We start from the raw sequence: 72,089 nt of genomic DNA, 5'->3' as shown, positions 1-72,089 counted from the left end.
TGATATCTGCTAACTATACCCTTGGTAAAATAGATTTCTGATCTCGTGCATAACATACATTAGGCTTCCGATAGCCGAAGCATAAATAACTGCCTTTATTTCCTTTATCTCCTTTGATGTCTACAGAGACATATCTTTAGATAAAGTTACTCCATCCTAAAAAGTAAGAAACCTTTCTTGGAGTTTTGCATGCTTAAAACGAGCAAGGATTTTTCCGATGTATGAAGCTTGGAATAAGTAAAATATTCTTTTCTTGCGATCCCTTATTACTTTGATCTCAAGAATATATACATTCTTCCAAGTCCTTTATATCGAATTGTTTGGACAACTATACCCTTACTTCTGATAACATTTTGATATTGTTTCCAACTACCAAAAATATTATCTACGTATAGTACAAGAAATACCACCACGCTTCCATCACACCTTTTGTATACACAAGACTTATCCAGTTACTAAATGAATCCAAAGGTCTGGATTACTTTGATAAACTGGATGTTCCAAGACCTTGAAGCTTTGTATCAGTCCATAGACTGATTGAGCTTGCACACAAGATGCTCTTAGCCCTTTGCAATGAACCCTTCTAGTTGCTTTATATGGATGCTTGCTTCAAGACTTCCATTAAGGAATGCTGTCTTGACATCCACTTACCAAATAGATAAAAGAATCCGGATAGACTTAAGCATGGCTACCAGTGAAAAAGTTTCCTTTTTCATCTAGCCTTGCTTTGAAAGTTTCTACCTTCCTGTCTATCCCTCTTTTCCTATTATAGACCTTTTTATACCCAAAGGCTTTTACACCATTTGGTGGTTCTACAAGCTTCCAGATTTTATTAGAATACATATATTCTAATTCTGTTATTCATTACTCTTTGCCAAGATATTGCATCTTTATCTTGGAGTGTTTCGTCATATGTCCGGAGATCAGGTTCATGTCCTCCAGGGATCGAGTCCAAAAACTCTCCCAAAACATGAATCTTTTTAGGTTGCTTAACAACCCTCCCACTACGACAAGACACTTTCTGCAATTGTGTATCATTTGTTATACGTGTTACAGTTTCCTTGTGATATCTCATCTTGTACAGTTGGTACTAGATTAGACATGTCTTTTAATATTTCCTTAAGAACAAATTTTCTTATGGGCACATGGTTTATTACATAGTCCTTTTCTAAAAATCGGTCATTGATGCTAACAATGACCTTCTGATTTTTAAGACTACAAACCTACTTTCATTTCACTAGGATAACCCACAAACAAGTGAATTCCTGTCCAACTTATCATTGTCTCTCTTCTGCATATATGCTGGATTACCCGAATCCGAATATGCTTCGAAATAGGCTTATGCCTATTCAGCAATTCTATATGAGTAGAGAGTTCTGACTATGGAAGGTACTATATTCACTTCCGTTTCCAGAGTATATCCTAAAAATGATTTTGGTAATATTCTAAATAACTCATCAATCTACTTATTTCCATAAGAGTCCTATACCTTCCTTTTTCTTCACCATTCTGTTGGGGTGTACCAGGTGCAGTTAGTTGGGATTGAATCCCTACTTCTGATAAGTGACTCCTAAATTCTCCCAAGAGGTACTTGCCACTATGTTCTTACCATAGTGACTTTTACTTTGTCATTTCTCCACATCAGCCTCGTACTCTTTGAACTAATCAAAGCACTTAGACTTGCGGCACATCAAGTAAATATATCCGTATCTCAAATAGTTGTCTATAAAATAGATGAAATATTTGAAACAACCTCTTGCCTGGATGCTCATAGGATCACACAAATCAGAATGAACTAATTCCAATATATCTTTGACTCCATACCCCTTAGACTTAAAAGTTTCTTGGTTATTTTTCCTTCCAAGTAAGACTCGTAGGTTGGAAAGATTTCCACTACTAATGAACCCAAAAGTTCATCAGCTACCAATGAATCCTACTCAAGTTAATATAACCTAGCCTTAGAAGCTAAAGATATAATTGGTTCATTTTCGAAGGTTACTTTCTCTTAAAGTTAGAAGATGTGTTACTAATTTCCATTTGTTGCATAGTGAGAGTTATTGGATTTATAAATTGCCAACCAACGTACCAGAACAGATAACTTCCCTCTTTTCTTAATAACAACTTTGTTATTAAAAGAGGCAGAATATCAAGTTCTTTGAATAGTTTAGAAACTGAAAACTAGTTCTTTCTAAACTTGGTGCGTAAAGATAATTACTCAAAAATCCATGTTTTGTTCTTATCAAAAGATAAACATCTCCCACTGCAACAGCTACCATTTTTACAATAGTGCCCATGTGGACGGTGTTTTAATTTTCATTTAGTTGCTGGGTTTCCTGGAACCCTGCAATGAATTGCGGACATGATTAATGGCATCTGTATCTACACTCCAGGTTCTGGTAGATAACACCACTAAACATGTTTCAACTAATGAATTAAATACACCTATATTGTTCTTAGTTCTAAGAAGACAGTCTACCTTAATGTCCAAGTCCTATTTCCAATCATTACAATTGGGATTACTAAGTCTTTCTTATAGTATGACTACTAGGGGATTGATAAACATTTTAAATCCTAAGAATCACAAAAATACTTGGTCAAGATCAACTCCTTAAAAATCCCCATGAATTTTGTATGCCACGATAGTGTGGACGTATACAAAATCGAAGAGGAGATTTTATTTATTAATTTTATTATCTCGTCAACTTTACTTTATGACGAATAAAATTAATAGTTGATCTGTCTTTGATCAAATATTTGGTCAAAAACTTTTGAATTTTAAAAAAATATTGATTCCTCAAACAATATTATTTAAATTCACCAACACCTCAAACACCGTGAATTTTGCATGCCACGTTAGTGTGGACGTATACAAATTCAACATTTGTAAAAGGAGGGTTTTAACCCATTAATTTTATTATCTTGTCAACCTAACTTTTTGACAAATAAAATTAATAGTTGGTATCATTTGGTCACACAAACAATAGCAGTGACTCCGATGGGGAGGATACTATTAGATGTGTCTAAGTGTATACCATTACTTGACACTAAGTCCATTAATAAGATTATGCCCCTTCCGTTGGGGAAGATCACACGCTCTTAATTAACTTCCTATAGTCATCCAAAAATGGAAGTCTGTTCTAGTGATCCACAAACAAGCTCATCCGTTATGGAGGAAGGCACTCAGAGCCAACGCTCAAGCTTGTTTGCATCACTTACAAACCAGTAATGGAGACCATGGGATTTACTTAAAAATCCCTCTCCCACTTAGTTATTTATAAATGAGGAATTTTAATTATGCTAGCCTACTAAATATGTAAACTAACATGCACACACAGCACAATATAAAAGCAATAAATAGAAAATCAAATTTTCAACTATTATGGCTTTTATCTCTTGTTGTCCTCCGTGTGTTGTCATCCCAAGCTGCTGCCATATTTGGCCACTGCCACCGGGTCTAGCTGTCGCATCCATCTTGCTCCTAGATCCGCTGCGCCTCTGGTCCTTAGAAAGTTCCACGCTTTGCAAGATTCGATCCGCGACATAAATAGAATTTTACATTTTGATCCTATATTCCTCGAAGGAATGTACATGTAAACTAGATCGAACATAAAATAAAATTTACATCCATCGATCCTATATTCCATAAAAGGAATGTACATGTAACTAGATCAAAAATAAAATCCTAATAAAACTAAATACAGCTCCTGCTGTATTTTATAATACAATCATGCACACACAATAAAATGCCCTTGACATATCCAAGGGTCCAATCACACACATAATAACTATAATCCATAATAGTTGGATCCTGCATCCACAAAGTTAGCACATCCTACTATTAACCTGCCTAAATTATGTATGACATGTGCATAATTAAACTAATACCAAATACACAGAGGCAAAACTCTAGCTCTGATACCAATTGTTGGTTGCTACTCGGAAAACCTAGAGGTTCCACTGTACAAAAATTTTGTACAAAGGTCTGAACCTTTTCCTAGCTACCATGTGTTCTTTTAAATTAAATTTTGGATCGCCTGCGGAACTTAACACGTTTGATCCAAAACTTAATCTATTCGTTCTTTTAGGTTTTGACTTGGGTCTCCTGTGGAACTTAACACGTTCGACCCAAATCACCTTAAATTATTAATTCCATTAAATATTAATTTCCCTAATTGGTTCCCAGTACTGACGTGGCGAGGCACATGGCCTTCTTGGATATGGGAGCAACCACCACCGACTAGACAAAACCTTTTATGGAAAGCTAATATTTAATTTCCTAAAATAACTTTAGGTTAACCGAAAAGAACAATCAAATCACAAGGGAAAGAAAAACAAAAGAACACTATATCGAAAATAAATTCAAAACTCTGGAATCGTATGCCTCTTGTATTTAGTATTATTTCCAAAAATAACTAGTATGATGCAGAAACAAAAATTACTAGTTATACCTTTTAGAAAGACCTCTTGATCTTCTACCGTATTCCTCTTCTAACCTCGGACGTTGTGTGGGCAACGATCTTCCGAGATGAGAACCACCAAGCACCTTCTTCTTCCTTACAAGTTTTGGCCATCAAAACTTCTCCTAGGATGAAGAGGTTCGGCCACCACCACCATGCTCCAAGGGATGCTAGAAAAGAGGCTTCTTTTCTCTCCTTCTTCTCCTTCTTAGATCCGGCCACCAAAGCTATCTCCACCATGAGAAGGTTTCAGCCACACAAAGGAGAGGAGAGGAAAGAAAGGGCCGGCCACACCCAAGGAGAAAAGAGAGGAAAAATAGAATAGAATCGTTAGCCTTGAAGCCTCCTCTACCCCCTCTTTTATAATCCTTGGTCTGGGCAAATAAGGAAAATTTAATAAAAACTTCCTTAATTCTTTTGCCATTGAAAAGGAAAATTTATTTAATTAAAATAATTTTCTCTTTTCAAATTATAATATTGGCCACTCTTTCCCCAAAACAAGGAGAGTTTTAATTAAAACAAAAATTAAAACTTCCTAATTTGTTTCTAGAAATTTATAAAAATTTCTCCAATAATTTTAATCCCTTCATGATTGGTTAATAAAAAGAATTTTATAAATTAAAATCTTTCTTTTAAACATGTGGATAATTTCCAAAAAGGAAAGTTATCTCTAAAAATTAAAATCTCCTTTCAATCTACAAATAAGGAAAGATATTAAATCTTTTCTTAATCTTTTGTAGAAACTAATAAAAGAGAATTTTTAATTTTTAAACTTTCTTTTAAATCATGAATATAATTAAAAGGAAAGTTTTTACCAAAATTAAAATCAATCTTTTAATCTACAAATAAGGAAAGAGATTTTAACTCTTCTCTTAATCTTTTGTAGAATCTTATAAAAGGAAGGATTTAAATTTTTAAACTCTCTTTTAAATTATATTATCCACATAAGAAAAATTTTAAAATTAAAATTCCTTTTTATTTTAATAGGGACGGCCACATGAATTCACCCATGAACATACCCATGGCCGGCCCTAGCTTGGTCTCCAAGCTAGCTTGGCCGGCCCCTATAGGATGGGTAAGAAGGTGGGTATAGTACTCTATAATTAAGAGGCTACGATAGGGACCGAGAGGAGGAATTGGTTTTGGTCTTCCGATAAAATTAAGCATCCCGTGCTCGCCCCGAACACACAACTTAATTTTATCAATAATAATTCATTCCACTAGAGAACTATTATTGAACTACCGCACCAATCCCAAATTACATTTTGGGCTCCTTCTTATTATGAGTGTGTTAGTCTCCCTGTGTTTAAGATAACAAATGTCCACTAATTAAGTAAGTTACTGACAACTCACTTAATTAATATCTAGCTCAAGAGTAGTACCACTCAACTTCATCGTCATGTCGGACTAAGTCCACCTGCAGGGTTTAACATGACAATCCTTATGAGCTCCTCTTGGGGACATTCTCAACCTAGATTACTAGGACACAGTTTCCTTCTATAATCAACAACACACACTATAAGTGATATCATTTCCCAACTTATCGAGCTTATTGATTCATCGAACTAAATCTCACCCATTGATAAATTAAAGAAATAAATATCAAATATATGTGCTTGTTATTATATTAGGATTAAGAGCACACACTTCCATAATAACCGAGGTCTTTGTTTCTTTATAAAGTCAGTATAAAAGAAACGACCTCAAATGGTCCTACTCAATACACTCTAAGTGTACTAGTGTAATTATATAGTTAAGATAAACTAACACCTAATTACACTACGACCTTCCAATGGTTTGTTCCTTTCCATCATGGTCGTGAGCCACTGTTTATAATTTATAAGGAACCGATAACATGATCTTCTGTGTGTGACACCACACACCATGTTATCTACAATATAAATTAATTGAGCAACTACATTTATCATAAATGTAGACATTTGACCAATGTGATTCTTATTTCTAGATAAATGTTCATACCAAAAGCTAGGCTTTTAGTATACACTCTAACAATGAGCCGGAGAGGTTATGCCCGTTTGGCCAACATGATGGTAAATATTATTATTTATACAACTTTATGGATAGTTTGTTTTAAAGTTTTCTTATTTAAGCAATGATACATCTTTTAAATTTCTTTTCTAATGATTTTTTTATATTCTATATGTTCCATACTTAAGGGAAAAAAATGTCCTGCAGATACACCAATTACAAGATCAAAAGTTTGGATTGAGGCTCACAAGAAAAAAAATGTGCAACCTAGTAGTGAAGCTGTTGGAGAGAAAATGGTAATAAAACTATCTCTTTGAATTTTGTAAAGCGTTAGAAAAATTTGTTATTTACTAAAAAATTATCTGTTTGTTCTATTTGATAGAGAAAAATAGAAGAATGTCCACCTGAATCTTTAAATACAACTAGCATTGCCGATGACGCAATTAGCATTGTATTTGGCAAGGAAGCTCGAGGTAGAGTGCGTGGGTTGGGCTTTGGAATTACACCATCAAAAACTGGAGCTTGCATTCAACAAAATGAAACTATTAAGCAACTTCAAAGTATGATGAATAACTTTCAACAAGAAATGCAAGAAATGAGGTCCATGTTTCTCCAAAGTATGAGGCAATGAAATGATGAAGAACAGGTTAGTAAATTAACCATCATTAGATAAAATAAGTTAAGTATGTATAGTTAAATTATTGGATTTAATTACATGATGACATTACTTGACATAATTTGTGTGTCAAATTAGGTTGCTAGTGGTGGCATTAGTAGCGGTATTGGGAATGATATTGATATCAATGGTGCAAAACAATTTCAGGTAATTATATTCAAATTGTATGCCTTATAAACCAAAAGTTCATTGTTTAAGCATCATGTCATATTAATAATTTTATATTGTTTAACTATATGCAGGCAAAACTGAAGAATGTGAATAGTGAAGTTGTCCATGATAATCATAAATGTAAGTTACTTCATTGGTGTGGTGAGGGAGTTGTTGCAGAAGGTCGAGTTGCATCCACAGATCCAAAAGCAAAAGTGCATCACATTCCTCTTGGAGGATCTTGTTGGAAGGTTTGGGTTGATAAAGTTATGGTGGAGAAGGTAGACTTGATACGACCAAATGATGAAATGTTTTATCTCGACGATGCACTAGGAAGCACAGTAGCATGGTTGTCTAAACTTGTAGTTTTGTGTGAGTGAGATAGATTCTACTTATTTGAAAGTCATACATTTTTGTTGGATCCAAATCATGTTACTAAGTGAACTCTTGCTATGTTATGTTAAGTGTGGTGCATTTTATGTTTCTGCAAGTTGTCTTTGTTTCTGCATTTTGTGTGTTGACATTTTATGTTTTTGCACATTATGTTTCTGCGTTTTGTGTATATTATTGCATGTTGTTGATAACTCTAACGGCAGCATGCATTGCATGTCGTGAATACTATCTATTGCGGCGTGCATTGCATGTCGTTGATAATCCTAACAATAGCTTGCATTGCATGTCGTGAATACTTCAATTGCAAACTGATAACACTAATGACAGCATGAATTGCACGCCGTGAATACTTCAATTGCAAACTGATAACACTAATGACAGCATGAATTGCACGCCGCGAATAATTGAATTGCAGCGTTTATTGCACGCCATTGATTACCCTAACAACAACATGCATTGTCCGCCGCGAATTCTTCAATTGCAGCGTTTATTGTACGCCATTGATGACACTAACAACAGCATGCATTGCACGTCGCGATTACGTCAATTGCAGCGTTTATTGCACGCCGTGGATATCTTTAGACTTTCAACAGCTTATCATTGTACAGGACGCAATGCACGCCGTGGATAGCATATTTGCGCGCCGCAAAAAGCTATATTTGTTGTAGTGTACACTCACTTCACACCAATTGTGTTCTTGTCATTCGGTAATGATATTAGCTCCCATGTATCATTCTTTGTGATTGCCTTGATTTCTTCATTCATGGCATTTCTCCATTTGTTATTATGAGCGACATCGTCATAACTTACAGGCTCAGTTTCTGCTAGTAAGCAAAATTGAGTAAAATCACTAAAATTTACCTCTTCAGTGGCATCATAAATGTCACTCAAACTTCTGAATCTTCGAAACCCTTCACTTAAGCTTGCTTCATTTATTTATGAATCTTGCAGTGGTGGTGGTGGTGGTGGTGGTGGAGTATTAGGTGGTGTCATGCTTTCTTCCTCCTCATCATCAAGGAAAGAACTATATCCCCTCTCTTTCTTTGTAGTACTCCACTCCCAAACACCTACTTCACCGAACTCCATGTCTCTACTTATGACAATCTTTCCATTGTTTGGATTATACAACTTGTAAGCTTTAGAGCTTTGATCATAGCCGATGAAGAGATACTTTGTACTTTTATCATCAAGTTTCGTTCTTTTCTCATCATGAACATGCGTATAGCTAGGCAATACTTCCAAAAACCCTCAAGTGTGAAATATTTGGCTTGTATCCACTCCAAGCTTCTTAAGGCATCATACCGTGAACACTTTTGGTGTAACACTGATTCCGCCCAATATTTATTCAGCATGTTCTTGCTCTTTAACATACTCCTCACCATGTTGAGAATATAGTTCGGTTCTTCCTCTCTGCCACTCCATTTTATTGTGGCGAGTATAGAGTCGTCATAGGACGACAAATGCCATTTTCTTCATAATAAACCTTCAATTCATTATATGTGAATTCTCTATCTCTATTGGACCAGAGAGCTTTGATTTGATACTCACTATGTTTCTCCACCATTAATTTGAACCTTTTGAAGGTTCCAAACACCTTTGATTTTGCTTTCAAAAAATACACCCAAGTTTTTCGAGAATAGTCATCAATGAAAAGCACAAAGTAATTATTCTTATCAAGTGATGATGGCTTGATTGGTCCGCACACATCCGAGTGTATCAACTCCAATGGATGTTGAGCCCTCGTTAAAGACTCCTTGGGAAAACTCTTTCTAGCTTGCTTGCCAAGAACATATCCTTCGCAAAGTTGAATAGGATGGTTTATGGAGGGCAATCCTTTCACCATTCTTCCATTACTCATCATTTTCAACCCATCGAAGTTCAAATGCCCAAATCTCATGTGTCATAGCCAAGATGAATCTTTGAAACAAGATTTCAAACACATCGGAACATCACTTTGAATATTTAGCAAAAACATTCGGTTCTTTATCATGGGCGCACCTTAGCAAGCAATCTTCCACTTTCATCTTTCAACATCAAGAATTTATCTTTTAAGTGAATATCATAATTCTTTTCCAATAATTGGCCCAAACTCAAAATGTTACTTTTCATGGTCAGCACAAAAATACATTGGAAATTAATTGATGACTCCCATCTTTTGAACCAATTAAAATTGTACTTTTTCCTTTCACTTGAACTTTCGAAGAGTCGTCAAAAGTTATATCTCCATCGGTTGATTCATCAAGTTTCATGAACAAATTTTTCCTTCCGCAAATGTGGCTACTTGTGCCAGAATCAAGATACCATGTACACCCATTTTTATCTTAATCATTTTTGCAAGCTAGAAGCAAAGTAGGGTCTGAATCTTCTTTTGCATCATTTCTCTCCGCAAAATTATTTGTCTCCTCCATGTTATTTCTACATTCCCAAGAATAGTGGCCAAGACAATGACAAGCAAAGCACTCAACTTCAGATTTGTCATATCTCATTTGATGACCTCCATGACTTCTACCTCTTCCATGATTTCTTCTTTGATTGGAGTTTTGACTCGTCTCATTATTATATGAGGTGTTTTTGTCACCTCGTCCACCTCTTCCATGACCACAGCCTCAACCTTGGCCCTGTCCTCGAGATCCTCCACGTCTACGACCTCTTTGAATGTGTCTTAGTTTGTGTCCTTTAATTATAGCTTTGCTTTCAAAGCTTGTTCAACCAATTCTTGGACTGGTTTTATCAATCTTTCTTCGTGTGCTTGTAAAGATCTAGCAAGTTCATCAACAGTCATGGTGTCTAGATCTTTAGACTCTTCGATGGCAACCAAGATATAATTAAATCTTGAATCCAAAGATCTCAAATTTTTTCCAACAATTCGATCATCTTTCATATCATCTCCATATCTTTTCAATTGATTTGTGACAGCCAATGCTCTTGAGAAATAATCCAAAATGGATTCGGAATCCTTCATACGTAGAGATTCAAACTCTCCTCTCAATGTTTGGAGGCATATCTTCTTCACTTTATCAACACCTTTAAATGAAGCTTGAAGAGTTTCCCATGCTTGCTTGGAACTAGTTGTCGTAACAACTTTCTTGAACATCTTTTCATCCAAACTTTGATGGATGAGGGTAAGCGACTTTTGGTCCTTCTTCTTGACGGGTGCCTCATTTTCATCAACGTCATTCTCCACAAGATCCCAAGCTTCATATGCTCTAAGCAAAGCTTTCATTTTTATGCACCAATTATCATAATTTTCTTTGGTGAGAGATGGAACAACAAATGGGGTTCAATTCGACATTTTTCCTTCAAGTTTTGTCTCCAAACACAAATGGTGTACTCTGATACCACTTTATTAGAAGACAGAGAATATAAAAACTATAATACTCAAGATGGGAGAAAACTACTTATTATCTTTTCTTCATATCTGAATTGTTAAATACATATGATATTTATAGAGAATACCCAAAATATATCTATACAAATGCATGAACCAATAATAAATGACATATATGCATCATCTGAAGAGTCATTCATGAATCCTCCAAAAGAGTCCCCTCGGATAGGTCTAGTGGCTAGCGCATGAGGTGTTGCCACCATGAGGTCTGGGGTTCGAATCTCGATAAAGCCGAGGTAAATACCTCCCTTATGTGCTAATTACTATTCCAAAAACTAGTAGTCGTCCGTGATTTACGTCCTCCGTGTTGGTCCTGGGACGAATTAGCGGGGGAGCTGAGGGCAAGCGTAATGCCACCATAAATCCTCCAAAAAACTTTCAATATTCATACACATAATATTAAATATTTAATTAATTTGATTTATATTTTCAACCAGCCTTGAGTTACAATTGGAGGTATTTTTTGAAAAAAAAAAACAAAAACACCTCAATAATCGTATAGTGGTTGGATTATCTGAATCGAGGACATTGATGGTTCCTAAGAGCCCTTTGATACGAAATTTTACATGAGAAACAGCTTGGGAGCTCTTCATATGTTAGATTGATCAGCAATGCACAACTAGATTTTTGAATAGGGGTGAAGGTAATTAGATTTATTGTTTTAGTGAGAAGAACTAAAATTAAACTAAATTATTTTGGTTTGATTTGGTTTGATTTGAAACTAAATCAATATATGTTTAATTTTTCTCATTTTTGTTTAATCTAATTATGAATGAGATTGAATCAAGTGATCTTGAGATTTCCAATGATTTTTAAAAATAATTCCAAATATATATATCAAATAATTTGAATTGTTAATTCGAAATTCATCTAATTCCTAGAATTAATATTAAAAAATTCCAAACAATGTTAAAAATATCTCAAATATTGGTAATTTTTTTATTTATAATACACTCAAAATAAAATACATTTGGTTTTATAAAACACATTTGCATGATATACACTTAAGGGTATTGTTAAATGGCCAGAATCTGGTCAGCTAGAATATATGCATGTATGCATATGCATGGGTATTTTAGTAATTTCATATGGCCACATTAATTATATGCATGTTCATGCATGCATTTTAATTGGGAGATAGAGATTTCTGGCTGACCAGATTCTGGCCAGCAAGATTTACTCTACACTTAATTCAATTGGTGTATTTTATTTGGCTTTCAAAACTCCAACATGATGAATTAAGAACTACCAACTTTAGATTATTATAACAAAAAAGTTATTCAAGCACGAAGAAGATTAACTGGAACGCTAGAGACGAACGTATTCATCTTTTGTCACAAACAAAATTCAAACTTGGTCTATATATTTTAAGGTACATTCATGAATTTTTGCATGGCAAAATAACATGTGATTAAATGCAAGGACATTATATCACAATTGCCTTCAATTCAACGGCAAATTTATTTCATCATTCTTGGATATATAGATTTTTTTTTCTTTAGAGATCATTCTTGTCACGCATTTGACAGAAATTATATCGAATACTCAAATATATCTTAGAGAATCGGATGAACCCAACGTGGATCTAGGTATTTCCAACAAAAGAAATTAAAATTCTGACAGAAATCAAGACAAAATCTATCCATTAATTCTGATTCTCAAAATCTATTGGGTCAAATCTTAATTATCTACAAGTAAGACGATGCAATGCTCCGCACGTCCGTAGGCATGAAAGCTAAGACCAACAGCAAGGCCAACAGCCCCAAGGGAAGAAGCAGCAGCATGGAGGGAGGCGGCGGCAACGGAGGCAGCACAAGCGGAAGCACCAGCAAGGACGCCGCCAGCAGCAGCAGCAGCAGCACGACCGATCTCGTGCTGAAATAGTAGTGATCGGTCGAAGAAGCTCCGAGCTCATCCCGGCGCTGCCCCCTTAATCCGCCTTCCATCTGCAGCTTCAATGGAGGAGAGATAACTCAATGCGAAGGAAGCTCCGACAGATGAAAATCATAAACAGGGGAAGGAGCAAAGCAGGGCAAATGGTTGCTTAATGCTTCAAGGAAGCGAGGAGCGTGGGATTCTGCTCGATGAATATCTGTGCAGATACACTGCACTGCGTGACTTGAACGTGGAGCTTCCATGCAAGATGGAGTACACTATTAAATGTTTTCTTAGGCATGGACAAGGACATGGACATGGTTTGACGTTCAAGGTTCCTCTCCCCTGGCCATCATCGTCCCATGCGTGTCTCTTTCCGGATCCCACCGCCACCACTGGTCAAGGGGCATGCAGCACAGCATTGCAACCTTCGCCTTGTCCTCGTGCTGTCATGGGCTACATCCTCTACGCCCCCCACCCTCGATGACACTTGGGGATGGGAGTTGATCTACTTGAATACTACTCATTTTGCTTCGCTGTAGGTAGAAAGAAGAGTACAGGGATGGAAATTGGGGGGAGGTTGCGGATGAAAAGGAGGGGATTCCAGCTGTAAAGACAGAAGGTTTAGACTTTAGATTCCTTCGCCTCTGGGAAATGTCAGCACACAGGACGTCCATTGGAATTAAAAATCGGTAAGGATGGCAGACATCAACTTCACATCAGCTGTCATGTCGAGTTGGTTCTCGAGACAAGATTAAACTTGGACAAAATCAATCATAAAAGGTACGTTTTATTTTATTTTATTTTTCAGTTTCGTTTGGAGATTATGATGAATCGTTGGGGACGTGGTTTCTGGGAGGACGGATAAGCAAGGGGAGACTGCTTGTCCCTTGATCTTTATTCCATGCATTGAACTTGAGGAGGACCATCAAGGCACAGTGCTCTGTGGCTCAGTTTTCCCTGTCGAGTTGTACTACTTGGTGGTTTTTAAAGCATTGCTGTACTTGCTCTGGAAAGCGAGATCGAGATTTGTAGAGGATCAATTCATGTGATTCTTGCTATTGAAATATGGAGTGACAAATCTAAAAATAATAATCCTTAAACACCCTTACTTTCTATTGATGCTCCGTTAAGACTCCCTTTATCCCAAAGTAAATCATAATCATGAACTTTCAAAAAGGTCCTTGAATATTCATCACCGGAATATTAGCAATACAAGTGAATGAAAGGCAAAATATCGACTAGCCTTGTTGCTGACATATAAGCATCATTATAAATCGTTAATGACATTTCAAGCATTTGTGTTTAACTTTAGATATTAATTACTTTTGTGCATGTTAAAATGTGACAGTTGTAAGATAATTGATGCGGTGATGGTTAGGGGTCCCGTCCCACTGTCACAGTGGAGGTCCATGGAGGTCAAAGTCAAGACGGTTAATGGATGGACAGTCTAGGCATATTCCGACCGTAGATTAAACACCGACCTACCGTCTCCGATACGGAGTAATCAACCGACGCTCAAGAGACACGCAGAAGCCGAGCCAAGCGCTCCTTCGCTCGACCTAGTAGCAAACTCGACACTAGCCGAGCACACGGATAGTGAACTGCCCACCGAACGACTATCCCGATCGGTCAAGCAATAGAGCAGGTGGACAGTGGGATTCTGGCCGAGCGGCCATGCCGCTCGGCCCAACAACGAACGGCACTTGGACAGGGGACTTTCAGCCGAGCGACTATCCCACTCGGTGTGGTAGCAAACGCAAATATATTAGAATCCTGCCGAGCGGTCATTCCGTTCGGCCAAGCAACAGACACAACGGGATATCCTTCGACATCCTTTTGGGAGCTAGTATCGTTGACAGCGGCATGGTCAGACAGAGGATCGTACGGCAAAAGCTTCCACTGTCACTTCAGATATATGCTCGGCTCGTTAAGGTACTGTGTCAGGGACACTTTATTGACATGTCTCCTAAGGAAAACTTGAGATAGCGTACTCGTTTTAAGAAGCATGCACACACGCTACAGGAGCCCTATATAAAAGGGGATTCATGCATCGGCGGAGGTATGCTTTTCTCGCGACTTCTACTGTTGCGCTACAGTTCTCTTTGCTTCTTGCTTCATCGGGGACTGATTTGAGTATCGGAGGACCATCGCCGGGGACCCCTTCCCTGACTCAGCACTGACACTGCTTGTGTTGCAGGCGGGAGTGAAGTCCACCGAAGGTCAGCAGGAGTGTCATGTCCCCAGCATCCATCCCTTCGACTTTCAGACAAGATCATATTTGACGTCGTCTGTGGGAACGTCACCTGAATTTGAGCCGAAAAGATGGAAGATGCTGGACGACTTACCACCGTGACACTCATTCAAGAGGAGCTGGAGATGCCTGTGCAAGCACAGGGCAGCAAAAATGATGGAGCAACAACAACAACAGGCGATAGCCGATCAGCCAACACCGCAACCAACAACCTCGGCGGCCGATAGGCGAGCGGGGAAAGAAGACCAAGTGGAGCAACTCTCAATATAGGGGTAGAACCGAAGGCCGACCGGTACCCAAGGGGAAGCGCCGCCCACTCCGATCTCCTTCCATCGGGCTCTGTTCCAAACCCCCTCGGAGATAGCCCAAGCGCATCAGGAACGGGAATCATCTTCTAACGAGGCGCCCGTTCGGGATGGGTGGAAAGGAAAAGCAGTCTGAAGCGTCACGCCCCCCGAACGGATCAATAGGTAGTTCTCAGAGGAGATCTTACAAGACCCACTGCCTCGGCACTACACCTCGTTGGCGATCGAGACGTACAACGGGACGACTGATAACCATGATTTTACTGTATTATTTTGATTCATACATGCATGGTTTGATATTATGTTCATAGATAAAACCTATATTTGCATCACATTTCATACATTATCTTTATTTTTGGACTTAATTGCAAATTATCTTATTTTTTGTGTTATTTGATGCTAATATTTGATTCTTATTTTGTAGGCATCAAAAGATCTTGGATTTTGGATCTATTCAAACCGAATTTGTGCTCGAATCGGAGTTTAAACGAGAAGATCAAGCTGCGGAGCATTATGGACCGTTCATCAAAGATCGGAGGGATCTGAGCCATCCATTGGAGATCTGGTCCATCCGACCTAAGGGAGAGTAGATCCAGACCCTAGATTAAGATCAGCACCTTCGGATCAGAGTTAAAGCGACTTTTCACCGTTGATCAAGATCTGAATTGCTCCCAGTCGTCCGTTCAGATCTGGATCTGATTTAAAACAGAAGCTACAATAGCTTCGTTGGTGTCGAGTTCTCCGCACAGTGTTCAATTAAAAACAGCAAGGAGGCGCGAGCTCTCCGGTGATCTCCGACCCCGCTTCTTCTCCGATCAATCTCTCAAACTTCGACATCAGTGAGAGAGCTTCACAACATTTAGTTCTCGATCTTCTAGAGCCGTTGGTAGGTGTTCCTTCCGGCGCGATTCCATCTTCTATGAGTCTATGTTTCCGCCACAGATCGACGGTGTTCCTCCGATCTAGGTTCCCATTTCACCACAGAATCATCGGCGACGTTCCTCTGATGGTCCTAAGCCATATCCAATGACAATCCATCATCGACAGCCTCCATCCAGATCCAGAGAACTAGATTTGCAGATTTCCAGATAGAATAGATTTCATTTACGTTTGTTATTTTGTTATCAAGTAATTTAGCATTTCTTTGCCTTGTTGAAGTTTAATTTGTGCTTAGTTAATTGTTAAGTTGGCTAGTTTTAAGCTAGGGTTTAAATTCTGTTTTAGATTAGATTTAAATGTGACTTGTTATTTCATTCCCTATTTTATTCAATGCTTTAGATTAAATTTTATTTGAGTCTTGTTATTTCATTGTTAGTTAAATTATATTGAAGATGAGATTCATTACATAGTGTGACAATGCGTATTAGACTAATCGGCGTATTAGACTAATCGGTGACACCTATTTAGGTTTCATTTATGAATTAGATTATTTTCTTATTGGCTGTGCTTTTCATTTGTTAGATTTAGATTCAAAGTTAAAACCCCCATTTATATATTAAAACCTCAAAAATAGGAATAACATACAATCCTAGATTACATCCTACCGTTAGTTCCTTGAGAGATTAGATCCTGGGCTCGTTATTACAACATCATTGTGTAGTTAAGGGGTTCAATGGATATCATTTGTTAATTTGATTTGCGGGTGTGATAGATTTGTCTCATCAAATTTGGCGTCGTTGCCGGGGAATTATAGCGGTGTTTGATAATCTTAGAATTGTTCTTTATTTTGAAAACTTAAAAATTTTGTTGTTTTGATTGCTTTCATGTTCATATATCCATGTGTTTGATTTTATATGTTCCCGAGTCTTCTGATTTTATTGGCTAGTTGTTAGTGTAAGAACAGGAAATCTATTTGACCATGGATCCATATTATCAGCATTTTGGAGATTGGAGGGAGAGTTATTATTATCAGCCTCAGACTTAGTTCTATCAGCCTGAATATCAGTACTACCCACCTGTGGAGCAGCAGAATATGTATGAGTCATTTCCTAATACCTATAATTCTAATTGGGTGGATCATTAACATTTCAAGTACGAGGATGCACAAGTACAATTAGAAGAGTCAACATGGAAATTTAATGAGGTTATGCAGGAAATGAGAGAGCATCAAGAACATCAATTCTCAAGGATACAGAATATATAGAGTCAGTTATGTTGGGACCAAAATGTAGCTAGAGGGGGGTGAATAGCTCGTCGCGATCGACGTGCTCGTCGTTGCTCGCTTCTTGGGATGATGTGCAGCGGAAATACAAGAAACACAAACAACAACGCTAACTCTAGGGATTTATTTGGTATCCACCTCAAGAAGAGGTAACTAGTTCAAGGATCCACACACTCACGCACCTTCCACTATAAAAACACTCCTTCTCGGTAACTACCGAATGCGGAGAAGCCTTACAACCTCACAATACAACAATGAGAAAGAAAGAAGCAAAATACAAATGAATCTTACAAGATTACAATGAAAACCCAAGCTTCTTCTTCTTCTTGTTGCAACTCGCCTCTTGACTTAGATGAGCCTCCAAGTGTTGGGGTTGCAAGGTTGCAAACATAGTCCCATATTGAAAACACATGAGAAAGATCATGGGTTTATAGGAGAAAAGATATCTCCATTGGCATGAAACCTTTTGGGGAGAGCCCAAGAGCAAAGTCATGAGGGTCTAGGCCCAAAGTGGACAATATCATGCTATTGTGGAGATATCTAAATTCTTTTCGATCCAACAATTGGTATCAGAGCCAGAACTGCCAGAAGGTTTAACCGCCGACTGTGCATAAGAGCTATGGTCTGATTAAGCCATGTGGGTACAATATTGACCTCGAACAAAGAAAGTGGGGGCTCCTATATTCGGATCAAGAGGACCAGACACTAGGCAGGAAGTCCTAGTTGCGACTAGGCAATGATGTCCTAGTAGGTCGAGTGGACCGAGAGGCAGGAAGACCTGGTGGGTCGAGGATCGAACGTGGGAAGCCTATGGTCCTTTGTTTGAGGGGGGGATTGTTGGGGTTTCAAGGTTGCAAACATATTCCCATATTGAAAATACATGGAAAAGATCATGGGTTTATAAGAGAAAAGATATCTACATTGGCATGAGGTCTTTTGGGGAGAGCCTAAGAGCAAAGCCATGAGGGTCTAGGCCCAAAGTGGACAATATCATGCTATTATGGAGATATCTAAATTCTTTTCGATCCAACACCAAAAACCTTCAAGAGCTGGCGGTGAGGAAGAAAAGATCGCTATAGAGAGCTGCTGTAATCGCCCGTGGAGAAGAATCGAAGAACTTTTTGAAGACACGCTCGCCAACGGCTTTATTTGCGCCAACGGTCGAATCTCAATCGATTGGATTGCTCCCAATCGATTGGGGAGGCTTTGGATTGATCGACCGATCGACCGATCGATCTAGAGCGCCTCTGTGCTCTCTGGAATCGTCCTGAATCGATTACCCGATCGATTCAAGGCTTCTCGAGCGATTTCCAGCGCTCCAATCGATCGGTCGATCGATTGGAGGTTTCAATCGATCAACTGATCGATTCAGAAGCTTACTGTTCGCTCAGAAACTCTCTCAATCGATTGGGGAAGTTTCAATCGATTACCCAATCGATTCAGCCCATTTCTGCATGAATTCGCGTCAACCAATCGATTGAACCCCCCAATCTATTGGACAATCTATTGGAAAGTAGGAAACTGGATAGAGCTTGAAATTAGCTTCGTTTCGCATATGAGATCACTCATTCCGATATCCAAGTCAAAAGTTATGGCCTTCGAAAGTTTACTACGTCCGAACTTCCTAGTTCCATGCCAACTCCCTATTGGACTTACGACCGCTAAGAATTTGGTCAACTTTTGACCCATCTGGACTTTCTCTTTGCGCCAAGTGTCCGGTCAACCTTGACCCACTTGGACTTACCATCTCATGCCAAGTGTCCGGTCCTCCATGACACACTTGGACTTCCAAACACCAAGTGTCCGGTCAACCTTGACCCACCTAGATTTCCACATGCCTGGCTTCACTCATCAGGTCTTTCCATCTGCCTAGCTTCACTCACTAGGACTTCCCATCTGCCTGACTTCACTCGCTAGGACTTTCACCTAGCTTCAACCACTAGGATTTTCACCTGGCTTCATTCATCAGGATTTTTTCACTACCCGGCTTCACTCACCGGGACTTTCCACCTGCCTGGCTTCACTCACCAGGACTTTCACCTAACTTCACTCGCTAGGATTTTCCAACTGCCTAGCTTCACTCAATAGGTCTTTCACCTGGCTTCACTCACCAGGATTTTTCTTTCTGCCTAGCTTCACTCACTAGGACTTCCCAGTCAAGTATCCGGTCAATCTTGACCTACTTGACTCTTCTTTAAACTCAGACTGGTCAAACCCTAACCAGAGGGGAATTGCTCCAGCAATCTCCCCAATCGGATGATTACACCTGTAATCTCCACGTATTATCTGTATTATCAAACATCGAAACTCAAACATAAAGACTCAAGCTTGAGCCAACTCAAGCTTAGTCAACCAGGTCATCCTTGACCTAGGGATATTGCACCAACAATCTCCCCCATTTTGATGTTTGACAATACCATTAAGTTAGGCTAATCTCATAGCTTTAACTTCCTTCATGTCAATGTATAAATGAGGGTTTCCTTCATTCTCCCACTTTCCTAGAGGGTAAACTCCCTCTATAGGTAATGAATGCCTAACTTAAACCATACATTCTCCCCCTATTGACACACATCAAAAACTCTTCTCCTGAAAAGTCACTCACCGTTGTTCACAACTTCACTCATTGTGTTCAACACGATAATGAAGGTCTCATACCCTTCATTATCTCCAACGCTCACCCTTGAGCACGAACAACTAAACAATGAAGATATCCACTCCTCACCGTATTTGAAAAGCTCAACTTTGAGCATTTACATTAAAGAAGGTTGACCACCATCCAAGATATATGAAAAAAAATAGATTTTCATGTCCTTAAAGAGTAACTCCCCCTAAAGACATACTTCAAACTTCTGTCATTGTACCAACAATGAGTTAGAATCCCTAAACATATAGGAAACCCAAATTTAGAAGTTTTGAGGTTTAAAAATTCAATATTGAAACCAAACCTCAACATAAACCTCTACTTAGTCTTCCTTAACTAATCCATCATTATTTTCATCATGAAAACACCCCCTAAATGTATACAAATGTGTTTTGAGGGGTAAGGAATGGTTACTTAGACTAAAAATACTGAAATCTAGCTTACCCAACCAAACTCAGCATTTCAATCGATTGGAGTTGGGTCCCAATCGATTAAACCCAGCTGAATCGATCCACTGATCGATTCAGGCTACGTGGATCGATCGGTGGATCGATCCAGCGAGCTTCTGCTCGTGAGAAATGCCTTCTCAATCGATCGCCCGATCGATTGAAGCACTCCAATCGATCGGGTGATCGATTGAAGCTATGAAAATGCTGAAATACATTTTCAGTCAATTTCAGAAAGTCCCCAAAAATTCTACAAAATTCGAAAAATCATGAAAATTCATGTAGACAATCCTTAGGATATATACTTTCAAAGAAAAATAGTTTTCTATGAAAATACTTTCTATTTTCAAAGATTGACACAAACTTGGGAACTTGTAAAAACTTTAGTGTTTTCTTCCAAGTTTGTGCTCAACTATTCAATGATGATTACTATCAAAAGATAGCCTTCATCAAGGTTTTCCAAAGTATATTTAAAATCATTTTCAAAAACAATATCCAACCATATTCTTTGGGCTCAATGCACATGACTTGGACATTAGCTTTCCCAATAATTGGAAAACACATAACTATGTGTTTTGATGTACTTAAAACTCAAAAAAATACACTAAATCAACATCTTGAGTTTTGTTCATCATCCTAACATCTCACTTGTATTTAATGTGTCCAAAACCACATACAAGTCACCTTATAGTTCTTTAGTGAGATGTAAACTTTTGGTTTTGCCCTAATCTAGGGATCATGCATATCTATCTAGGCATTTTGAGATTATGAACATCTACCAAGGATGTTACTTGTTAATGAATGTCATTTGTCCTTAATTTGTAAGGAATTAAAATAATGCATGATGTGTTATGACATACATCAAAGATGAATAATTCTCAAAAGAAAATTTCCTATAACTACATGATGTATGTATGACATGACATGGTATTTTTATATTTTTCATAATAAAACATGAATGCAAAACATGATGTCATGACATCTTATGAACAAACAAAGCATGACAAATTAGCATAAATAGAATACCTAGATTAGCTATCTAAGTATCCTTAAACCTTAGTTAATCTTAAAATTTAAACCTAGATTGCCCAAGATTTCCCAAGAAAATGCCAAAACCCAAATTGGCATTTCTTTTACTTTTCCTACATTTGCCAATTTAAGTTAAGCATATTCCTCAAATTTTGGCACAATTTACTCTTTTAAAGAGTAACAAGTTAAAATAAGGGTTAGATTTGCTTTTAACTTCCCAATAAAATGTCAAAATTCCAACTTGGCATTTCTTTACACTTGATCTCTTGTGTCAATTAAAATTATATCCAAATACTCAAACTATGACACATTTTACTCCATTTAAGAAGTAAATGATAATCCTTTTCATTTTCAAAAGGTTAATAATAATAACCTTGAAAATGCTCTCCGAGTGTCAACTTTATCAAAGTTGGGTTAACTACCCTTCTAATCAGAGTCGACACTCTCTATCCCATCTAAGGGGTAGAGAAAATGTTCCTAGGAACCCAAAACCTATTGGAGCTCCTTGGATGCTCTAGGTACTCACTAGGGATAACTTCCCTAGATACCTTCTTAGTGACCTTGTTAGGCTTCTTAGAAGCCTTGGTCACTTTTTCTAGATCAACTCTAGGGATTTCTTCCCTTGTGACCTACCTAGTGACTTTCTTAGACTTCTTAGAAGTCTTAGTCACGTTTGTTGTTGCAAAAATACTTCTAGAGATAACTTCCCTTGTATTTTTGACTTGACTACTAGGCCTAAGGTTAGTTCCATAGCTATATGGAACCCTATGGTAAGAAATTGCATCCTTCTTAGCCTTAGGTTTGTATCCCAAACCTTTACGACCATAGGATGACCCTTGTTTCTCTAAACCTAGGTTTTGACTCTTGAACCCTTGTGTATCATTTGTGATTTTTCTAAGAGTCCTCTCCAATTTATCAAGTCTTGACCTTAAGACTTGATTTTCTCTCCATAACTCCTCAACTTTAGATTTTTCATTTACACTTTGATTTTTATTTTCTTAGGAAAATACCTAGAATCCTTAGAGTTATTGTCTAAATTATTTTCTATCTTTCTAACCTTAGGTTTGGTAGTTTTAGCATGAAGAGCCACATGATTTTCGTTTATTCTATCATGCTTCCTATTTTTATGATAAATAGCATTAAAATGATATAAATTAGAACTAACATGTTTTTTACCATTATTTAAAGGGGTAGGCTCAACAAATGATACCTTGCGTTTTACCATGGAGGCTCCCCCTTGAGTTGTGCTTCCTCCTTGAGCCTTGACTGCTTTCTTTCCCTTGGGGCATTGACTCCGATAGTGCCCCTTTTGATTGCAAGAAAAGCACACAATGTGCTCCTTGCTCTTCTTTGTTCCGGGAGTGGTCTCCTTGGGCTTCTCCTTGCCCTTTAGTGCCACTTGACTCTTCTTCTTGACCAATTTTGGGCATTTACTTTTGTAGTGCCCATGTTCCCTACACTCAAAACATATAATATGATTTTTATTCTTAATTGAACCATTTTTACCTTCATGTGTAGGGATGACACTTGCTCCTCCATTTGATGTTTCTTGATTTTTGGAGGATGCAACATATTCTTCTCCATTTGACCCGGATGTAGAAGCTTCTCCTTCTTCTTGATCCGATGTCAACAAAGGTCTCTCCCCCTCAATCCTAGAGGTGGAGACTTCATCTTCCTCTTCATCCTCTTGTACATGAAACAAGGAATACGCTCCTTCCTTGCTCTTTTGGTTGCACTCCTTTGAGAATGAAGCTTCTAGGACTTCTTCTTCCAATATTGAGCACCTCTCAACCTCGGAATCTTCTTCTTCTTCTTTTTAATCTTGATTCAATGAATCACCCTCATTTGATTCTTCTTGGATTGGTACAGTGGAGGGGATCTCATAAATCGTTGTCAATTTACTCCAAAGCTCCTTGGCATTCTTGAATTCTCCAATTTGCTCCAAAATGTGGCTAGGTAATAGATTGACCAAAAGCTTGGTCACTTTATCATTTGCCTCGCTCCTTTTAATTTGTTCTTGGCTCCACTTGCTTCTCTTGAAAACTTTGCCCTTTGAACTTGTTGGAGCTTCGAAGACTTCCATGAGAGCAAACCATTGCTCTATCTCCACCATCAAGAAATTTTCAATCCTTGATTTCCAAATATCGAAGCTCATCATTGTGAACGGTGGAGGCACCCTTGTATCGAATCCAAGTCTATCTTGGAATTCCATTTGAAGTTGAGCTTCTTGAATGAAGTCTTCGACTTGTAGAATTGCTCCAACTTCTTCACCCTCTAGCTTTTTGCCCCTTCTGGCAATGATTCCGGTGAAGAGCAACCTTGCTCTGATACCACTTATTAGGACCGAAATATAGCTAGAGGGGGGTGAATAGCTTGTCGCGATCATCGTGCTCGTCATTGCTCGTTTCTTGGGATGATGTGCAGCGGAAATACAAGAAACACAAACAGCAACGCTAACTCTAGGGATTTACTTGGTATCCACCTCAAGAAGAGGTGACTAGTCCAAGGATCCACACACTCACGCACCCTCCACTATAAAAGTACTCCTTCTCGGTAACTACCGAAGGCGGAGAAGTCTTACAACCTCACAATACAACAATGAGAAAGAAAGAAGCAAAATACAAATGAATCTTACAAGATTACAATGAAAACCCTAGCTTTTTCTTCTTCTTGTTGCAACCCGCCTCTTGACTTGGACGAGCCTCCAAGAACCTTCAAGAACTGGCGGTGAGGAAGAAAAGATCGCTGTAGAGAGCTGCTGTAATCGCCCATGGAGAAGAATCGAAGAACTTTTTGAAGACACGCTCGCCAACGGCTTTATTTGCGCCAACGGTCGAATCCCAATCGATTGGGGAGGCTTTGGATCGATCGGTCGATCGATCCAGAGCGCCTCTGTGCTCTCTGGAATCGTCCTGAATCGATTACCCGATCGATTCAAGGCTTCTCGAGCGATTTCTGTTGGTCCCCGTGAGTGTTTTGATGTGATCAACCAAGTTGGTTAGGTCCTGCTTTGTTTGATCCCTGTGTCTGAGTGTGCAGGAGCTTAGGAGCACAGGAAGTCGAGCGGAAGACGCAGCTAGCGAGAAGGACGGCACGGGAAGGGAGCCGACGGGCTCGGTGCGTCCGAAGGATGAGAGAGCTACGGAAGAGTACACCGGTGGGCGAGAAGAACGTGCGCGGCGTTCGAGGGACGTTAAGCCGGGGAGAAAAGCTGCTCGAGGAGAAGGCCGAGAATTGGGTTCAGGTGAGCCCTATTCCGGTTGGCCGCAATCACCCAAAAGATCGGAGCGTCGGAAGTCAAACAAAGGAAGAATCAGGCTGAAAATCGACCTCAAGGCGCCCTCAACAAGTAATGGAGACACCTCCAACTTGGAGGCGCCTTAAAGCTTGTTGAAGGCGCCTCCACCTTAGAGGCACCTTCAACAAGGTTTAAGGCGCCTTAAGCCTGGTCAAAACAACCGTTGAGCTACGGATGGAGTTCTATCCGACCACTTATCTGGAGGCGCCTTGGACCCTTGTTGGAGGCGCCCTGGACCCTCGAGATCAGATTTCCATAGGTTATTTAAAGACCCCTGGAACTAGGAATTCAACAACAACTCAAGCAATCAATTGTATAGTTTTTCCTAGCAATAGTTCTAAGCTTCAAAGTGTAAAAGGCTTCTCCGCCTTCAGCAAAAGGAGATCTTCTACTGCGCTTTTGTCACTGCCCTGGATTAACAACCCTCTTGGTTGTAACCAGCAATTCATCCCCCTCTTGCCAGCCTCCGCTGCACCTACAATTGGTATCAGAGCCAGACCGCCTCATAAGGACTAACCGCCGATTGAAGCACAACGATCAAGACGATGGTCGGAGCAAATATTCATCCTCCAAAGTTCGACGGAAATTTCGCCACATGGAAGCGAAAAATGGAGGTATTTTTTAAAACAGATTTTGATATTCTTATTACAATGAAATATGGTTTTGCAGCACCGAAAGATAAAGAAGAAAACACATGAAGCAAGAAGGAGCAAGCCGATTTCGTCGCCAACGGAAAGGCTGAGTTCCATCTACTCAGTGTACTGCCACCTCAGGAGGTAAATCGGATTGGAAGCTACGACTCTACGAAAGATCTCTGGGAGAAATTCCTAGAGCTTCACGAAGGTACCTCCAAAGTGAAGCTAGCCAGGCGCGACATCCTCCGAACCCAGTTGACGAACCTCCGGATGAACCAAGGCGAGAAGGTAGCGCAACTCCAAGCAAGGATCAAAGAGCTAATCACGCAACTAACCAATCTTGGAGAAGAAGTAACGAACCGAGACTCGATCCGATACGCGCTCAACGCCTTCCCCAGAACTCCAGAGTGGGCCTCCTTAGTAGATGCGTACTACATCTCTAAAGACTTCGAGGTAAGTACTCTAGAACAACTGTTTTCCACTTTTGAACTTCACGAATCTCGAGTTTCAGAGCCCAATGGAGTAGAGAAGACCAGTCAGAACATTGCCTTAAAGGCAAAAATGAACAGTTCTGGCTCCGAAGCCTCGGTTGACGAATCAAAAGCGGCACTACTGGTAAGATGCTTCAATAAATTTTTTAAATCTAACAAATTTAGATCGCAGAGGCATGAGAGAAAAAGAAGAACGACTCGTTGCTACAACTGCAACGAAGAAGGGCATATAAAGGATGACTGCCTGAAATTGAAGAGCAAGCAAAAGGAGAAGGCAAAGACCAAGTACAAGAAACCAGATTCCTCCAAACACAAGAACCTAAAGGCCACTTGGTCAGACTCATCCTCCGAATCAGACGTCGAAGAATTCTCGGGGATAGCTCTAATAGCTAACCATCAGCTGGAAGAAGAGTCAAGCTCAGAGATGAGTATCGATGAAGGGGGAGGAACATCAGAAGAGGAAAGCTGCAATGAAGGGGGAGCCTCACCGAGTCAGGTAAGTCAGGTACGAAATCTAACCCCGACTCAGTTTTTTCGCTTTATTAAATCGCTTTCTAAAGACTTATTCGAATTAGAAAAAGAAAATCAAAAATGAAAATGAAATTAGCAAAAGCATGTCCACTTGAGATGTACGATAGAATAAAATCAAAAAATGATAAATTAAAATTAGAAATTGAGAAATTGAAATTTGATGCATGTTTAAATACAAATAAATTTCCAAACTCAAAATTAAAAATTTATGAAAAATTGAATTGGTACATTAAAAACCATCAGGGTCAACTTAAAAGAGTACCCAAGAACTATGTACCCCCGAAATTTTTGAATAACCCTGTAGGAAGGAACCTCTATTGGGTTCTGAAATCTGTGCTAAATTAATTCATTTAAAAGCTTACAGTAAGAAAATTAATCTTTGAATTTCTTTATGGAAGTTTTGTCTAAGGAAGTGGTTGTTGTTCCAATAACCAAGAAGGCCTAGTGCCTCGCTACGACCTGGAAGCCGAAATATCGAAATGAAAATGTTTAATTAACTTTCTGATAAAAGTATTAAAATTAGAATTAAATAATGCTTTGAAAAGTTTTTAAACATTTCCTTAGAAATTCATTTTTAGAAAAATATCTCTTGAAAGCTTTGCTTAGAATTTCTTTTCTAAAAATCAATTTTTTACTTAGAAATTATTTTGAAAAATCCAAACAAATTATTGTGATTAGAATTTTTTTTACTTAGAAATTTTACTTAGCAATTTTACTTAGAATTTTTTTTTCAAAAAAAAAACTTCATTTTACTTAGAAATATCTTTGAAATTTCATCTTAAATTAGAAATTTTTCTAACTTAAAAATTTATGCTAAATTTTTTTTTCTATTACCCCATTTTTGCTATGATCAAAGGGGGAGAGAATGGTACAAGCTTAGAGAAGTACATATTTAGGGGGAGAGAATTTTTTAAAATTAAAAGTATTCTTTTTGTAGTTGCAATTTTATTTATTGCAAACTAATGAATAAAATGTCAGTTTAGTAATTTTCTTTTAAAATTACTTTTCTGTCTATTTTTACCCTAACTTGAACTTGGGTTGATGCACATTAAAAAGGGGGAGATTGTTGGTCCCCGTGGGTGTTTTGATGTGATCAACCAAGTTGGTTAGGTCTTGCTTTGTTTGATCCCTGTTTCTGAGTGTGTAGGAGCTTAAGAGTGCAGGAAGTCGAGCGGAAGACGCAGCTAGCGAGAAGGACAGCACGGGAAGAGAGCCGACGGGCTCGCTGCGTCCGAAGGACGAGAGAGTTGCGGAAGAGTACACCGGTGGGCGAGAAGAACGTGCGCGGCGTGTGAGGGACATTAAGTCGGGGAGGAAGGCTGCTCGAGGAGAAGGCCGGGAATTGGGTTCGGGTGAGCCATATTCCGGTTGGCCGCAATCACCCAAAAGATCGGAGCGTCGGAAGTCAAAACAAAGGAAGAATCAGGCTGGAAACCGAGCTCAAGGCGCCCTCAACAAGTAATGGAGGTGCCTCCAACTTGGAGGCGCCTTAAAGCTTGTTGAAGGCGCCTCCACCTTGGAGGCGCCTTCAATAAGGTTTAAGGCGCCTTAAGCCTGGTCAAAACGACCGTTGAGCTGCTGATAGAGTTTTATCCGACCACTTACCTGGAGGCGCCCTGGACCCTCGAGATCATATTTCCAGAGGCTATTTAAAGGCCCCTAGAACTAGGAATTCAACAACAACTCAAGCAATCAATTGTATAGTCTTTCCTAGCAATAGTTCTAAGCTTCAAAGTGTAAAAGGCTTCTCCGCCTTCAGCAAAAGGAGATCTTCTACTGCGCTTTTGTCACTGCTCTAGATTAACAACCTCTTGATTGTAACCAGCAATTCACCCCCCTCTTGCCGGCCTCCGCTGCACCTACAATTTCCAGCGCTCCAATCGATCAGCCGACCGATTGGAGGTTTCAATCGATCAACTGATCAATTCAAAAGCTTACTGTTCGCTCAGAAACTCTCCCAATCGATTGACCAATCGATTGGGGAAGTTTCAATTGATTACCCAATCGATTCAGTCGATTTCTGCACGAATTCGCGTCAACCAATCGATTGAACAATCAATTGAACCCCCCAATCGATTGGCCAATCGATTGGAAAGCAGAAAACTGGATAGAGCTTGAAATTATCTTCGTTTTGCATATGAGATCAGCTCATTCCGATATCTAAGTCAAAAGTTATGGCCTTCAGAAGTTTACTACATCCAAACTTCCTAGTTCCATGCCAACTCCCTATTGGACTTACGACCGCTAAGAATTTGGTCAACTTTTGACCCATCTAGACTTTCTCTTTACGCCAAGTGTTCGGTCAACCTTGATCCACTTGGACTTACCATCTCATGCCAAGTGTCCGGTCATGACCCACTTGGACTTCCAAACACCAGGTGTCCGGTCAACCTTGACCCACCTAGATTTCCACATGCCTGGCTTCACTCACCAGGTCTTTCCATCTGCCTAGCTTCACTCACTAGGACTTCCCATCTGCTTGGCTTCACTCACCAGGACTTTCACCTAGCTTCAACCACTAGGATTTTCACCTGGCTTCACTCACCACGATTTTTTCACTACCCGGCTTCACTCACCGGGACTTTCCACCTGCCTGGCTTCACTCACCAGGACTTTCACCTAGCTTCACTCGCTAGGATTTTCCAACTGCCTAGCTTCACTCACTAGGTCTTTCACCTGACTTCACTCACCAGGATTTTTCTTTCTGCCTTGCTTCACTCACTAGGACTTCCCAGTCAAGTATCCGGTCAATCTTGACCTACTTGACTTTTCTTCAAACTCAGACTGGTCAAACCCTAATCAGAGGGGAATTGCTCCAGCAATCTCCCCAATCGGATGATTACACCTGTAACCTCCACGTATTATCTGTATTGTCAAATATCAAACCTCAAACATAAAGACTCAAGCTTAGTCAATCAGTTCATCCTTGACCTAGGGATATTGTACCAACAAGTTAGACCAAATTACGTCATCCATCAACCAGTTACAAGCACAAAACTCCAGTGGGGAGATGGATAGTAGAGATTCTGTCGGGCCTGACCCTACTCCCATTTCTTCACAAGAATTTTCTAGTTTAATTTTTGATGATGATGTAGTTGTTCAAATTTCTGATTCTACTAAAAGTGTTGCTTTAGATGTTGTTGAAGATGCAGGAATTGAAAATTTACCTGAAGAGAATTTAAGTGTAGGGAATTGCTTACTGGAAGCAATACCCCAAGGATCACCTGGATTTGGTGATGATGATGAAAAGAGTGTAGGGACTTGTGCTAGGGAGCCAAGTACCCAAGAATCACTACCTTTGGTTGTACATTTTCCAAAACTAGAACCTGAACCATTCCTTGATGATGAGGAGGACACATAAATCATTTTAGAACCCAGAGATATCTTCGATCATGATAAGGTTAGTATTTCTTGTGATTTTCCAGAAAACTTCTTTAAGGTGCCTATTTTTGACTTTATAGCATATGATACTCATTTTTATCCATTTGGTTTAGACACTAATTGCATTTCATTTTCTCCTAATCATGTGAGTGCACGGGAGGTGTTTTTCTTTAATCTTACAGGTAGCCATAGGATTTTGAAATGGTTACTTGATCTGAACTGCCTCCGTCCTCCAGAAAGAATTTGCAATAGAAAAATGAAGAATAAAAAGAATTTGAGTGGAACCACAATGACACCTCTACCGGCGTGGATTCTTTTGCTAAATCTTCTTCAACCACTGGGAATTAAAGGGGAGTTGATTCCAATTTCATTTTCTTATGCATTTTAATTGGTGCTTTGTTAATAAATTCTTTATGGGCAATTTTCTTTAGTTTTATATTTTACATTTGCACTTTATTTCCATACTTTGAATTTTGTTTAATTTATAGCATGTCATTTAGAATAAAAGTCTCCATGGAATTGTTCTAGTAATATTTTTAAGATGGTAAAAGTTTCTTAAATTTGATCATCAATTTTAGGTCATTTAACATGATTGGATGCTCTACTTATATGATGTTGGTTAGTTTGGTGGTGGATTCCACTTTGATCTATTGAGCTTGATTGCATAAAAATTACCTAGAGACGACCACTTTAAGCTTATACACTATTACTTTCTTTGTGTGACATGCACTCATAGCAATTGAACTCTAGAACTTGCTTAGCTTCTTTTCAAAGTCACAATAGCATATGTGTGGATGGAGATGAAAGATATTTTTCATTCTTGTTCCCTCATTATTTTCCATTACTTTCTCCATAATTTTCTTGAAACACTTTCATCTAGCATTTTAACCTTTAGCTTGATCATATTTGCTTTGCCTTCATCCTTTGTGAGAGTTTGGTTGAATTGCTTGATGAGTAATGATGTCCAAGATTTTAAGTGTGGGGAATTTCATATGCTTGAATTTCATGGAGATTAGGAATTTTAAGAATGGTGAGTTTGGTTTGAATGAACCAAGTACAGTTAGGTTGAGAGCACAATTTGATTGGTTTGCTGGAATGATATATCCATTGTTTCTATTGGTAGATAATTCAAGAGCTATGTCTATCATCAACAAATCAGGATGATTGAAAGAAGAAAAAAAAATATAATAGAGATGAAATAGAATTGGTTGATGTTGTGCCATGTTCTCTAAAAAAAAATCCAAGCAAAGATTGATGCAAAATTAGGATTCCTATTTAGTCATAGCATTTGATGATTTATCTTTTCCATGAACTCCACATTTTGGTTGACTCTGGTGTAATAGCTACCAAGCTGCATATCCTGAAGCTGAAACTGACTAAATAGAAATCAACTTTATAAAAGTTTCAAGAATTGGGAAGATGAAGAGTATATTGTTGCATTCTCTCCATCACCTACTATTCTACAACATACAACCCTTGTAATTGCAGCATTCAATTGGCATCAATCTGAGCAATTACCTTCCCTACAAAGTTACATAAAAAAAAATAGAACAAGAGCAGGAAGAGAAGAAGTTATAAAGAGCAGGAATACAATGGTGCAAAATTTTCAACCTATTCTCTGATTAGGAGAACTGAAACTGTAACACAAATGAAAGGCTGTTGGAATTAAACTGCACATTGCTACTGCTTGGAATCAGAGGCTGATCACATTTATTAAGAGGAATATGTTGTAGGAGAGATTTGGGAATGTAAAGGAAATAAAATGAAGCTCAATCTGAAATAAGAACTCTTGCGAAAATATAGTGGGTTGTAGAGAGTTTGTATCACAATTCAAGAGCAGAATTCAAATTAGTTATTATCTCAAGTGAAACTCTAGTAAATCCAGTAACAAATGGTTTCTCATTTCACTCCATTTTGGATTCTATGTTGAGGGGGGTGCGGCTGGAGTCAATCTTTTGAGGAATGAAGATAACTAGATGAAGAGTTATGCAGCTAATCAATGACAAACTCAAAATTCTGGAATTGGAATGAATGAGTTGTAGACGAACGTGTTGTTGTCTCAAACTAGTTACAACTTGAACTTGAATTTCTGTATTACAAAGCCAATTGATAACTTAATTTTTAATGATTTGAGCCAGAACTTCCTTGCATTCCAAATGTTGAAACTAGAAATTGAAGCAACAAGGATTAGGAGTCAGTTGAGTTCTGAAAATTTTCATAAAACCATAGGAAGCTAATTTATTGCTGGAGTTGGAATTCAAGAGCTGCAATCAAATGTTAATGCAATCTTTGATAACAATATTTTAAGAGGATGCTCCTACACATCTACTAAGGAATTTCATAACCAGTATTATGATGTAGAGCATGAATTTTCAAAGATATAGAACTTGAAATTTCCCAATTGCACTGCACTGTTTAGTGCCAATTCTGTGTGCTGATTCTGATCAACAGCAACTGAAATTCAACTTCTTATTCATTCCTGTGTAGCTTCTACGATTTCATTGAAGTTGAAGTCTTACGTTAAGATCTGAACGGCAATGACTGAAGTTGGAATTTCTGAAGGGCAGAATTCATCCTTCTTCTGAGTTGCTGCTTAAGTTCCTATTGCTAGGACTGGAAAAAATGTTGAATTAGGGTTTTAAAAAAAATTTACAGCTGAATGAATGGCAGTCTTCAACATTGACAATTTCAATTGAAGCTCAATTTTTGTATGACTTACAGAACAGCCTATGAAATCTGATCTCAGGAAAGGATGAAGTGCAGTAATGGAATGATGCCAACCTTTCAACCCATTTTGTGATCAGGAATAAGAAAACTAGAACTAGACAGAAAACTGAAATTGCAATCTCACAAAATAACCGGGAAGCGGGAATTATTAGTTGATGTGTGAATTATAAGAGCAGGATTTCTGTGAACTCAGTGAAACTATTTTCTTAAATGTGTAGCTACACATCTTATTGGTTGAAGCCTGAGTAGATTCTAAAAATTCCAGAACATGCCAAGTCTTTACATTGTTTTGCTCACAAATGAAGTTTTTATCCTAATGGTCAATTGTTGTTCTTTTCTTACCGAGTTCTATATTATTCAAGAGTTGCTAAACGCATTGTTTGAATTCTGACACGTGATTTCTGAAACTTTAGATCAGAAACCAGAATGCAGTTTCAGAAATGCATGTTCTGGTTTCTTATGTGTCAATTAGAGAGGATGTTTGCAAGCTATTAAGGGAGCTATGTCAGAATTAGATTCAATCCTTCTATGAGGTCCTTGAAGCTCCATTAAATTCAATTTCCAGTTCTGAAACGTAAGGACATGAATCAGGAAATCAACCTCAGATTTTAGGATCTCAGAAATGCAGGAACCCCTTAAACTTGAACTTCTTTGAATCTGATTGCCCTGGCCAATTTTTGAAGTTCTGGAACCTGTGGTAGCTTAATTCAGAGTTTTTACTGAGTTTATTCTCTGAAGTATGTATTGCAGAAATTTCGCTTGCCAAGAACTGGACATGATTTATATAGGGCTCATTGTATAAGATTTCTGAAACTTTTTACTACAAGGTTTAATAAAAAAAAACCAAGACTCCATTAACCTTAATCATGTTTCTGGAAGTGCTATCTTTGATAATTCAGAAATTGAAGAACAGAATGAGATGCATTAGCAGAAGAATCTTTAAATGTATTGCTGGTTGATGTGAAGGAGGCACAATGTGGTTTCTGCACACTAAACAGATCTACCACTCTTTGAAACTAGGGAATTTCAGAACTGAGAAGAAAAGCAAGAAGTGGCAAAGCAATACTTGTAGGTCATAATTCAAACTAATAAGAAAGGCGTGCCAAATGTCTACCAGCTGTTGAACTTGTGAAAAAAAATGGGAACCTGCAAGAAGGAAGTCAAGGATGATGTATCGACCTAAAACTATTGTGTGCCAAATTTCTTGCACAACTCTCTGAAAAATGATAAGTTCAAGAAGTAAGAAAGATTGTTATTCTCCACACTTATCCAATTGCTAAACTACACAAGATACAAATCAAAGATTTTCACTTATGAATCTGGTTCCTAAATCCTTGAAATGCAGAAATTTAATTGCCAAGAACATAATTAAATTCTTGAAGTCAAAAGTTGTAATGTTTAAGGATCAGTAAAAGATATGCCCAAAGAACGGAAGTATGAATCAGATTGGATTTCACAAGATTATCTTCATAAAAGAACAAAGTATGGAGCTGGAATCTGGCATCCAGAAATCAGAACTGGAACTTAATTTCTAAAATTGTTTCCTTGGATTCCGTAGTTGAAGTTGTTGGAGTTGTAATGATTGATGCTGAATTCTGTGAGCAAGGCTGCTGATGGTGTTCAGTGAGTGTAGAACTCCAGATTGCTGCTTTGGAAGCTTAACTGAGTTGTTTTTAATCTATTCAATATGAGGGGAATTGATTATTTAGTAATCAGTTTTATTTCTGATTGTTTTAATTTTTGAATGCTGGAAACTGCTAAATTGCAAATGTTGTGTCAATTTTTTTAATTGATCTTTCATGTATGAACAAAATGAAGACAAGCTAGATTTGATTCAATGTTGAATGAAATAATGCAAAGGGATTAAAGTTCAAAGCTGATGTAAAGACTGAGAATTGGATGAAAATAGATATACAGAGCTAGGAACTGAAACTGGATACCAAATCTGCAGTTTAGGTTTTGTAGTTTGTAATTGTAGCGGGTTGAAGTTGAATTCAAGCTATCTTTTTGTGTTATTGCACATATGTAAGATGATACATTGGACTTGAGAATTAGCTACCGAGCTATATTTTCTGGAACTTGAAGTTGATTCTGTAAACAGATTTTGTTAGAGTTCAGATTCTGTAATTAAGTGTTGGAAATCAGAGATCAGCCCTGTTTTGTATCAACTTTTAAATCCAGTTCTGATTTGGAGCAAGGAAGCCTTATCGTCTGGTCAGAGAAATTTTTTTATTTTGTATCATTGGTGCATGATTAGAGTTTATACAGAGGATTACATGAGAGAATCAAAAATCTGAAGCTACTAGTTGTGCCAAATCTTTATTGTGAAATTCTGTTTGAATAGAAGCTGTATTTTGGGGAATGTGTAGCTGAATATGGGACACAACAAGTAAAGAAAAAAAATGTTGAATTTTGAAATGTATCTAGTATTTGTATAGCAAGATTTGTTGCATTGTCCGAGATGACCAATACTTTAAGTGTGGGGGAGGGAACTCTTCTTCATAAGTTGAGTTGAGATTATTTGAGCTTTCTAGTGATAGAATTGAAGTGAAAAGTAGTATTGAAGTGGAAAAACAGTAAAAACAAAAACAAAACAGTGACAAATCAAAAGGATATCAATGTGGAGATAGAGTATCAAGAATTTTAATTTGCCATTAAATTGAGGGAGAGGTTAGCTTGATATTTTGAATTGGTAACGACAAATGGTATTCATCTCTTTACACATCAAATTGGTCAACTCATCAAGTATATTCCTCCAATACTCTCATCTTCTCAATTTTTCATTGAATTCTTTTCTTTTGCCTATTTCATCCACTTTAATTGTTCTTTTTTATTCTATTTCAATTCTTGATGATAAATCCTTTTGATTCATGTATGCTATGTTTAATAGTGGTGGAGAATTAGAAAATAAGCAAGCTTATGGTAGTGAAATATTATGAGTTGCATTGAGTGAGCTCCACTTATATATGTTTGAGTATGAGAGATAGAATAGGTGAATACCTTGTGAGATTGCAACTTGCTTAATTTTTCAATTAGATTGAAACTACCATACCTACTGATTATTGTTTGGATTGTATTCATGATTGTTTGTGGTCTTTAGATGGTCTTAGTTAAATTCCTTTTACTATCTTCTAAGTATTGCTAGGGAATCTTTTGTGGAGATGATTTTTAGATTTTCTTTACTTGCACGGGGCGTTCAAGACTAAGTGTGGGGGATTTGATAACCATGATTTTACTGTATTATTTTGATTCATACATGCATGGTTTGATGTTATGTTCATAGATAAAACCTATATTTGCATCACATTTCATACATTGTCTTTATTTTTGGACTTAATTATAAATTATCTTATTTTTTATGTTATTTGATGTTAATATTTGATTCTTATTTTGTAGGCATCAAAGGATCTTGGATTTTGGATCTATTCGAACCGAATTTATGCTCGAATCGGAGTTTAAATGAGAAGATCAAGCTGCGGAGCATTATGGACCGTTCATCAAAGATCGGAGGGATCTGAGCCATCCATTGGAGATCTGGTCCATCCGACCTAAGGGAGAGTAGATCCAGACCCTAGATTAAGATCAGCACCTTCGGATCAGAGTTAAAGCGACTTTTCACCGTTGATCAAGATCCGAATTGCTCCCAGTCGTCCGTTCAGATCTAGATCTGATATAAAACAGAAGCTACAATAGCTTCATTGGTGTCGAGTTCTCCGCACAGTGTTCGCGTCAAATCAGTGAGGAGGCGCAAGCTCTCCGGTGATCTTCGACCCCGCTTCTTCTCCGATCAATCTCTCAAGCTTCGACATCAGTGAGAGAGCTTCACGGCATTTAGTTCCCGATCTTCTGGAGTCACTGGCAGGCGTTCCTTCCGGCGTGATTCCATCTTCTATGAGTCTCTGTTTCCACCCCAGATCGACGGCGTTCCTCCGATCTAGGTTCCCATTTCACCACAAAATCATCAACGACGTTCCTCTGATGGTCCTGAGCCATATCCAATGACAATCCATCATCGACAGCCACCATCCAGATCCAGAGAACTAGATTTCCAGATTTCGGGCCGAGTATAGGTTTTGGCATGTTTCCAGCTTACCGGAGGCGTTCCGTCGGTATTGTTGAGCAAACCTGGAACCGAGGCACAACTGAGACTCCTCGCTGATGATCTGGAGTTGGGCGTTCTCGTCTCCGGCCTCTTGTGTGACGGCAAGAGGGTGAAGTTTGTTAAATTGATTGTGAGATTGGAACGGTTTACCATTTAGTTTCTTTTGCTACTGTTTTAGAAGTTAGAATAGATTTCGTTTACGTTTGTTATTTTGTTATCAAGTAATTTAGTATTTCTTTGCCTTGTTGAAGTTTAATTTATGTTTAATTTGTGCTTGGTTAATTGTTAAGTTGGCTAGTTTTAAGCTAGGGTTTAAATTATGTTTTAGATTAGATTTAAATGTGACTTGTTATTTCATTCCCTATTTTATTCAATGCTTTAGATTAAATTTTATTTGAGTCTTGTTATTTCATTGGTAGTTAAATTGTGTTGAAGATGAGATTCATTACGTAGTGTGACAATGCGTATTGGACTAATCGGTGACACCTAGTTAGGTTTCATTTATGAATTAGATTATTTTATTATTGGTTGTGCTTTTCATTTGTTAGATTTAGATTCAAAGTTAAAACCCCCATTTATATATTAAAACCCCAAAAATAGGAATAACATACAATCCTAGATTACATCCTACCGTTAGTTACTTGAGAGATTCGATCATGGGCTCGTTATTACAATATCATTGTGTAGTTAAGGGGTTCAATGGATATCATTTGTTAATTTGATTTGCGGGTGTGACAGATTCGTCTCATCAACGACCAACCCAGATGATCATCTAGATCGGTTCGACAATGAGGCTACTCTGCACCAGTACATGAACGGAGTAAAGTGCAGAGTCTTTCTCACGACTCTCTCCGGATCGGCACAGCGCTGATTCAGAAGACTGCCAGACGGCTCGATACGAAGCTTCAATGACTTCCGAGCCGCCTTCCAGCACCACTTCGCCAACAACCGACGCTACCAGAAGACAAGCGCCATCCTCTTCGCCCTGAAACAAGGGCCCAAGGAAGCGCTCCGAGCGTACATCCAACGCTTCAACCAGGTGGCCATGGACATCCCCTCCGTCTTGTCCGAGACCATGATAAATGCCTTTACCCAGGGGCTCGCTGAAGGGGAATTCTTTCGGTCACTCATCAGAAAGCTGCCCCAGGACTTCAACCACATGTTGAAAAAGGCCAACGAATACATCAACTTAGAAGAGGCCCAAGCGGCCAGAAGAAGGGAGGTGGCGATCGAGCATTTGGCGTCGACCGAGCGTCGACCGGTTAGAAGCCATCTGCCACCCAAGGGGTCGAGGGCTGAAGGAGCACGGTTGCACCAAGAGACCAGGGCGCACACCGTACAGCATGTGGCATCCGATCGGCCCAAGGCGTCAAAGGGCAAGGTATGGACGCCCATGTTTTGTTCATTCCACCAGTCGGCGACACACAACACACGGGATTACCGAGGATTGACGTCAATTGTCAGCCGACTGACCCCCAGGGGATATCGTTGTCGCTCCCCATCTCCTGATCGACGAGGTCGTCACCGCTCAACTGAGCGACGAGAAGAAAGAAGGGAACCCGAGCGCCATCACCACCAGCGAAGGGAGGAAACCAATCCCTCCAGGATCCTAGTCGAGCAAAATAGGTCGTCTGCCTGGGAAGAGGAAAACAGGAACAATGCTTCCCGTGGAGAGATAGGCATGATCGCCAGAGGGCAGACCTGTGGCGACTCCAACCGGGCCAGAAAATCGTACGCTCGGCAGTTGGAGATCCATGTCGCAGGGTGTAGCAAGGAGAAGGCCAAAGGGCCTCAAATCAGCTTCGGCCCCAGCGATCTTGAGGGGGTCGAAATCCCTTATGATGATGCTTTGATCATCCAAGCGGTGATTGCCAACTACACCATTCATCGGACCTTCGCTGACACAAGGAGTTCGGTGAACATCATTTTTAAGAAGGCATTCGATCAGCTGCAGATCGATCGCGACGAGTTGGTACCCATGGCGACCCCGCTTTACGAATTCACAAGCAATGAGGTTTTGTCGATCGGCCAAGCAAGATTGGCCATCTCGCTTGGAGAAGAGTCGTTGAGGAGGACCCGGACCACCAACTTTATAGTTGTGGACGTACCATTGGCCTACAATGTTATTTTGGGCCGACCGGCGCTCAACGAATTCCGAGCGGTAGTATCCACTTATTGCTAGAAGATAAAGTTCCCAGTGGATGACCAGGTGGGCGAGGTCAAGGGTGACCAACCGGCTGCTCGGCGCTACTACGTGGAGATGGTCAAAGCCAAGGCCAAAGCAGCCAGAAGGCTCCACGGCTAGAGGTAAATTCTATTATCGAGAAACCTCACAACTTTGTATATAAAGAAAAGGAAGAGGTTCAGATCCACCCAAGCCGGTCGGAAGCCACGACCTTCATTGCCACTGACCTGGAGGAAGAGAAGAAGGCAGAACTGATCGTCTGCCTCCAATAGAATCATGATGTGTTCGCTTGGTCGACACATGAGTTGCTCGGCATCTCCCCGAGAGTGGCCCAGCATGAGCTTCACGTCCGTCCGGACGCTCGGCCGGTCAAACAAAGAAAAAGGGATTTCAGCGCAGAGCAGAACGTGATCATCGGGGCGGAGATAGAAAAACTATTGGAGACCGGCTACATCAGGGAAGTCAAATTCCCGAGATGGCTAGCCAATGTGGTACTAGTCTCCAAGCCGGGCAATAAATGGTGGGTCTGCATCGGCTTCCGTGACTTAAACAAGGCATGCCCGAAGGACTTCTATCCGCTGTCCAGGATAGATTAACTGGTGGACTCGACGGCGGGCTGCGAGCTGATCCGTATGCTCGACGCGTATCAAGGATACCATCAAGTGTTGCTTGTCTGTGAAGATCAAGAGAGGATCAGCTTCATCACAGCCAACGGAACATACTGGTGGACTTCTATCCACGGGATTTCAGCGCAGAGCAAAACGTGATCATCCGGGCGGAGATAGAAAAACTATTGGAGACCGGCTACATCAGGGAAGTCAAATTCCCGAGATGGCTAGCCAATGTGGTACTAGTCTCCAAGACGGACAACAAATGGTGGGTCTGCATCGACTTCCGTGACTTAAACAAGGCATGCCCGAAGGACTTCTATCCGCTGCCGAGGATAGATTAACTGGTGGACTCGACGGCGGGCTGCAAGCTGATCCGTATGCTCGACGCGTATCAAGGATACCATCAAGTGTCGCTTGTCTGCGAAGATCAAGAGAAGATCAGCTTCATCACGGCCAACGGAACATACTGCTACAACGTCATATCGTTTGGACTGAAGAACGCCGAAGCCACCTACTAGAGGCTAATGAATAAAGTGTTCCGACGGTAGATCGACCGTAATATGGAGGTATACGTCGATGACATACTCATCAGATCCCTCCAAGCTGCTGACCTATGCGCAGATATCAACGAAACCTGTCGAACGCTAAGGGCATACGGAATAAATCTGAACCCGAGCAAGTGTCTATTTGGCGCAAAGAGTGGTCACTTCCTAGGCTACATCATCACTGAGCGGGGCATCAAAGTCAATCCCAGCAAGGTCCACGCTTTGCAGAATATGCCTCCGCCTCAGAATTTTAAGGAAGCTCAGAGGCTGACTGGTCGGATCATGGCGCCGTCCCGGTTCATATCCAAGTCATCCGATCAAAGCATGTCATTTTTCAAGATACTGTGCCGAGCCACAAAATTCTAATAAGATGTCGAGTGCGACCGGGCGCTGGAGGAGCTAAAGGAGTATCTGAGCTCACTACCTGTGTTAGCCAAGCCAGTCGTGGGTGAACCGCTCTGAATATATTTATCATCCAACGAACATGTCATTGGATCGGCTCTGGTCAGGCAGAACGGTCAAGATCAGCAACCTGTATATTTTCTGAGCCATATATTGAAGAATGTTGAATCTCGCTACACCTGTCTCGAAAAGTTGGCCTATGCACTGGTACTCGTCGCACGGAGGCTTCGCCCATACTTCCTGGTGCACTCAATAATAATGATGATTAACAGCGCTCTGGGAAGAGTGCTCCTCAATCCAGAGGCGTCCGAACGGCTAATCAAGTGGACGACCGAACTTAGCGAGTTCGACATCCAATATCAACCCCTAGCGGCAATCAAGGCTCAAGCTCTAGCGGATTTTGTTATAGAAGTCCAGAGTAACGAGCCACCGACGACGTGGAAGATATATGTGGATGGCTCGTCCACTCGGCAAGGCAGCAGGATCGGCTTAATCCTCATCTCACCTCGGGAAGACCGGATGCAGCTGTCCGTCCGACTGGACTACCGAGCTACTAACAACGAAGCTGAGTATGAGACATTAATTGCTGTCCTGCAAGCATCTAGACACGTAGGAGCAGATAAAGTCCTCATTCACTCGAATTCCCAGTCAACTATCTGGAGCCTTTGAAATAAGTAGCACACGACTAAGGCTATATGCAGAGGCTTTTGAAAAGCTGAAGGTCAACTTCCAAGAAGTGGTTATACAGAAGATCCCCCGATCGGAGAACCAAGCGACGGATGAGCTAGTGAAGCTGGTCAGTTCGTTAACGTCGATCATCATAGGTCAGCCGATCGAGCAAGTCTTACTGGTGGCCAACATCGACCGTATGGAGAGAATCACCTTCTCGAACGACTAGAGGACTGCCCTGACAGAGTTCTTGTGTTCGGGAACTGCACCTGCCGATCCGGAAGATGCTCGCCTGATAAAGAAGAGGGTCGGTCGGTTCATGTTGATAGGCGACCAGCTCTATAAGAAAGATTTTTCCCAGCCCCTACTCAAGTGCGTCGGACTAGAAAATGTCGATTACATCCTGAATGAGGTGCACTAAGGCTCTTGCGGAGGTCATCCGGGCGGTGGCGCACTGGCCCGAAAAATACTTCTGGCTGGATACTTCTGCCCGACCCTCCAGGAGGATGCTGCTCAGACGATGGCAACTTGTCTGTCTTGCCAGAAGTACCACAACATGCCGCACCGACCAACCGAGGAGATGAAAGCGCCCAGGTATCGTGCCCGTTCGACCAATGGGGCATGGACATCGTGAGACCTTTCCCTATGGCAATCGGTCAGCGAAAGTTTCTACTGGTGGCTGTAGACTACTTCTCAAAGTGGGTAGAGGCCGAGCCGCTTGCCAGAATCACCGAGTGGATGGTCACCAAATTTATTTGGCAGAACATTATCTTCCGGTTCGGAATCCCGCGCTGACTCGTGTCCGACAATGGGAGGCAGTTGGTTGGTTGGGAGCTCAAAGAATGGTGTGAAGCCTATGGCATCCAACAATCCTTCACCTCGATGGCCTACCCCCAAGGCAGCGGGCAAGTGAAAGTTGCCAATCAGGAGATCTTAAGAGTCTTGCGCGCTCGGCTTGACCACATAGGAGGCAGCTGGATCGACGAGATCCTTAGTGTGCTATGGGCTCTCCGCACAACTCCGAAAGAGGCGACCGGCGTAACCCTATTTCAGTTGGTATACGGCGATGAAGCAGTTGTCCCCGTGGAGGTCGGGGTAGAATCCGATCGGGTGCAACACTACGACGAAGGGAACACCAAACGGAGGTTGATGGAACTCGACTTGGTGGATGAAGCAAGGGAAAAAGCTGCCGTTCGGATAACGGCCTACTGACAGCGCATGAAGCAGAATTACAATCGGCAAGTGATCCCGAGGTCCTTTCAGGTTGGCAACCTCGTCTGGAAGAAAGTGTTGGTACAGCGGGACCGGCAAGAGGGGAGAGGTTAATTGCCTGCAAATAAAACAAACCCCTCCTCGTTCTTTCAACTCAAGAATAGCAACAATAATAAAATAAAACAGAAATAAAAGTAAAGCAGAGAAGAGAAGACTCAGGGTTTTACATGGTTACAACCTAGATGGTTGTTAATCCAAGATAGTTGAAAAAGTGCACTACGAATCTCCTTCACTGTAGGCAGAGAAACCTTTTTACAAACTAAGAAAGCTCACAAGTTGATAGAAATTGATTACAGAGTTGATTGCTTAATTCTTAGCTCCAAGAGACTTTATATAGCTCCTGGAAACTCTATCTCAAGTCTTGAGGGCGCCTCTAGCCGAGGCATCGGATAAAACTTTATCCAAGGTCGAGACGGTCAAGTAGACTGGGTCGAAGGCGCCTTCAATGGCATTAAGGGTGCCTTCAATGTTGAGGGTGCCTTCAATGTTGAGGGTGCCCTCAATGCTGTTGAGGGTGCCTTCAATGTTGAGGGTACCCTCAATGCTGTTGAGGCGCCTTCAACCTGCATGGTATAAATAGCTTCCAGCTTCTCTTTTTCTTCTTCTTCCGAAGCTCCGATCGCTTGGGTGATTTCGGCCAACCGAAATAGGGCTCACTCGAACCCAATTTCCGACCTTCTCCTCAGCAGACTTCCATCCCGGCTTCTCATCCCTCGAACCTCGTGCACGTTCTTCTCATCCGCTGGAGTAATCTTCCGCAACTCTTTCGTCCTTCGGACGCACCGAGCCCGTCGGTTCCCTTCCTGTGCCGTCCTTCTCGCTAGCTGCGTCTTCCGCTCGACTTCCTGCGCTCCTGCACACTTAGACACAGGGATCAAAAACCAAACAGGACCTAACCTAACTTGGTTGATCACATCAAAACAACCACGGGGTCCAACAGAAAGTGAAGTCGGTCGGCGACCTCGCCAAGCTTGTGACACCAAGGGCGGGACCGTTCAAGGTCGTACGGAAGCTCTGTTCAGGCACCTACTATTTGGAGGACGAAGAGGGGAGGCATCTCGAGAGACCCTGAAGTGCGAATCATCTTCAACCCTATAGGGCTGGATGAGAGGTGCACAAGTGAATTCTGTATTTTGTAGATATTGTATGTTTGCCGAATGTAGGGCAAAGTTTGAATAAAAAAGCAAAGGCCTCTTTAAGTGCATCTCCCTCAACGGTTGAGCGGCGACCTTAAACCCGAGTCTTCATCGAATCGTCGAGCGGCAACGTTAAACGCGTGTCTCCATCAACGGTCGAGCGGTGACCTTAAACCCGGGTGCGAACTGCATACCAACCGTCGAGTGGTGACGTTAAACGTGTGTCTCCACCAATGGTCGAGCGATGACCTTAAACCCTCGTCTCCATTAATGGTCGAGCGGCGACCTTAAACCCTCGTTTCCACCAACGGTCGAGCGGCGACCTTAAACCCTCATCTCCATCAACGGTCTAGCAGCGACCTTAAACCCTCATCTCCACCAATAGTCGAGCGAAGATCTTAAACCCTCGTCTTCACTAACGGTCAAGCGGCAACCTTAAACCCTCGTCTCCATCAACGATAGAGCGGCAACCTTATACCCTCATCTCCATCAATGGTCGAGCAGCGACCTTAAACCCTCGTCTCCACCAACGGTTGAGCAATGACCTTAAACCCTCATCTCCACCAACAGTCGAGTGGCGACCTTAAACCCTCATCTCCACCAACGGTCAAGCGGCAACCTTAAACCCTCGTCTCTATCAACGGTCGAGCGGCGACCTTAAACCCTCGTCTCCATCAACGGTCGAGCGGCAACTTTAAACGCGAGTCTCCGACAAACCATCGATGGACGATGTTAAATGCGGGTCTACCTTAAATCGTCGAGCGACAACATTAAACACGGGCCTGCTTCGAATCGTCGAGCAACGACGTTAAACCCGAGACTTCATTAAATAGCCAAGTGGCAACAATAGACCCGAGTCTATGCGGGTTGTCGAACGGCTGACTATAAATAAGGGTTGCCCAAAAGCCATCAAATTTGCAAATGAACGGCCCGTTCGAGAGAATGTACCAAAATACTTCAAGCTCCACAACTTGGAAAGAAAGGCGAATCGAGTAGACATGCATATAAACTATTGCCGATCGGAAAAGTTATGAGGCTGCGGTACTAGCGAGAAAAGACCAGAAAACAAATAGTAAGAAAAAAAAAAGGGGCTTGGACGAACGGCCTGGCATGCATTAATACTTCAAAAGTTGGAGGTTATAGGCATGCATTAATGCTTCAAAAGTCGAAGGTTACGAAGGTTGAGCACTCGGCCTCACTCCAGGTAGTCTAATACGTCGTCGGCCAGCGTGGCCGTGAGCTTGTCCCGGCTAATGACCTTGCTGGTCACAACGGTCGACAGGTGGCCCCCCTCGTGAAGTTGACCGATCGTCCCTTCGGTTGCCAAGTCGAATAGTCGAAGGGCTTAATCGGTGAATTTATCGCAGAATGCATCCGAACGGAGGTAGGCTTGCTTCATGGATTCAAACCTACTCCCTTCGGCATCCTGATATATCCATAGCACCGCACGGGAGCCCTCCAACTCATCCTTGGCGGCGGCTAGCGCGGCATCCCTGGAGACGATCTAATCACGGAGGGACTTTTCTTCAGCCAAGCGGCTGTTCCATTCGGCCACCAAAAAATCTTCGGCCTTCTTGAGCTTTTGGGCAAGGCCCCAGGCCGCCTTGTTCTTCAATTCAAGGTCGTCGATGGCTCGTTGCTTCCTGGCAATGGCCGACTCTATCTTCTTGTCGAAGGTGGTGACCTGTTTGTTGAGTCGAGCCAGCATCACCTCCTGATCTACGAATTTTTTCCGCTCGGCCTCCAAAAGTTTATTACTCTTCTCCAGGTCGGCCTTCAGCTTCTCGACCTCAGATATCGACTACCCTTGGGAGGAGGAGGTGCCGCTCGAGACTTTGAGCTTCTTGAATTCATCCTCCAAGAATGCGAGTCTGTGGCACATGACCAAGCTCTCCACCCAGTACTGCAGGTGAATGAAAAAAGGTTAGAGCCAAACGGAGGTAAGCCATGAGTTTACATTAAAAAATTTACTCCGGTAGCCATTTGGGTATGGCTGTTGGCCAGGGCGCCTGGAGGTAGTATCGCTGCACGAGCCCGTGCATCCTCCCAAACTTCGACGAGCGGCTCCCAGATGATGATCTGGTGCTCGGGGGTCCGGGACTAGGCGCTTGGCTCGCTATAGTCCTCTGTTGGAAGATGGACGATCACCGTGATAGAGCATCGGCCGCTCGAGGTCGAGTGAGCTGAGGCCTCTAGACCGGAGGCCGGTAGGATGCCGGACCTCTTAACCTTCTGGGGTTTAGGTGGTGGTGGCATGAAGGCCATGGGCGATGCGGCGATGGCCCCCTGTGGTAGCTCGACCAGGGAGGGCGTCCGATCGGACAATGAAGCCTCCACAGTTTCTGGGAGCGGAGTCGAAGTGCCGACCCTCTTGACTGGCTCCGCGCCCGAGGTAGCGGAACGCAAAGATGCCTCTTGCGCCTGGTTAGTGGCACGTCGGAAGAGGTCGAGCCCGATGGTTCCTCAACGGGAATGATGGGGTGACGTTCTACCGGAGGCTATGAGCTCGGGGTGGCTCCTTCGCTTGGCGCATGGCTGGCCTCGCCTTCGCCCACTTCCACGGGTGCCTCCTCACTCAAGTTGAGTGGATCTTCGTGAGAGCCGACCGGTTGCAAACTTCGGCTCATCAGCTCTTCGGTAGTCGTCGCCTCGATCGCGGAGTCCATAAGCTTCGCCTTGTCGACCATCGACGCTCGCATCATGACTTCAGCTGCAGGAGAAAAAGAAAAATCAGTTAGCATCAAAGGGAAAGGGTAAAGTAGTTGCATACCTAGGCTAATCGAGAGCCGAGTGCGGATCGGACTGAGGCCAAAGATGTAGAGGACACCCTCAAATAACAACTTGTGGATGTCATACTTCTGACCTGCCAGCATCACCGCAACATTCAGATAGTCCGATCGGCTCTTGTAGCTTTTCAGTGGGGGTTGAGGTGCCACTTCGAGCTGCCAGGGGGTCGAGAATTCTGACCGCTCGGGAAGACACATGAAAAAGAAGTACTCCCTCCAATATTTATTGGAAGTTGGCATTTTATCAAAAAGCACTAAACCGACCCTAGACTAGAAGAGGAAGGTCCCCAGCTCGGACAGCTTCAGATAATAAAAATAATGGAAGACCCGAGACGTAAGAGGGATGTCGTGCAGCTGAAACAAGACAACGACGCCGCACAGAAGACGGAAGGAGTTCGGCACAAGTTGAGTAAGAGAGATGCGGAAGTATTTACAAACTACGATGATGAAAGGATAGATAGGAAATCGCAAGCCAGCGGTAAAGTGATCCCTGAACAGACAGATGGTGTCGGTTGGGGGAGCATTTGGTCGATCGGACGAGGAAGGTAGAATGATTTCGTGGTTGGATGGAATTTCAAAGGCATTTCTAAGGCCCTCAGCGTCGCCCTCATCAAACCTACACTCCATGGTAGTATACCAGAGTTTAGGGAGGGGAGCCGACAGCTGCGAAGAGCTTGCCATCTCGAAAATAAAGGAAAAGGGGGGTAGTCGGGAGGCAGAAATGCAATCAAAGGAAAAAAGTCGCTGGAGGTTTCACCGGAACCAAAAAATGAGTCAACTGCTCAAAAATGAACGTGATGAGGAAATATCTTACTGGGAAAAAGAGGGGTCGCCGGAAAAGAGGCACGGAGGATCGTCGGAGAGCAAAGCGTGCGGGATCAGCAAATCGCACAGAAGTCCTTGGAAACACAACAACGAAAGCGTGGAGAAGGCGGCGACGCAGCGGGCTCATATACCTCAGGCTCGGCCGACCGAAGCCGTCCGATCTAGGTCGCGAAAACCTAGGAAGAGATCTCGCCATTGAATTCAAACCGCCAAGCGTCGCAATCAATGCCTATCATATTAGGCGTACGACGATAGTGGGCGTGACACGTGGCATGCTACCACGGGTCGGCAACTAATGCAAGCGTGGGAACCTGTTCTGCCTTAATGAGAGGGGATTTGCACAATTCCCAAGAAATCAGGGTGACGTCAGCCTAGCCCGCGCTCACTCGAGACAGCCCGAGAAACAAGTTCTACAAGTGTAAACGTTTGTCCGCCCGATCGGATCGATGGAGTGTGCTTGTAACCGAACGACAAGCTTCAAAAGGCCGATCGGCGAGGATCGGGCCTATCCTGATTGGAGTCCATACAGTGATGAAGGCTGATCGGGAGGGAATCTGCTCACACAATAGTCCAGTCAGTCGGACTACAACCTCCTTCGACTAGACTTGAAGGGGAGGCTTGTGATGGGGTGATGGTGAGGGGCCCCGCCTCGCTGCTACGGTGGAGGTCAATGGAGATCAAAGTCAAGACGGTCAATGGATGGATGGTCTTGGCCGATCGGGCGAGGCATATTCCGGCCGTGGGTTAAGCACCGACCCACCATCTTCGATACGGAGTAATCAAACTGACGCTTAAGGGACGCGCAGAAGCCTAACCGAGCGGCTCTTCCACTCGGCCTAACAGTAGACTCGACACCAGCCAAGCACGCGGATAGTGAACTACCCACCAAGCGGCTATCCTGCTCGGCCAAGCAATAGAGCAGGTGGACAGTGGGCTTCTGGCCGAGCGGTCATCCTGCTCGGCCCAACAACGGACGACACTTGGACAGGGGACTTTCAGCCGAGCAGCTATCCCGCTCGGTGTGGCAGCAAATGCAAGGATATTAGAATCTTGGTCGAGCGACCATTCCGTTCGGCCAAGCAACAGACACAGCGGGATACTTTTGACATCCTTTTGGGAGCTAGTGTCGCTGACAGGCGGCGTGGTCAAAGAGAGGATCGTACGATGGAAGCTTCAACTGTCACTTCAGAGATATGTTCGGCCCGTTAAGATATGTGTCAGAGACACTTTACTGACATGTCTCCTCAGGGAAAGCTTGGGATAGCGTGCCCGCTTTAAGAAGTTTGCACACACGCTACAAGAACCCTATATAAAAGGGGATCTAGGCATCGGCGGCAGTATACTTTTCTCGCGACTTCTACTATTGCGCTACAGTTCTCTTTGCTTCTTGCTTCACCAGAGATTGACTTGAGCGTCGGAAGGTCATCGCCGGAGACCCCTTCCCTGGCTCGGCACTGATGCTACTTGTGTTGCAGGCGGGAGCGAAGTCCACCGGAAGTCAGCAAGAGCACCACGTCCCCAACATCCATCTCTTCGACTTTTGGAAAGAATCAATAATATTTTAAAATAATTAAATAAAAAATTATATATAAAAATCTCAATAGCATCATCAACCAAATATAACCAAATATACAAATCCTAGGTTATTTTGGGGAGTTTAGGCTTGTTAAATTAAGGTGATGGTGTAGATCTATTAATATTATCTAGTATTTACTTTCATGCTTGGTTTTGACTGCACTTCTCAGGTCATAGGTTATTTTGGGGGGTTTAAAGCTTGTTAAGCAATTCCATGTGCTATGTAACATTAACAAAGAATAGGCAAGTATTTCATAGAAATTGCTAATGTGTAGTGACTCATTGTATAGGTATTTTTTGCACACTGGTATTTTAGTTAACAAAAAGATCATTCTCCCAGAGTCGTAGGGCACACTTTGTTGCTCAGTCATCTAGCAATCCAGAGACTAATCGCATTGTCGGCCCACAGTATCCACTAGCTTTGTAAGTGGTTCTTCCAAAATCTCAAGGCTAATGGAGGAGAAAATGTCTCGTACGACTCAATCCACTAGAAAATAATCTTAAATTCTTAGCCATCAAACTTGAACTCAGGTTTCAGTTCAATCTGCATTTCAGTTAAAAAGTGAAGTCAGAGCATTTGAGGTTACGATGTAAATCTTGTACTACAGGAAAAAGAGAGTAGCTGTTCAGGTAGAAATGTGGAGAATAAGCTCATCGTTTCCTTACCATTCACAGCTCTCAGAAAATTGTCTGTATGCAAGCTCAATTTCTTCTTCTGTCATTTCAATTGTGTCATCACTGTCCGCCCCAGGATCATCCGCAGGTTCTCCCTCCACAGCATGAAAAATCTTCTGTTGTTTTATTTTAGTGTTATCTACAAGCAAAAGCTCGCCTTCATAAATCTCCTTGCACTTTAAAGCTAACTCATGCAGCACTTTCTTCGAAGTTGGTGGTTTTTTACTGCTTTTCTCCTCAAGTTCCACCAGCTCTTTAACAACACGAGGAACGAACTTCCATTGCTCACTAGCAAGCCGAACATCCTGAAAGTATAGATCAATATTTGCATGGCTAGATTAAAAGCTTGTATAAGGAAATGAAGGATTTGATACTTGAGAACTCAACAGTGTAAAAACAATGATAAGAATTCACTGAAAAGGCCAACTTTTTCCAATGCATTCAGACTTGTTCCATTTCCTAAGCCATAACACCAGAAAAGTATGGAGTGGAGGTTAATTTTAGAGTTTGACTTACACCAGAGTTCTTGAACTATAAGGAAGTTCTGTAGTTATAACAAAGCATAAGGTAATTCAACAAAAGATGACAACAACATGCATGTTCAGCCATCTGTTGGTTGACTACTGCCATGAATTTTTCTTGGTATGAACATGTAGAGCAACAAGAAAAAACTTACATGACCTTGACTGAGAGAATCAATTGCATCTTGAAGACAAGTAATAATTCCTTCTGCAGCTATACTTTTGATTTCACTCTCATCTGGCTGTCAAGATAGAAATCCAAGCAAGTTAAATTAGATTGTAGCTGTGACATTACAGAATCACAAACCAATAGAAAATTTTAGAGAAAAGTATCCTTTTCTTAATGCTCAAAAAAAGGTTCTTCAAAGTGAACAATATAGCCTCATAGAAACCTTAAAGATGCAGCAGCTGATAAATTAGTTTAAATTGGATTAATGAGTATTAAAATAAATAAAACACTACCATCAGATAAGACATTATCTTGCACTCATCAACTACAAAGACACAAAAACTGTACCAACTCAATGAGTGATTTCTGTGATAGTATACAAGTGAACTCACTTTTTCATCTTGACTCTCCAACCATGACATTGTTTTATGCAAATCATCTATTGCCCATTTTTTTATCTTGGAAGGAGAAAATTGACCATCAACATCAGTAGTTTCCTGCATTAAAACCAACACTTAAACACAAGTTACAAAATTTTGAAAAGAAAACTTGGTTTTCACAGAGAGATATGTAGGTCTTAAGTTATGTCAAAGTTCCCTCAACTGTATTATGGTGAAAATGCACTATCTGCAACCTTGCAGAATGCGGTCAAGATTACACAATCCACTACGGTAGACTTTCTATCCTAATAGTGGGCATGCCTAACAACTTTGCAAATACAACACTACAGAATAATGTGATCAATTTGTCCATATTTAAATGCTTGATGCCTTATGCAGGTTCAATATGCATCTGAACTGAAAGATTTTCCAGCTCAATGTATGAAAGTACTCTCATAATTTGGATGTGTAAACCATAATTACTTGAAAGGTTCAATATGCATCCATGTCTATCAGCTCATAATCACTTGAACTAATTGCACAATCAAGGTTTTTGAGACCTGCTAGCATATTTGGATGTATAAACCATAGATATATTCTTTCCTAGTGGCTTGAGAATTTGAGACGAGCTGTCACCCAGTTTAACAAAGTATGACACAGCACCAGTGATGAGTTGAGTATCAGCTTGCCCGCTATACTCAAGAACCAAAAAAAACCAGTATTTGTGCTTTCAATCCAATTGAAAAGAATAAACTATATCCTTTGAAGAATACAAATATCCTATAAAATGTCAAGAGCTTTTAAAATGAACAGAATTTTAAGATACTCTTCATTCATAAAGTAATATATATTCTTGCCACTATATATCATGCATAAATATATCTGCCAAATCTTCACAAATTATTATGGATAAAAGGAAGGCATGTCTTTAAACTTCTAGTTTTAACCAAATATTTTCAGTGGGTGTTTTCTACTTAACATGTAAGCACAAACTAGTTGAAACATCAACTTAACTATTTAACCATGACTATCCATACCATACCTTTTAAGAAAAGCAATTCGCTTCAAGAATGTCTATGTACGGATATGTATCTATCCAAAGAAATTCCATTTAACAAAAACAAATAGGAGTGGCCTAATATATAATGTTCCCACAAAAAGGGTTGAACATGAGGCCTTCCAAAAGGGGAGTGCTCAATGATTTTAACTTTATTGAATGTTGACTCATGCCCAACGCTGGCCAACCATACAATTCATATTATCCCATAGCCAATTAAGCCTATGAACTTTAGATCTATGGAAGAAACATGACCTAAAGACAAGCAGAAGGGAAAATCTCTTCAAGTTTGGTAGGAATTGAAAGACAAAATGGATTACTCTTAATTATAATAAGGTGACACAGTATCCATTGAAAAGAATAAATTGAAGCAAAAGTACATTTTTCATAATATGTTAGAGATTCAAATCCTTGTAACGATAATTCAATCTACTCCTGGCATTATAAAGTTCAAGGGATGAAGTGAAAAGATATATTGTCTAAAAGATGACAGTAAAAGTAATTAGCGCGATTGAAGATAAATATTCCCTCATTTTTATGTGTTCTTGATGTTATCTTAAGAAAATTAAGAGCTAAATTGAATTAATCTTTTCTTAAGATAATGCATCTAAGTTGTTGCTAGAATTTAAAACTTTGTACAAATAACATGTGTAACATTGGAATCCATTCAGATATGTAAATATAGACAAATATTAGTTATAACCAAATTAGCTCTGACCAAGATTTGAAGTCTCGTTTCATGGTGGGATTCAGTGCCTAGCAGGCACAAGATGTACTAGTGTCATGTTGGCAAGCTAACACATGGTGTGGCGGCACAAGTTAGGAGAAACTGAGGAGAAGACACCAATTGCAACAGTGTGGGGGGAAGAACTGGGAGCAAGTCTCTCCATTCTCCATGTCATCTAGTGTCTCAAGAAGAAGAAGAACAAAATGTGGTGCCAAAGCTGGAACCTTCACAAGGAAGGAGACATATATTGATCAAAGCTAGCGATGGATGAAGAATAATGTTGCCATGTCTCCACATACAAGGAGGGAACCTTAATATTGGTCAGAGATGGAATTGTTCCATATCTCAACGCATTCCGCGTGTTGGTCAACCGATGGAATAAATGTTTCATGTTGCTACAGACAGCATTACTATACAAGAACCAAAAATGTTTTCATTCACGTTAGGGAAACCTAAGATACACAAAATTGACAATTCCATATAGTTCTCAAACATTCACTTTTCTTCCTCCTTACAACGTATTTTAGAGCTTTAATTGATTACATTTTCCAAATAAACAAAGACATGGCAAAACTAATGTGCCTAGAAAGATGATAATGGTGACAAAATATTAAACAAAAAGAAAAGATCTCATTGTATTCACAAATTATATGATATTAGCCAATTGATTTGCCATATAATGCTTTAAGTTAAATCTTAATCAAGGAAATAAATTAAAAAAATGGTTCATCGATAATCACATCTGAAACCAATAAAAAAATGAATACAAACCACATGTCTTTTGGATCTGCTAAACTTCATATCTGATTTCCGAGATTGTGTTAGAGATTCTTCATGTTGGGCAACGTTCTGATCTGTAAGTTAAGGTATGAAATATCAAGAGCATATTTGTACAATTAGCAACGTATCCTGGTCAATGATAGTTCCCTTCTAAATGTTTGAGGTTTTGCACAACCTGATGGCAGGAGCCTTAGATTCTAGCATGCTAACATGGGAAAGAATGAAACTGAGCAAAGATAAAGCGGAATATTTGTACAATTAGTAGCATATCCGATTATCTGGGTCAATGAGAGTTCCCTTATAAATGTTTGAGGTTTTGCACAGCTAGCAGGAGCCTTAGATTCTAGAATGCTATCAATGGAAAGAATGTTTGTGGTTGATGCCTGAAACTAAGAGCAAAGCTAAAGTGTTTTATATGTGCATAGAAAGAAGCATGTGGTGCCATGGAACCGCCATCAACCTATCAACGCAAGCATTTATCAGAATCAGTGTCTTCTCTAATCTTGGGTATGGAAACGAAATTGGCATGTGCGATCACAGAATTTTTCTCTTTTCTTAATGAATTAATGCTGACATCAGGCATTCATATTTTGATATAAACAAATCTTTTCATCTTCCTCTTCTGTTTCTCTGTCTGATTGGATGAGCCCGAAAGGATCCTTACCTCACTTGAACAGCAGAGCAGAAAATAAATTTTCAACAGAAAATCTTTGGTATCTATACTGAAGAATACAAGTAATTGTCTGATATCAGGTCAAGCATAGCTGATAAAATTTTGCCTAGTTATCTAATAAATTGACCAAACACCTGGCTCAATCAAAATATTGAATATATGGCTGTTCAGGAACCATGACATCCAACAAAAAACTGATGTATAAGCACGAAGTCGTACAGTTTGGTGTGGTCTAGGTTTAAATCATTGAGTAACTAACTCAGGATGAATTCACTTACTCTTTACTATGAACTATTACCATCATTGTACCTGCCGAAATGCAGCATGCAGCATGCTACTGATAGCATTCGCCATATAGCAGAAAAAAGAGACACTACATGGAAGTTTCCAATGTATAAGAAGAGAAGCAGTAAGATAGAAAAGGAAACGAGAAGAGATTCATGTCTTGGACTTTATTTACTGGAACAAACGAACAAAAAAGTAAAAAATCAAACATAATTGTTCGCTTCTACAAATAACCACTGAAGTAGAATGTTTTCAAACATCATAACTAAAAACATAATTCACATTCTGAAATAGAAGGATTACTTCATTCCTATCAAAAGTACCAGAGAAATAAATCTAATGCTAATAATCTAAAAGAAACACACACTCAAATCAGTTCAGTGTGAAGCTTGCCAAATCAACTGATCAAGGCCACCTACCCACACATAAGGAGAGTGTTAGAGAACTTAATAAAAATATAGATTATTCATTCTCCAAATAGCTTAAGTCAAAATTGCCACCAAAGAGAATTTAGCTTCGTATCAAAAAAGTAGGTCTCCAGGACAAATCCTATAAGTCTTAGAAATTTTAAAAACATGCCTAGGAAATTAGTCCACAAGCTAGGTTTGAGCTAAACTAGTATAATTTAGCCAACCAAACAAGAGAAGAATATTACAAATATAAAACTGTTGCTTGGGTGATTTCCAAGTTGCCTAAACTTTTGGAATAAATAATCATGTAATCAAACATAAATGTTGCAAATTTCAATCAATGAAATGCGAGGAAAATAATACTTTGGCTATCATTAAAATTATCAACTATGCAAGCCAACTAAATACCTTGATTGGTATCAAACTGCTTGCTATTGTTTCGCCATGGTTTCCCAACATGCATAAGGTAAGGTTCAATGTCAACAAGCCTTTTCTGGATGTAGGACTCAAATATCCATTCCTACAAAAGTTGAAGTGCATGTGATGATTCATTATGTGCACCTTACAAAAAAGCCAAACAAGTTTCCTACAAAAGTTGAAGTGCATGTGATGATTCATCATGTGCACCTTACAAAAAAGCCAAACAAGTATGAAGCAGCAAAAGTAAATTCCTCTAGCCATTTCAAAACTCACTGTATTGGTCATAGAAAACAAAATATGGAGAACCAAAGTACAAATTTAGGATTATTTGAGAATATATAACAGAATGCCAGATGTAGTCATGTATTCCACATTGGTTGATCTCAAATTATCTTAAGTAGTTAAAAACCAAAAGATAATTCCTCCTAAACTTTTTTACCCAACTCTATGGTGACGAATTCTCATTAATAGACAAGGACTGATAAAATATGTCGTGAGTCATTTTTTTAAGATTTAGAGAGCACTGCTATCATTTTGATTATTGAACTGTCTATAAGAAATTCAGTTATACAACATTTCAAAGACGAATAGCAATTACATGTCCGTAAATGATGATAGAAATCTAACAAATATTCATTGGTTGTCCTGAATAAAATATAGAAAGGTCTCTAACATTGGCAAATCATTTTACTATTAAGAAATGCACAAGATGACAAGAACAAGATGATTTTTTCTCACATATCATATGAAAAAATAATTCTCTTAGATGAAATAAATGTGAATGGTTGTTCCTCGCATGTTCAGAAAAACTCATCAAATTTTCATGAGTTCAAATAACAATGGGAAAGAAAAAAAAAACATGTCCAACTATCTGGGGTTGACTATGAATCTTATCCCACCATGGAAATTCACCTAAGGTCATATCATCGTTAATGTCCAAATAAGTAATAGAATATTAATGCAAAACAAAGAACTTAATGCCATGCTAGTTATGTGGAAAAAATTTACAAGAAACAAGCAAGCAGCAAGAATGTAAACACATGCAGTAGCACACGGTGGCAAGTTGTTTTCCATCAATCAATAGTTCTGATATAAAATAGTCCTACGATTATTCAATAGAATAAGACAAATGAACTCTATAAGGATTAAGCAAAAGAATATGACCTTTGACACGATCGTAGCACCATCAGATTTGACTTGTCTAAATTTAGGAGTATTCGAAAATGCACACACTAGAATTGTACAATCTGAGGTCCAATCTGGTCGGTATTTTGCCCCCATCTCTAGTGCCTGAGATCGTATTGCAGCCCTTTCAGGGTTAACAAACCCAGACAGTGCGAATACTACACCTTCCTGTCAAAGTCAAGATATATGAAAGTCATCAGTAATTATGCAATGAGCAGCTCAAGAAAATGTTTGGCAAACTTTCAGTGTTGTTCATTACCAGCAAGTTTGAAAAATCCTTCCTATTTTGAGACGTTTCAGGTGGGTCAGAATTGTTGCTTCTTTTTACATTATTTAATTCCCCTATAGAAGCATCAACCAAAGCTTTTCCATATGACTTGTCTTTTGCGTCTCTAGAACTGACCCCAGGAGGAAGGATTCTCTTTTCTTTCACAGCATGATCATCATCGCCGTATGAGCGTGCATTGGACATGATGCAAAAATCTTTGCAGATTGCAGACCAAGCAAAAACTGTTTGTTCAACTTTGAGAACAACTAACTTAGTGGTCCTTAAATAACAATAATTAAATGCAATCAATGCAGAACTTCTGAGGAAGACACACAGCAAGCAGTCGCTTAATAGTATCTCAGTGCATTGCCTAATCTCTGTAATTAAAGAAGAAAAAGGATATGATAAGATTAGCATAGAAGATTTAACAAAGTGCAAAAATATAACATTTGTAATATAACTATGCTATGCAAATTAAGTTGAGTTGTTTCTGCCTAATTGAATTTAATAGTTGAGTTCTTACAGCAAACATTTATTTATTTATTTAATAAATAAATAAATAAAGAAGTTGAGTTCTTTCTGCCTAATTGAATCTAATAGTTTGCAATGCAATAACAGCCACAAAGACGCTTCATTTATCATAGACTATCCCTCGAAGATACTCTGCATCACAAATTGATAAGATTGGAAGATATAAAAGGCAAGAAATAAACAGACCTTCCAAACCTAAAATGAGAAGATATTATTGAAAATAGAAGAGCAACCGTGTCGGTGGCGATCGATGGCTGATTCCAAGGGGGTCAAGCCTGTAGGCGACTCGGATTGGAAGGGGGTTTCAGATGACGAAGATGGAGATCACCGAAGGCATCATTGCGATGCAGCGTGCCGGCGGTCGACTATAACGACGGAGGCGACGGAAATCAGAGTCACGGAGTTGGCGGTGAAGGTGGAATTGCTGATGGAAAAGCCCACAAAATGGAATGACTATTTTACCCTCGAATTGCTTAATTATGAAGTTACCCATTTTGCAAGGTCAATTGCTCTAAATATATATTGTTTTTCTTTAAAAAATATATATATATATATCTTATGATGCGGCGATAGAAGGATGTCTATCTGACACAGGGTCAATAGTTAAAGTAGAGATCAAAATTAAGGTGATCAACGTCCAGGTGTCAAAGGCTCGAATGGAGGATAATTGTGACTACAAGTCGGGACAGTCAAGGACGACCGGTGGGAGGCAGGTTGAACAAACAAACTCAAACTCATAAAAAATAAATCAAGCCAAACTTGAATACTCATTTCAAAAGCTTAGTTAATTTTAAGCTCGGCTCAGCTCGGCTCGACTTGATTACCTTATCAAATAAACTTGAACACCTCAAAACTCGACTCGATTCGACTCGACTCGACTTATTTACAACCTTTTACATCAGATGATCAACACCAAAACTCTTTTCATAGCTCAGTATTAATATTACTTATTTTACATAACAAAATGAGATCTATAGTCGGTCAACAAAACTGTCATATTCTCAATTTCCAGCTTCCCATTTTCTGATATGATGATCTTAGGTATCTGGTAATTATCTTTAAGGATTTTGAATTTTAATGTTTCAATCTCAAGAGTCATTTTAAAATTTTTAATTACTACTGTGAGATAAGTTGACTTAGGTACTGCCTGGTAGGGAGAAACTTAAAAAGCTCAAACAACTAAATCCTAAATCCCAGAAAGTATTTAAAAAAGTGTTATGTCCCCTATCCCCCTATCCTTATTTCTAAGTGAGCAAGTACTTATAATCTTAGCTACAGAATATTTTTATTAATGGAATAAAAATTTTAAGATGTTAACTGTCAGATAAGAAGCCTCTCATATTTTCAAATTTGTCTGATCATCAATCTGTGGGATTAAGTTGTCCGTCTCTACAAATAATTGGACCAAAGGCCAACACATCAGAATTGTTAAAAAAAAAATAAAAACACGATGAGTCCTAACTCACCGTAGATGAAACCGAGTATGACCTGAGCAACCTCAAGCTAACATACCTCTAACTTGTGTTGCACATCCATCCAATATCCAATTAACTTGGATCAAATTCGCCTTTGATAATACCTTAAGAATTTAAAGTATCTTAATTTAAATTAATGAATAAAAATACTTTTTTTAATTGATGTATTCAACAATTCACATATGGCTATAGTTAAAAATCGTGCTGCTGTCCGGTAAAGTCAAGTTGAGTCAAACATAATTCAAAAAAATTAGATCATACTCAAATAAGATTTAAATTTGATCAAATATATACAATAATTTCGTCTACTCAGCACCTTCATGAGATTTGCATGGGCACAAGACTTAACTTCAGTTATAGATATCATTTATGTCTCAATCTCATTTATTGATATTATTTATATCTCAAATCTTGATATCTTTCATATCTCAGTTTCAGATTTTGATATCATACCTCTTTCGATCTTAATCGTTGACATCCTCTCTATCTCAGCATCATATCATGACATCATCAATGCCTCAGCCTCATTCGTCGATATAATCCGTGTCTCAACCTCGGATTCCAATACCCCTCCCCCTCCCCCCGTGCCTTAGACTCATATCCCAGCATCGCACTCCTCTCGGCCTCAATCGCCGACATCTTCGATGCCTTTGTCTCAGTGGCTAACATCATCCGTGTCTCAGGCTTAGTCGTCGACATCTTCCTTGTCTCAACCTTAGTCACTAACACCCTCCATGTCAATCTCGAATACTGATATCATCCATCCTTCAACCTCATATTCTAACATCCCCTACCTTAGCATCATATCTCAGCATCATCATTGTCTTGGTCTTAGATGCCAACATCTACCACACCTTAATCTCGGATTCCGACTTCACACCTCTCTCGATCTCAATCGCCTCAGCCTCAAATCCCAACATCATCCCTGCCTCATCCTCATTAGCCAACATCATCCATGTCTCGACCTTGGATCCTAACACTTTTCATGCCTCAGTTTCAAATTCCAGCATCGCGCCCCTCTTGGTCTCAGTTGCTAAGATCTTCCACACCTCAATCTCAGTCGCTGACATCATTGCATCTCAACCTTAGTCATCAACATCATCCATGTCTTAGCCTTTGTCATCGATACTCTCCATGCCTTAATTTCAAATTCCGACATCATTCATGCCTAAACCTCCGATTTTGTCATCTCCTGCTTTAGTCTAAGATCTCGACATTATCCCTATCTCAACCTCAGTCATCGACATCTTCCAAACCCGTCTCAAATTCTGACATTGCACCTCTATCAACCTTAGTCGCCTCAACCTTAGATCCCGGCATCATCCCTGCCTTGGCCTTAGTCACCGGCATCCTCGCTATTTCAATCTCAATCGTCACCTTCGTCTATCCTCAAGGTCACTCCACATTGACGTTATCTCGTCATCCATCCTCATATCGGACCTACACTAAACCCTCATTGGCAAGGTCACTTTTCCCAGAAAATACAGACAAGGATGATGAATATTTTAGAACATGTGGCACCAGGTGAATGGAGAAGTAATTATGTGTGATCCTGTATGAAAATCGTGGAGACGGAAAGCTAGGGATGTGGCTACTACATTGACTGGATGTAAACCACACTCCGATCTACAAGCACAAGAAACGTCAGTGCCGGACCAGGAATGGGGTCCCCGGCGTTGGCCCTCTGACGCTCAAGTTAGTCACCAGCACGAAGAAGAAGATGGAACAATAGGAACACAAGGGCCCAAAGTGAATTACACGTACCTGCGCTGGTGTACAGACCCCCTTTATATAATGCCCTGGTGGGCGACGTGCACGCTTTTTTAGGCATGAGCACATTCTCCCATTGGTTGTCGACACGTTCCCTAATTGGTCCTGGACACGTGGTCATAGGCACGTTCTCCAATTGGTCGTGGGCACGTCCTCCAATTTGCCCGTCGTTACGATTCACCTATAGACCATGCCACGTGTCGGCGACGTCATCTCCCAAAAGTATATCCACATACACGTCAGCGTTTCCGCCGATCGACAGAGTGGGATAGCTGCTCGACCGAGTACTCCTCTACTCGGCCGAATATTTCTTTGTTCGGCTGCTCTTCCCAGCAACGACAAGTCTAGATAGTATGTTCATGCCTGACCGAAATAGTGATTCAGCCATCTACACGCGCCTTCACTTGGCTCATCCCATTGTCGGTCGAGCGACTCATGCCCGGTCGACCCTTAATGTAGGGCTCTGCTCGACTACCATTTAGTAAGCTCGTTGGTCCTCTAGCGTTGACCTCCTTGACTTTGACCTCCATGGTGGTTGCTATCTTCTTCCTTTGACCTGCACTTGGTGGGCCCCTTTTATCACTACATCACAAGTCTTCCTCTCAAGTCCAGTCGAAGGAGGCGGCAAGTCCGACTGACTGGACAAGTAGCGTATCGAATGACCTCCTCCGATCGAACACTATCCATGGCTTGGTAGCTGGTCAGAGGATTGACCGGTCATTCCTTTGTTGGGGATGTGTAACTGTCGTTTGGATGGGACGTCATAAGTTTGGTGTTGGATCGACCGTTCAGCTATACTATAATCAAGTATCTATGCCAATCGAGATGATTGACACTCATACTTAGTGATTTTTTCCATTTCTCTCAACTTTAGGTACCCAACGACAAGGGTTGTTGTAATCTCAATTTATAAAAGACAGTGCAAATCTCTAATCATTATGGTCGAGCACGTTGCTTTTAATTAAGTCTCATTAATGCGCCGCTATGACCTACTGGCACGTGTCCCACTTTCAGCCGTCGCACACTTGATGTGACAAGCGAATATATACTGGTGATGTGACAGACGTCGTTTCAAATTCTACGGCCAGATCCTCTCTTAGTTTTTTGCAACCCTTAATCGGACGGCTCAGGACGATCGACCATGAGGTTTATAAACCTTACTTCGCGTCGCCGTCATCTTCACTCCTTCTATTTTTGTCTTCGAGAAACCTCTGTGACGCTTCTTCTTCTCTTCTTCTCTGGCGATCACTTCAGTAAGATTCTTCTTTCTTTCCTTTGTTGAATCCGTTCGTTGATTCTTTTCGCATTCTTTATTCTCGATGGCTAGTTCCTCGCAGCCTCTGGTGCCCATCTTTGGATTATAATATACTTCCACCGAGTCCAGGTTTGACGGGAACGACATAGAAAAGCTGAAATCCACATACCAATTTTCCTCTTCTTATCAAGTTGCCTTTCCTGTTGCTTACGACCAGTCACACGAGCCGCCAGCCAACTTTTTGACTTTCTTTAAAGACCAGTTTAGTGCAGGCCTTCGGTTTCCTGTTCATCTTTTTTTTCACCGTCTGTAAATATTTCCATATTTCTCTACACCAATTAGTGTCGAACTCCTTTAGATTGTTGTGCGGGTAGTAATTCTCTTCCGCCTGCATGGCCTTCCTTTAACTCCTCGACTCTTTCATTACTTCTACTATCCTAAATTATCTGAGTCGGGGACCTTCTTGTTCCAAGCCCAAGTGGGCTTGGTCTTTTTCGACAAAATGACGTCCTCCAATAATTAAGCATTGGATGGAGCATTATTTCTTTATTCGTTTTCCCAGGCAGCCTGACTTCTCGACTGGATGGCAGATGGAAGTGTTGACGGCTCCATCGCTTGGGAGATAGATAAGCCAATCGAACTATCTCCAAGCAGCGTCGTGTTTAGCCAATCAGAAATATCACATCCACAAGCTGCTGTTAGAAGGCGTCTTGTATATGTTCGGTCTGAGACCGATCCGAACACGCTTGTCGTCCAGCCTAGGTATGCTCTTTCTTCTCTTCATCTTTGAATCTAACTAATTTTCCTCCCTTTTTTGTAGCTCGTATCATGTTGAGGGCACGCCTGGCCGGCAAGAGTAGGCTTGCGAATATGGAGATCAACACAGCAGCCATGGCCGAGTTGGAGAGTTGTGGCTTGTAGCCAGTCACCCCTTCTGAAGACCCGCTCAGCGAGGCGAGTGAGACTCCTGTGTCGGCCAGCCAGGCAGGAGGTAGTCAGACTGCAGCAAGTGATGCGGCGACCAGTACAGCTGATCTTCCTCTCGAACGACCTTCGATACGGCCGATTACGGTGGCTTCAGAGTCAGCCACTTCCGGCGAACCCCTCCAACGACGCAAGAGGCATCATGCGGAAGCTTCCTCCCGCTCCACCACATCCGCCCCGTAGACCCCTGCTTGATCTGGTTTACACCCATCATCTGAGTGGGGTGAAGCATCAATGCCCATTCTTCCGCAGCAGGGAGCCACCGTGCTCCCTACTTCCATATCCTCCGACCGGACTCCATTGGTGCCCGATCTACAGTTGAGAACGATCCGTACACCACCAGTCGCCTTCATGCCACCACCATCATCGTCGGTCGCACAAGTGTCCATCATCTGGCCTTCCCCTACGTCTAAGTCCACGGGGAGAGCGACCTCTGACCCCTCCGGTTCGAGCAGCCAGCGCCAAATAACAGCAATCTGTTGGGCCGGGGTAGGCCGGCTGGAGAGGGTTGAGTTGCTTGAAACACTAAAACAAAATACATTTCTCGTCTTTCAACTTAGATTAGCAGTAATAGCATAAAAATAGACAATACAAAACTAAAAGAAAGAGACTCGGAATTTACTTGGTTACAACCGAGGTGATTGTTAATCCAAGGCAGATGAAAGCTCACTAAAAATCTCTGTTGGTGAAAGCAGAGAAGACTCTTACACACACTAACAGCTCAGACTATTGCTAGGAAATGAATACTTAAGTTGTTACATTTTTCTTGGGTCCAAGGGTCTTTTTATAACCCTTGGAAAAACTTATCTGCAAGTTGAAGGCGTCTTCCATAGGGCTGGAAGGCGCCTCCAACGAAGTGTCGGTGGATAAAGTTTTATCCAATACAACGGCTCGAACCAACCTGGTCGAAGGCGCCTTCCATGATGAGTTGAAGGCGCCTTCCATGCACAATGAAGGCGCCTTCCAGCAGAAGGCTTCAACTTCTTTTTCTCTTCCTCACGCTCTTCCGCTTGGGTGATTTTGGCCAACCGAAATATGGCTTGCCCGAACTTAATTTTGGCCTTCTCCTCAAGCAGCCTTCCTCCTCGGTTTCTCATCCCTCGGACTGTCGGGCGTGTCCTTCTCGTCCGTCGGTATACTATTCCGTAGCACCTCGTCCTTCAGACGCACTAAGCCCGTCGGCTCTCTCTCGTGTTGTCCTTCTCGCTAGCTGCGTCTTCCGCTCGACTTTCTGTGCTCCTAACCTCCTGCACACTTAGACACAGTGATCAAAACATAACAAGACCTAACCTAACTTGGTTGATCACACCAAAAACAACGTTGGGGTTCCAACAATCTTCCCCTTTTTGATGTTAGCAACCCAAGTTAAGTTAGGGTAAAATAACCATAAAGTAAAGATAATAAAATTACAATACCAAGTAAAGATAATAAAATTGTAATTATGCAATTAAGTGTAATTTTTTTTTCCAAATTTAAATTTAATTTAAAATTTGAATTGAACTACTACCTCCCCCTAGACTTAATCTTTCCTTCTCCCCCTTTGTTCACATAAAAAAAATTAGGGTACCAATAAAAATCTAAGGGTAATTTTCTCAGGAAAAAAATTTAGATTTTCCAAAAAATGTTTAAAAAAACGTATCAAGTTTTTGACAAAATTTTAAAAATAATTTTAAAGTTTTTGATAAACTTTGAAAATAATTTTGTTAAAAAAAATGTAACGTCAATACTTTTAGAAACTTTAAGTTTTTTTTAAAAAAATCTAAGTAAAAAATTTTAAAAAATTGAGTAACTATTTAAAGCATTAATTATAATTAAATGTCTTATCAGTTAGTCAATTAAATATTTTACTTCATTAATTGACTTCTAGGCTATGACGAAGGACTAAGTCTTCTTGGTTATTAGAGCAATAACTACTTTCTAGACAAAGCTTCTTAAGGAAATCAAATATTTAATCTACTCTCTGAAAGCCCTAAGTCCAATTTTACTTTAATTTATGCAAGTTTTTGGAACCCAGTATAGGTTCCTCCTATATGATTAATCAAGAATTTTGTGGGCACATAACTTTTGAAAATTTTGCTAATTTCACCCTTGTGAAATCTAAGATATCAGCTTAGTCTTTTAAAATTTTGAGCTTAAACAGTTAAACATGTATGGTTTTCTAAGTTTTCTACTTGTGCTCTTAATTTATCATTTTCAATTTTTAATTTTTCAAAATCTTCTAACATACAAGATTTGGCTAAAATTATTTTTAATTTTTTGTTTTCTTTTTCAAGTTTGAAATAGTCTTTAGTTAATAATTTAACAAATTTAAACAACTTATCAGGTGGAAGAGATCGTACCTGACTTACCTTGTCGATCTCGTTGTTCGTAACTCCCCTAAACTGCTACTTTCTTCTGTTGACACTCTCTCTTCATCGATGCTCTCGATGATCATTTTGGACGAGCTTGCTTCGTCTTCTGGTAGGTACTCAGCTATTAGAGCTATTCCGGCGATTTCCTCAGATTTAGATTCTTCTGATGATGACTTGGTGTCCATCGAGGAGTTGGATTCAACTTCTTTTGGTTCTTCATAGAGCTTCAAGAACCTTTCCCAAAGTTCTTTTGCACTTTGGTAGTCGTCGATTTTATCGAGATCTTCAACCGGTAGTACGTTTAAAAAATGAAATTCAACCTTACCATTTGATGTAAAATGATCACGCTGTTTTTTAGTCCAGAAGAATTTTTCAATTTCTTCTCCGTTTGTGTTTTTCGGTACTTCATCACCATATTTCATTATTAATAAAATATTAAAATATGTTTTGAGAAATACTTTCATTCATCGCTTTCAAAACGCAAACTCCCCCTCGAATGTTGGTGGATAGATACTAGCTCCGACCATTTTTTGTTTGCATCAGTCGGCGGTTAGTCCTTTTAAGGCAAACTTGGCTCTGATACCACTTGTTGGACCGGGGTAGACCGGTTGGAGAGGGTTGAGTTGCCTGAAACACTAAAACAAAACACCTTTCTCGTCTTTCAACTTAGATTAGCAGCAATAGCATAAACATAAACAATACGAAACTAAAAGAAAGAGACTCAGAATTTACTTGGTTACAACCGAGGTGACTATTAATCCAAGATAGATGAAAGCTCACTAAGAATCTTCTTTGGTGAAAGCGGAGAAGCTTCTTACACACACTAACAGCACATACTATTGCTATGAAATGAATACTCAAATTATTACATTTTTCCTAGGTCCAGGGGTTTTTATAGTTCCTGAAAAAACTTATCCGTAAGCTGAAGGCGCCTTCCATAGGGCTGAAAGGCGCCTCAAGTGAGGCGTCGGTGGATAAAGTTTTATCCATTATAACTGCTCGAACCAGCCTGGTCGATGGCGCCTTCCATAGCCATGGAAGACACCTTCCATAACCATGGAAGGCACCTTCCATGATGAGTTAAAGGCACCTTCCGTGCGTAAGGAAGGTGCCTTCCATGCATAATGAAGGCGCCTTCCAGCAGAAGGCTTCAACTTCTTTTTCTCTTCCTCTCGCTCTTCCGCTTGGGTGATTTTAGCAAACCGAAATAAGGCTCACCTGAACTCAATTTCGGCCTTCTCCTCGAGCAACCTTCCTCCCCGGCTTCTCGTCCCTCAGTCCATCTCACGCGTTCTTCTCATCCACCGATGTACTCTTCCGCAGCACCTCATCCCTCAGACGCACCAAGCTCGTCGGCTCTCTCCCGTGAGGTCCTTTTCGCTAGTTGCGTCTTCCGCTCGACTTCCTGTGCTTCTAAGCTCTTACACACTTAGACACATAGATCAAAACATAACAGGACCTAACATAACTTAGTTGATCACACCAAAAATAACCTTGGGGTTCCAACACAATCATCCATTTGCCAACTGATGATTGGTGCAACTCGGACGACGTCTCATCATGAACCCCCGAGCACCAAATTCAGATCCAGTGGTCACTTGCATAAATATAGGCCGATGCTAGGGCCCATGCGGTGGTCATCTCTCCGGGGGAGCTTGTAAATAGACATACCCAGATGGTCACTGGGGTAAGTATACTACATTTATATTTACATGTTTTTACCCGCTCGACCTTTACATTCTCCTTGTCGCTGCATTATTGGGTCGAGAGTTTAGCCATGTGCCAGAGGCTAGCCTTCCTCAAGCATGAAGTCAAATAGATGCGTGCCACTAGCGGCCAATCGGAGGCTTCTCAAGCGTGCTTGGAGCAGCTAACCACCAAGGGGGCCCAAGTGAGGACCAATCTGCAGTAAAGCTCCGAGCTACTAGAGGCAGAGAGAGCAAGAGCGCCGATCAGACTTTGCAACTAGCGAGGCTCAATAAACAGTCCAGCTCTTTTGAGTCGAAGATCCATTCAGCCAACACTAGGAAACTCCGAGTGATTGAGGACTTGGAGATCAAGAACAAAGAAGATCGAGTCCTGGCTCAGAACCTGAAGGAGGCCAAGTCCGCACTGAGCGTCGAGCGGGAGAGTTGATCGGCAGAGCAATCTATGGTGAAGGTCCAGCTTACCCTCAAGGATGCTGAGTTGGAGTCTCTAAAAGCGGAGTTGGAGGCCTTTCGATTAGCCCTACAAATTTATCAAAAGGTAGAGCCTGGTCGATTTGAAGTACTCAAGAGAAACTATCTCTGCTTGGATGCCTTCAATGATTGGTTTACTGACCGAGCGCTCCACCTCATCAACTTCGGAATTGACAAGACTATCAACCAACTGAGGGACGACAACTATCTCCCTCCTATGTTGACAAACAAGGTTATCAACAGGGAGAGGTTGACCGAGTCTCTCCCCGACGACGTGCTCAACTATCTCGAGTAGCCATTGCCTTCTCGAGTTGCTTTATGTATTTCTCCATATGTAACAAATTTTCTAAGTTAAAATGAATGCATCGTTGTTCGACGTTTTATCTTTTAATCAGACTTTGCAAGTGTCTGTTGGCGACTCGCCATTCGACATCTTTTTACTTTGTTGAATCTTAAATGTGCTTGAGCAATGTGTTGTCATTCGGCTTAATCGGGACTGTGAACCACTTAAAGTTTTATGAAATTTGCCTAAGTATAACTCCCAACTTTCCCGATCGTCAGTGTAGCAAATCCCAGAGACTTTCACATGCTCATTCCAGCATATGCCGAACAACCATATCATGGTGAGGCATCCCTGCTCGACCTGTTAACTTTATTTTATGACTTAGAAAACCACTCGGCCTTATTCATTGCCGACTTGGTTTTAGAGTCATTACTCGGTTGCTATTCGTCGTATAGTTGAGTTTATAGTCGTCGCTCAGTTGTTGATGCATAGACATGGGTTTATAGTCACTACTCGACTATTGACAAAGACAGGGGTTTATAGTCGTCGCTCGACTTTTGATGAAGACATGAGTTTATAGTCGCTGCTCAACTATTAATGAAAACTAGGGTTTATAGTCGCCGCTCGACTGTTATTGAAGACCAGGGTTTATAGTCACCGCTCGACTTTTGACAAAGACATGGATTTATAGTCGCCGCTCGACTATTGGTGAAGACTAGGGTTTATAGTCGTCGCTCGACTGTTGGTGAAGACTAGAGTTTAAAGTCGTCGCTCGACTTTTAACTTGGCCGAACGATGCAAGAGTCTGAAACACTTAGGATTTTTATTTATTGTCCTTCTGCATCCACAAGACATACACTTACGCAAGTACATTCAGATTTAACCACGCACCTCTCACCTGACCTTACATGGCTGGAGATGGTTTGCACTCCAAAACCGCTCGAGCTTTCTCCTGTGTTCATCCTGTAGATAGCTAGCAGGCTCCCAAGTGAAGCTTTTGAATGACTTTAAAAGGTCTTCCCCATGGAGCCTCCAATTTGGTGGCGTCGCCGACCGACTTCACTCTTTTCCAAACCAAGTGAAGACGCATTCCCCAAAGAGGAAACAGTAGGAGTCGGTTCGACCCGAGGTTTCTGGTGAAATCTAAAAGTCAGAATCGGACAGTCCAAGGCTGTCAAAAGTCATATATTGTTTTTCTATTATTTGCTATTTGTCTAACTCTATTTTGCAAGAAAACTAATAATTGTACAGTGTTAATTTCAGTCTTGATCGGTCAACTAAATCGGGGATCAGTCGACCGAATCGGGGATCGGTCGACCGAACCTCCAAGCAAATAGATTGGATTCCAGTGAGCTGTTTAGGTTCGACCAAGGGATCGATCGACCAAACCTGAGGTTCAATTGACCGAACAGTGGATAGGCATCGGCGTGGTCGAGCCGAGTTGATCGGACTAGATGAGCTGGGGATCAATTGACCAAATGACAGGATCGATCAACCAAATGACGACTCTTATCCTAACAGAAGCATGTGGACGAGAAGCTGGGCAGGTTCAGAGGGTTCAATCGACTAAACACCTGGATCAGTCGACCGATCAATGTCGAGTCAAAGACTGATCCCGAGATTAGTGGATCTAGATCAGGTCTGGCTAAGCTATAAAAGGAGGGTCGACCAACAGCTTCGAACAACACATTTAAAACGATCTTCTTACGTGTGCGTTGCTCCGGAATAACTCAACAATGCCTAACTACTGATCCTACAATCAACGAACTACTAATTACTTGTTGTTAGTACACTTTGTTTTTGTTAATACTTGTACTTGCATATTTGTAAAGCCTTTTCGGATCTATAGTGATTGCAATACGAAAGCGATCAACGATCGCGAGCCTTGGTGTCACAGGCTCCAAACCAAGTAAAAGAAATTGTGTTAACATTGCTTTTGTTTTACTTGTTCTTTATTCCACTGTGTTATTCTATGTTTTCTGAAATGAGTGAAAAAATCATGAGTGTTATTCACCCCCTCTAGCACATCTCGATCCAATAGATCAGTCGTCCGGATGTCTCTGGGTTAAGGACTCTTTCCAAGGCATTGTTGGTCATCACGATGATCAAATGTGAAAGGAAGTACAGACGAAGTCTCCGAGCGACGAGTACTAGCACGTATGTCAATTTTTCGAGATAGGTGTAGCGGGACTCTGCATCTTTTAATATATGACTCAGAAAATATAGAAGTTGATGCTCTGAGCCATTCTGGTGTAACAACACAGAGCCAACCGCATACTCAGTAGATGACAAGTAAATCAAAAGTGGCTCGCCAACGATGGGTTTAGTCAATACAAGCAGGGAGTTAAGGTAAGCTCTTCCAGTACCTTGTTGCATTTCGCGTCCCACGGGAACTTGGTCGCTTGGCATAGTATCTTAAAGAACAGATGACTCCGATCGGATGACTTGGAGATGAACCTTGATAGCGTGGTGATTCATCCAGTCAGTCATTGGACCTCCTTCAAGTTGCGGGACAGGGCATGTTGTTGGTGCGGTTAGCACTAATGGTCTAACTCAGGTTTTGATGAATGACAAATCAGGTTAAGTTAGGTTCATAGTTATCTAACACTCTGATCGAGAGTGCAGGATAAGTCTAGACAGGTCGACGGGCTGACCGGATGTCTGGCACGAAGTCCAAGCGGGTCGACGGGCTGACCGGACGCTTGGCGAGAAGTCCAGCTAGGTCGACGGGCTGACCGGATAGCTGGCAAGAAGTCCAAGCGGGTCGACTAGACGCTTGGCGAGAAGTCCAGCTAGGTCGACGGGCTGACCGGATAGCTGGCGAGAAGTCCAAGCGGGTCGACGGGTTGATCGGACGCTTGGCGAGAAGTCCAGCTAGGTCGACAGGCTGACCGGATAGCTGACGAGAAGTCCAGACGGGTCGAAGGGCTGACCGGACGTCTGGCAGGTGAGTAAAGGTAAGTCACTGGAAGGGAGTGACTGTGAGGACGCGTTCCCGGGAAGGGAACATTAGGCGTCGATCCGGCTTAGATCCATTTCGGATATCTAAGTCGAGATCGTGACTAGATTCCGGTCTCGGAAAGACGGAAACTAAGTCATAATCTTCTTTGATTAAAGTATAAACTGTGCTAACATCTTATTTTGCAGGATATACATATTGTTTGCCTCGGACTAACTCTTTCTTGCAGATAAAGGAGTTTCTGGAGAAAAAGTGGTTCGGGCGCCCGGAAGGGATCCGGGCGCCCGGGAGGCAATTTCTATCCCTGGCGTGCGTCGACACGTGGAGCTCGTTGGTTGGGCGGGCTACGTCACACCAGGGCGCCCGGAAGGGATCTAGGCGCCCCGAGCATCCTATAAAAGGAGGGTCAGAGGGGAGCTTCAAACACAACTGAAAAAAGAGATCTTCTACTGCTTGCTCTGCTGCTCTGCGCTCTTGCGACACTAACGAAGCTCCGACAACACACGTTTTCTTTTCGATTCATTCCTTTGTCGGTATTGTTGTCATTTTCATTAGCTTTTTCTGTACTTAGTTTGTAATAAATTTAGAATTGCTAGTCATTGCCCACCGAAAGAGGTCAACGACCGCGGACCTTGGAGTAGGAGTCGACACAGGCTCCGAACCAAGTAAAATTGGTTTGTGTTAGCATTGTTTCTCTATTTCCGCTGCGTTTATATTCGAACAAATTTTTTATTCGATATTCATCCCCCTCTATCGAACATCTACGATCCAACAAGTGGTATCAGAGCAGGTACCGCTCTGATTTGGTGCAACTACCAATCAGACAAGGGGGTGAAATTTTCTTTTGTTTTTTTTCTTTCGCTTTCAGTCTTACGTTTAATTCCAAACTGATACTATTATCTTTTTGGAAAATTTTCTCGTTACAATTAAATCTAAATTGGTGCAACACCAATTTAGTTCCTCTATTATCTTTTAATTTTTCCCGCACTGCTAATCCAAGACCAAGTCTTGGGAATTTGCCTGTCTATTTGTTTGATTGTGTGCAGGGATTAAAATGTCTCAACTTGAAGGCTTCAGCACAGTATGACCTCCCCTTTTCAACGGGGACGATTTCCCGTACCGGAAGAAGCGGATGGAAGTATATCTCAAGACAGATTTCGACCAGTGGATGAGCGTCACCAAAGCCTATAAAATACCAGTAGACAGCTCAGGAAATCTATTGGATCCTGAAGATTGGACAACAGACCTAAAGAAGAAGGCATCAATGGAGAACAAAGCCATCAACACTTTACAGTGCGAATTAACGAGAGAAGAACTAAACCGGGTCGGACCGCATAAAAACGCTAAAGAGCTATGAGATAAACTGATCGAGCTGCATGAAGGAACCAACGACGCTAAGGTAACAAAAAGGGATTTACTCTTAAATAAAATATTTAATATAAAAATGCAGGAAGGGGAAACTGCAAGTCAGCTGCATGCGAGGATCAAGGGCATCCTCAACGGGCTCCACGCGATAGGCAACCAAATGGAGAACCGGGACTTAATAAGGTATGCACTGAATGCGTTTCCACGTAATAGTTTGTGGGCATCTATTGTGGATGCCTACAAAATTTCTAAAAACTTATCTAAACTTAAATTAGACGAGTTGTTTTGTGAATTAGAACTACATGAACAAACTAACGTCGGGGCCGAGAAGGGTATAGCTTTGTTTGTAGGTTCCTCCAAGGAGAAGATAAAGAACAAGTCTGAACCTGAAGACGACTCTGATCAGAACTCTGAAGATGAAGAGCACCTGGTGAACTTGGTAAGGAAAATG

General features: G+C 40.9%; 1 protein-coding gene across 5 annotated transcripts; it reads right to left on the bottom strand.

Moving 5' to 3' along the window:
* Positions 1–32,340: 32,340 nt before the first annotated feature.
* LOC122023596 (DNA-repair protein XRCC1-like) lies at positions 32,341–57,477 on the bottom strand. Of its 5 annotated transcripts, none has more exons than XM_042581789.1 (9): positions 57,203–57,477; positions 56,477–56,862; positions 56,197–56,385; positions 55,021–55,132; positions 53,236–53,318; positions 50,693–50,797; positions 50,287–50,373; positions 49,602–49,915; positions 32,341–32,713 (listed from the first exon to the last, which is right to left on the bottom strand). In XM_042581789.1, exons 2-9 carry the CDS (start codon positions 56,687–56,689, stop codon positions 32,671–32,673), a joined length of 1,146 nt encoding a protein of 381 aa, XP_042437723.1. In that variant the 5' UTR covers positions 56,690–56,862; positions 57,203–57,477; the 3' UTR covers positions 32,341–32,670. The 5 variants fall into 5 exon arrangements, with proteins under 5 accessions (XP_042437723.1, XP_042437722.1, XP_042437720.1 ...); XM_042581788.1 differs by having other exon boundaries at positions 57,250–57,477; XM_042581790.1 differs by lacking the exon at positions 32,341–32,713 and adding an exon at positions 49,186–49,479 and having other exon boundaries at positions 57,250–57,474.
* Positions 57,478–72,089: the final 14,612 nt, after the last annotated feature.

The sequence above is a fragment of the Zingiber officinale genome, chromosome 9B (genome assembly GCF_018446385.1).
Source record: "Zingiber officinale cultivar Zhangliang chromosome 9B, Zo_v1.1, whole genome shotgun sequence".
Taxonomy (NCBI): domain Eukaryota; kingdom Viridiplantae; phylum Streptophyta; class Magnoliopsida; order Zingiberales; family Zingiberaceae; genus Zingiber; species Zingiber officinale.
Note: the sequence above shows the minus strand (reverse complement) of the source record. Positions and strands in the feature narration are given on the sequence as shown.

Coding starts and splice junctions, on each gene's coding strand:
- LOC122023596 (XM_042581786.1), bottom strand. CDS start 56,902: ATGCTAATCTTATCATATCCTTTTTCTTCTTTAATTACAGAGATTAGG. Junction 50,798..53,235: donor GCAGATCCAAAAGACATGTG/GTTTGTATTCAT, acceptor GTTTTAATGCAG/GAAACTACTGATGTTGATGG. Junction 32,714..49,601: donor TTTTCTGAGAGCTGTGAATG/GTAAGGAAACGA, acceptor CATTTTTTCCAG/TCCTAGCAATAGGAACTTAA.